At 46.8% G+C, this 63,124-nt stretch overlaps 1 protein-coding gene across 1 annotated transcript; it reads left to right on the forward strand.

The window, feature by feature from the left end:
* Positions 1 to 21,182: 21,182 nt before the first annotated feature.
* LOC149466241 (pulmonary surfactant-associated protein A-like) lies at positions 21,183 to 51,237 on the forward strand. Its single transcript, XM_089672688.1, has 7 exons — positions 21,183 to 21,244; positions 25,831 to 26,032; positions 28,215 to 28,313; positions 32,372 to 32,443; positions 35,481 to 35,525; positions 48,970 to 49,053; positions 50,817 to 51,237. Exons 2-7 carry the CDS (start codon positions 25,849 to 25,851, stop codon positions 51,194 to 51,196), a joined length of 864 nt encoding a protein of 287 aa, XP_089528814.1. The 5' UTR covers positions 21,183 to 21,244; positions 25,831 to 25,848; the 3' UTR covers positions 51,197 to 51,237.
* The last annotated feature ends 11,887 nt before the right edge of the window (positions 51,238 to 63,124 follow it).

Below are 63,124 nucleotides of genomic sequence, written 5' to 3' on the forward strand. Positions count from 1 at the left end.
CAAACAAAATTAGGTGCATATTTCTTGCTACTACCATAACTTACCACCAAAGAACAACCCAAAATAAATTCTCCTGCTCATGATGATTGCAGTGATACCACACATGTGTATGTTACTTGTTGTATGTACTCATAGTACACCCCAGGAAACAATAGTGTGTATTTTGCTTCTTTTTGATATCCTACCTAAAACACACAAGTTTTAAAAAAAAAATGTTTTTAAATCCTGCCCAAAATATGCTGATCGTGACCTTTGGCCATTACTTGACCAAAAAGCTAATCCTGACACTGACCTAGATCAAACCTTGATCTAGGTTTTTTTTTTCCATTATTTTTTTTTTTTTTTTTTACACTAAGTTATGGGTTTTTTCTCTCTGCAAGGAGAGAGAGAGATACAATGTATCTCTCGCCTCCATTCAGAGAGAAAACACAGTGGCAGGCTTCACATTGACTGATCACTGTGATAGCCAATCGAAGGCAATCACAGCGATCAGGTGACACGGACATCGTTAGTAGGGGACCTGAGGCTCCTGGTGAGACCCCAGTTTCTGTGCTGGGAGCACGCCATCCCAGATACGCATATATGCGGCCCCACGGACAAAAAAACCCAGTCCAGCATATATGCACACTGTCAGCAGGAAGGGGTTAAAATAGTCACAATAATAAAACTTATGACATATAAAACAAAACAAAGTTCATTCCCTACATGCAAATTATCACTGTCACGGAGCTGGCCCTTCCTCCCCCATCCTCTAGGCTTGCTGCCTGCCACCCTTCACCCCTCACTCTTCTGTCCCGTCCATGCTGGGACTTCTAATCCTCCATGTCCCTGACACAGGCAGCCCTCAGCAGACCCTCACCTCCATGGCTTGCAGTCTGGCCTCCAGCTGAAGGAATCCACAAACAGGCCCCCTCCTCCCTTCCCCCTCATGCACAAATTCCTGGGCTCCCTGGGCAGGTCTGGAGACCTGGGAGACAGGGCCCGTTGCATGTGTGAGAGAAGGCTGCGCTGAGTGCCAGCTTCTCTCATCCGACCATTCCCCGTCCTCCTCCCCATCTCCCTCACTGACCAGACTGTTCATGCTGCTGGATCCTCTCTGGTGTGGGGTGAACTCTCTGCTGCCTGGAACCCATTCCCTGCCTGGACTTACCTCTTGTTCCCTGTGAGCCTGCGGGCTGGATATTTTCCCTATCTGGATTTAACTCTTTGTTGCCCGTTAGCTGAACGGACTTAACCCTTCCCTGCCTGGAGCTGCCTATGTGGACTGTAACCGTCTGTGTCTGGCTCCCCACATCCAGTAAGTGGTGCTGCCCAAAAGACTGAACCCTGTGAATTACCATACCCCTGTGGTTCCATATTTCCTTACAAAGAACTTTACTGTGTTGCTGTGTCTGGTGTGGATCTGTGGACTAAAGAAACTGATGTCTGTGCCCCAAAAACCTCCCCAATAAACGCCACACGTTGGGTTCCATGCAAACTGTCTCTGTGTGCTCTCTGGCTCTCTTGACAACTGGTTGGCAGTGGCGGGACAAGAGCACTCGAGATGGCAGATGATGGACCAAAGCTTCAAAGCACAAGTGGAAAGAGCCCTTGGGTCATCTGGTATGAGGAAGAAATGGCCATTCTGGGGAAGGATGCCACCATAGAAAGAAAGATGGTGGCCATTGAAAAGGCTCAAAAGAGACAAAAAGAGTGGGAAGCTGCAAAGAATCAAGCAGCTACTCCTGTGGCTGTCCCTGTGGCACGGGAGGCCCAGAGAATATCCAGGAAGGACTTTAAGCCCTACCAAGAGCACACCGGAGATGTGGATGGGTTCTTCCAGGACTTTGAATATCAGTGCTACTGGAGATCCCACCCACAGACTGGACTCGCCATGTGGTAGGACTGCTTGTTGGAGGGGCTGCTGAAGCCTACCGAATGATGGACCCCCTCAAGAGATGTAACTATGAGGAGATAAAAAGGGCTGGACTACTACGTGGTCTCATCGGAGACATATCGGGCCCAGTTCCGGACTACACCCCGCCTCCCAGAGACCTGCTTCAAAATGTTTGCACACAAGTTGTCGGTAGCCTGCCGCCGGTGGCTGGAAGGAGAGAAGGCAACCTCCCCTGAGCAGATCATCCAGGCCATCCTGAAGGAACAATTCCTTTTCAAGTGCCCCCCCGAGCTCCGACAGTGGGTGCGTGAGCGGAAACCTGCCATCCTGGATGAAGCTGCAGCCTTAGCGGATGAGGCTCTCCTCATTAACCCACAATAGAAGAAGCCTGCTGCTGATGCACCCCAAGCGGCCAGCATGCCAAATCCTACGCCGGTGCCCTACACGCCTACCCATCGCCGGGTGGCCCCACAACCAGTGCCAGTGCTACTGCTGCTACTCCCACCCCGCAACAGGGCCCCAGACCAGCCTTAGTTAGGCAGTGTTTTGGCTGTGGACAGATTGGTCACTACCAGGCCAGCTGCCTCACCAAGAAACAGACTCTTGGGCCAAGCTTTCCCCGACCAGTAAATTTCGTGGATCTGTACCAGGCTCCCGAGGACTTGCCACCACGCCCTTCACACTGGGATCTCACTCCCGCAGACAAGGGCACCCCCCAGGAGTCTTTGGCCTACAGCCGGTGGGGGCCCCTACCCAGCACCTCCAAGGAAAACACTTGCAAGAGGTCACTGTGGATGGACAAAAGGCGGTGGGCTTCTGAGACTCAGGGGCCTTCCTCACGATTGTGGACCCCTGATGCTGTGCAGCCGGGCCCTGGGATAGTGATTCAACTAGCAGGGGGCACCAAACGCTTCATCCCTCTTGTTACTGTCAATCTGGACTATGGCTTGGGGCCTAAACGCTGCAACGTGGGTGTAATGGGAGGATTGCCTGCAGATGTGCTACTTGGGAATGATCTTCAATGCCACTTTGTGGGAGCCGTCACACGAAGTCAGGCCTGCCGGGAAACCGCTGAGAGGAAGGAGGCACCCCAGCATGTGGACGAACCTCCGCTGCCCGCGGTGAGTGACTCAACTTCCACTGCTGACAATACTGGGGTGACATGGGACCGGGACAAGTTTCAAGGGGATTTAGCCACCGACCCCACTCTGACAAGCTTCTGGGCCCGGGTAGGGCTGCCTGGTCCGGGAACCAGTGAAAGAATAGTGCAGGAAAATGGGTGGCTGTACCGAGTGGTGGAGACTGACACCGAAGGGGGGGCTCAGACTGTGGCTAAACAGCTGATAGTTCCCCAACAATTCCAGACCCAACTGCTACACCTTGCTCATGATATTATTATTATTATTATTATTACATCGCGTTTATATAGCGCCAAAGGGTTTGCTCAGCGCTGTACAATAGGGGGACAATACATGGCACAGTACAACAAAAACAGACAGCGTACGAGGGGTAAGAGGGCCCTACTCTTTCAAGCTTGGAATCTAGGAGGGAGGGGGTAGTGGAACAATAGGAAGTGGCTGAGGGGAATGAAGTGGCTGAGGGGAATGAAGTGGTGGGAGGAATGAGGGAGAATGGCCGTTAGGTGAGGGTGGGGTAGGCTTCCCTGAAGAGATGGGTTTTGAGGGAGCGCCTGAATGTGGGGAGGGAAGGCGACAGTCGGATGGATTGGGGCAGTGAGTTCCAGAGGATAGGGGAGGACCTGGAGAAGTCCTGCAGTCTTGCATGGGAGGAGGAGACCAGGGAGCAGAATAGAAGGAGGTCCTGTGAGGAGCGAAGGGTACGGGTAGGGAGGTACTTAGGGATCAGGTTGGTGAGGTAGTCAGGGGCAGTGTTATGAACGGCTTTGTAGGTCAGGATTAGAAGTTTAAATTTGATGCGTTGGGCAATCGGGAGCCAGTGGAGGGAGAGGCAGAGGGGGAAGACAGAGGTGGAGCGGGTGGTGAGGTGGATGAGTCTGGCCGCTGAGTTCAGGATGGTTTGGAGCGGGGAGAGCCTGCACTTGGGTAGGCCAGTGAGAAGAGAGTTGCAATAGTCAAGGCGTGAGATGATGAGGGAGTGTACAAGAAGTTTGGTGGTGTCTGGGGTGAGGAAGGCACGTATCTTGGCAATATTGCGGAGATGGAGCCTGCAGGTGTTTGTAAGTGATTTGACATGAGGCAGGAAGGATGATATTCCCATGGCTGGGCATCAGGGAAAGCTACAGACCGAAAAGAGGTTGGCCCAGGCCTTCAATTGGCCTGGGATGTCCCAATCGGTAGCTCGCTACTGCCATACCTGCGATACCTGTCAGCGACATGGAAGAGCGGGTGGCCTGCGGGCCTCTCTACAGCCCCTACCCATCATTGAGGAGCCGTTCCAACGAGTAGCTATTGACATTCTGGGCCCCTTAGCTCGCCCCAGCAAATCCAGAAAGCGGTACATCCTGACCATCGTGGACTATGCTACTCGTTATCCCGAAGCAGTCACCCTGTCCAGCATCACAGCTCCCAAAGTTGCAGAAGCCATGGTTACCGTCTTCACCCGAGTGGGCTTACCTGCTGAAATCCTGTCAAATTAGGGGACTCAGTTCATGTCAGGCCTTGTTCAGTCCCTCTGGCAGACCTGTGGAGTGCGGGCCATCAGGACAACCCCCTATCACCCTCAGACCAATGGACTGTGTGAATGCTTCAACGGGACCCTGAAGGCCATGCTACGGGCCTTTGTAGACCTAGAGCCAGACTGGGAAAGATACCTGCCCCACCTCCTCTTTTGCCTACTGGAAGGTGCCCCAGGAATCTACCGGATTTTCTCCCTTTGAACTGCTGTATGGGCGGAAAATCCGCGGCCCCCTGACCCTACTGAAGGAATACTGGGAGGGTCAACTACCAGATACCGGGGTCCTTGTGGTGCCCTATGTCTTGGAACTGTGTGAAAAGATGGGACAACTAGCCGGCCTAGCAGCTGGCCATCTCCAAGCAGCCCAGGTCTGGCAAAAGACATGGTATGACCGCAAGGCATGCACCCAGGAGTTTACTGAAAACCAACAGGTCCTCATGATTATCCAAAATTCCCAGGACAAATTGCAAACCACATGGGAGGGACCCTTCCGTGTAATTAGGAAAGTGAATGACACTAACTATATTCTTGGACTAGATGATCGGGGGAGACGACAGAAAACGGTACATGTCAATATGATCAAGGAGTACCATGACCGAAACCCCCTTGTTATGGCTGTCTGTCCAATACCCTCTGAGGAGGAGGAAGAGGCCATACCGGACCTCCTGGAAGCAGCACGCCATCCAACTGATGTGCACCAGGTGCCCCTGAGTCTGCTGCTGCACCCGGGGCAACAGAGAGCCATGAATGCTGTCCTGGGTCAGCGCAGTTCTGCTTTTTCAGCACGGCCTGGAAAAACCACTATCACCACTCACCATGTGGAGACCCTGGGAACCCGGCCCCTCCAACAAGCCCCATAACGTGTCCCCGAAGCCGTTAAGAACACTATGAGACAGAAACTGAACGAAATGCTGGATCTGGGAATTATTCAGCCCTCCCAGAGCCCCTGGGCCTCTTTTGTTGTTCTTGTCCCCAAGAATGATGGTAGCATCCGCTTTTGTGTTGACTACCAACGCCTCAATGACCACACAGTTAGTGATGCCTACCCGATGCCCCGTATCGATGACCTGCTGGACAGCTGGCTGGAGCCCGCTATGTCACTACTCTGGACTTGAGCAAGGGCTACTGGCAAATCCGCTTATCTGCAGAGGGTCGAGAGCGTTCTGCCTTCATCACCCCCTTTGGCCTGTTCGAGTTTCTCAATATGCCTTTTGGCAAGAAGAATGCTCCTGCCACCTTTCAGAGAACAGTGGACCAGCTGCTGCGGGGCTGTCATGACTTTGCCTGCGCCTACCTGGATGACATCGCCATCTTTAGTGAAACATGGGAAGACCACCTCCAGCATGTGGGCTTTGTCCTGGACCGAATTGCAGGGGCCAACCTTACCATTCGACCAGACAAGTGCCAGATGGGGATGGCGGAGGTGCAATATTTAGGACACCGGGTGGGAGGGGGTAAACTGCTCCCAGAACCAGCTAAAATAGAAGCCATTAGGGAATGGCCCACCCCCCAGACCAAGAAACAGGTTATGGCATTTCTGGACACTGCTAACTATTACCGCAAATTTGTTCCTCATTTCAGCACGATTGCGAAGCCCCTCACAGATCTCACCAAGAAGACCATGCCCCAGATGGTAACCTGGACCCCGGCCTGCCAGACCGCATTTGATCGGCTTAAGGAGGCCCATTCCCATGACCCCGTCCTAGCAGCGCCCAACTACCAGCGAAAGCTCCTTTAACAGACGGACGCCTCCACTTATGGGCTGGGGGACGTCCTCAGCCAGGTAAATGAGGAGGGGGAGGAGCACCCTGAGGCCTTCCTTAGCAGGAAACTATTAGACCGGGAGGTTGCCTATGCCACCATAGACAAGGAGTGCCTGGCCATAGTGTGGGCGTTGAAGAAACTTCAACCCTATTTGTATGGCCGGGAGTTCACCATCCTCACAGACCATAACCCCCTCACCTGGCTGAATCAAGTCTCTGGGGATAATGGCCGCCTCTTACAATGGAGCCTGGCCTTACAACCCTACAATTTCACCATCCAATACTGACGGGGAAGCCAGCACCACAATGCAGATGGGCTGTCCCGTCAGCAAGACCAACAGTAAATGCAGTCCACAAGTGCCTCTATGGGAATTTGTTGAGGTTCCCCTAACGGCACTTGTAGAATGGAGGGGGGAGGGGTTGTCACAGAGCTGGTCCTTCCTCCCCCATCCTCTAGGCTTGCTGCCTGACACCCCCACCCCTCACTCTTCTGTCCCGTCCATGCTGGGACTTCTAATTCTCCGTATCCCTGACACAGGCAGCCCTCAGCAGCCCCTCACCTCCATGGCTTGCAGTCTGGCCTCCTGCTAAAGGAATCCACAAACAGGCCCCCTCCTCCCTTCCCCCTCATGCACAAATTGCTGGGCTCCCTGGGCAGGTCTGGAGACCTGGGAGACAGGGCCCATTGCCATGGTAACCCGACAGGAAGTTTCCAGTTACCAGCTCTATACTTAAGGGTGAGACAAACAATAGAACAATGGGATGCAGCCCCACAACACCAAACAATCCACAACCCCCACCCCACCTATACATGTCTACACAATATTAGGACAGATCACCCTGCACCCCTAACAGGCACAGGATCTTACACATAGGAGGGATATGGGGAGCTGGGAGAGGGGTCTCCCCACCTCTCCAAAGTGAGCTTGGTTCCATTGGCCCCCCACCCAAAGTGACTCCGGTCACATATCTCCCCTTTCGGAAGAGAATAACACAGGAGGAGACCCCAGACGGGTGGAATCCGAAGTTAGTCTGTACATCCAGTCCCCCAATGCCAGCACCCACACAGTTCCCCAAACAAATTGTTCCAAACATAGCATTAATTACCCAGCAAACCTCTGCCTCTCTCATAGAACATACCCGCCGCTGGGGAGAAGTACGGACTGGTCCTTCTTCCTGAAGTCCTCTAAGCCACTGGAGAGAAGACAGGGTGGCTGGGCCGAATCCATCATGCTGTTGGGGATCTGGGCTGACTGCCCAGCATCCCTGGGGTATCCAGGTGGTGACTGTAGTCTCGTCCACTTTGACTTGATGGATATCCCCCAGTGTTTGCAAAGTGAGGCTGACATCCTCCTGTCCCAATGCCAGACTTTTTTCTGGGGTTGTGTCAGTGGAGAACGAAGTCCCATCCACGGACATCAGCTCAAGCTGCAGTTGTGAGGTGCCGATTGCATCCTCTTCCTGTAGCTCCTGCGGTGCTGATTGTTGTGGGCAGAGGTCAACAACGCCATGCCCTGATTCCAGCTCTTCTGCTGGAGGCTCACCGGCTGGTTCCTCCTCAGCAGAAAATTTAATCAAATCCCCAGTCTCTGGAACTGGTGTCTGGGGATAGGGGTTCATCATCTCCTGTCCGTGGAACCCAGAAGATGTTACCAGTGCTGGGCAGAGTTCAGCAATGTTTGGCCCTGTTGCCAGCTCTTTTGGTGGAGACTCACTAGGTTGTTTTTCCTCAGCAGAGAAGTCTATCAAATCCCCAGTCTCTGGAACTGGTGTCTGGGGATAGGGGTTCACCATCTCCCGTCCGTGGAACCCAGAAGATGTTATCAGTGCTGGGCAGAGGCTAGCAGAGCTCTGCCCTTTTGTCAGCACTTCAGGTTTGGGGACAGCAATCTCTGGAATATCCACCTCCGATTCTTGGGCATGCTGCTGAACATGTTTTAGCAGTTACCTGTATGCCCTTTCCAGATTCTGTTCTTTTATCAGCAGGTATTCCAGATCTGGTTCAAGCTCTGAGACCCATGTGAGACCAAACATAGCCTCTCTGTTTTCTCGCAGGTCCTCAAGGGTAGGTTCTCCTTCATCGCCAAACACAAAATGATCTGTAAGGCTCTCGCACCGCAATCCAGGGCCACCAAAATCATATCCCTCCGGAGAGCATTTTCTTGGAACCCTTAATATTTCTGCTCTGCGTACCATATCAGTTGTCCAGCTCTATCTCCTGCTGGACCAGCCTGTCCAACTCAGTCACCCATTGCTCCTGGGGTCGCTCTCACAGGAATGGCATCTGTAACTTCCGATGGTCCCTGGCCCGTTCCCCTGGGTTTGGATAGCACTTGCCCTTGTACATACCAGCAACCTGGAGGGCTCCAGGTTCTGGAAGATCTGGCATTTCTGCCAGTACTCTGCATAGCAACAGAAGGACACATCAGCCTCAGTCTGGTGCCAGACGGCCTTTATAAGGAGGCTCATCACTTACTCAAGTTGCTGGATGATCTCTAGCTCGCCGTGCCCTGTTCCTGTTTCCTGTTTCCTGTGACTTTGACCCGTGATTTCCTGTTACTGACTCGACTTGCTCCTGGACCTGTCTACTCTGCCTTACCCCTGATCTGACCTCGGCCGGGCTTACGGATATTCTCTCTCTCTCGCTCCTCTGTGTATGACCTCGGCTATCCCATCTGACTAAGTCTGCTCTGATTCCCACCTGGTACCTGACCTTGGCTTGAACCGACTACCCAGTAAACATCTAAACCCCAGAAGGGCTTGCATACCACGCACAGGCGCCTCCTGTCTGCAGACCTATCTCCATGCACCAGCTGTGCTTCTGAGTGGACCACCAACCAGCACTCTTATAGGCGACCTGTGCAACTTTGGGCCTGACTCCCGCTGTCCCACTCTCAGGGGAGTCGGAACTTAGCCGCAAGGGAATCCCTCTCTCCATTGGCCTCCATCACCAGGTACGTGATACAGGCAGAGTCCTGGTATGTTGCAAGAACAATCCGCAGCAGCCCCGGGAACTCTGATGCCAGGTCCATATCTCCACTGGGATGACCGACGTCTACTTTCCTGATCTTGAATCCCAGTGGTGGTTTGGATGTGTTCATACCCAGGAAGCACAATCCCACCACTTGCCAAAAATTTAACGGACCCTAGCCACCTACAACTGGGTATCTCTGTCAAGAAGCTGCTTCTCTGGCTCTGGAACACGAGACCAGTGAATCTGGCTATTGTTACCCCCAAGATCCAGACAACACCAGATTTGAAGTAAACCAGGAGGTAGGCTACTTTATTTGAACACAGATACAAGATATATACACTCAGGGGACAATCCCCCTCCCTGCATAATGACACAGGGCGGGGCAATCTACATTGTAACAAGAGACACACATATATTCAAACTTTACACCAGCAGGCAGTTCCATCAGGAGGGAGGGTTGCTGGAGACACCCCCCCCCCCCCACTAAGCTAATACACATAAACTCATACATCCCATAATAGTTTGCTCCCAAGCAAGACACACATTAGAACAATGGGATGCAGCCCCACAACACCAAACAATCCACAACCCCCACCCCACCTATACATGTCTACACAATATTAGGACAGATCACTCTGTACCCCTAACAGGCACAGGGTGACTTACACATAAGAGGGATATTGGGAGCTGAGACAGGGGTCTCCACACCTCTCCAAAATGAGCTGGGTTCCTTAGGCCCCCCACCCAAAGTGACTCCCGTCACAGCACACTAATGACAAAATGCATGGGGCAGGACTTCCGGTAACTTCTGAAAGACATAAAACAGTTTTATGCTTTAGGAGGTGTCTCCTTTTCCTTTGAACATTGCTGCCATGAGTGTCCAGTGGCTCTAAGACACATGGGACCAGTTGGAGCAATGAAAAATAAAATTTCTGGGAAACCTTTTCCGGTTGTACAGTGTTTCTGGCTTTCTTCCATCTTGGACTCAGTGATGGCTTCATCGACAAGTGCATTTTGACTTTCTTGTTCATATAATGTAGGGTTTCTCAACCAGGATTCCGTGGAACTCTAGGGTTTCTCCAGAGGTTGCCAGGGGTTCCTTGAGAAATGAGCAATTTCTGCCTCTCGGGTAAGTTCCCTCTGACACCATTGATCTTTTTAGCAATCTGTAAGGGGGTCATTCTTCCCAATGACCACCAATGCAAGGAGCATTCTTACTTCTGACCATCACACTAATGTATCATAAATTGTAGATAAAGCCATTTTTAGCAGGGGTTCCCTGAGACCAGAAAGTTATGTCAAGGGTTCCTCTGAGTTGAAAAGGTTGAGAAAGACTGATATAAGGGGTTACATTGGTCCGGTGAGTGTTCAGTGTTTGGTTTTGGTCACGATGGAATGGTGCACACATTTATATATCGATCTTTAAGAAACACATGGACAGTACATAAGATTTATCAGGACTTTTTTTATTGGACATTATTATTATTATATTTTATTTACATATTGTTTTTTTTAATATGGGCAAGTGCTGTTTTGATGTCATTATTTATTCATTTTGACACTACTGGTGTTGAGCACAGCAGCTGTACACTTTCACTTTATTGATTTTGGGTTTACAGAGGTACCGATGGTCTAATTTTTCTAAACAAAATTTTACATTTTATTTTATTTTTTTTATATTATTATTTTTTTTTATTTTTTAAAACATACTGTCACCCTAGCAGTACAGTGTCACCATAGTGACACTATACTACTTGTGGGGGTGATGAAGATTTTTATTTTTTATTTTTACACTAATTGCTTTTACACCCATAAAGGCTGTAAAAGCAATAATTTCTCCTTCTCTATGGCTGCATTCTTGCAGCCATTGAGAAATACTGTGAGAGCTGTAATTGATCACAGCTTGTCACATGGTACAAGGCTGTTGTGAATAGCCTTGTACCATGTGACCTCTGTGATCATTCACAGATTTCATAAGTAGTAAGCAATGATGTCAGGAAGTGACATCTTGCTTACTACTATTGATGTGATCACTGATTGACCAATCAGTGATCACATGATCGGGACCCCACATAGAGGTCCCGTACAGTGATCCCATGGAGCGCGCACAGGCAGTGAATGCGGAGGCCATTTATAAATGGCCACCCGCTCCTGCACTGCTCCCTTCATTTATCTACATGGGCCGAACGGGAAGTGGTTAAAGAGCGTTGATTGACCACTCTTAGTAAGGGGTCACAATCCTTCCGGTAAGCCTTGCATGCGAGTGGATGGTGTCACACGGGTTATATGAAGTTCTCTGGTTTCATTACAGCACGTGGGACTGATTCAATCTGACTCTATCAAAGACTTTACACTGTATTAATATTATTATTATTATTTATCATATAAACTTCTTAAGATCAAGGTTTATGATTTATTCACTAGCTGAGCGCTAGTTGGAGGCTTATTAGAAGCCTGGGTGTGAGGCAGTGAGTTTACTTAAGTCAGGCTGGAGGGATCTACAGGATCAAGGCCTCTGGTACCTCCCCCTGGTTCTGGAAGATTGGAGACGTTTCTAGAAGCTAGTGTGTGGAAACTAGAAGGTGCTGATCGGCATATGTATGATAATCTGGCCAATCCCCAGGCATGATGCCTGGCAAGGTGGCCTAATCAGCCCATAAATATGAGAAAGCCTGGCCAACGGGGGATCATCACTCACAGACGTACACCATCTTTGAAACGTATACACCATTTAAATGTCTTACTGCTGCTGAGCGTCTCATCACCGTACTGTGCTTCAAGTCTTCTGTAGATATCGGCAGGTTTTATGCCTTCCTTCCCAAGAAACTTCATCACCACACGCTGCTCCATGCACGCACTAACACTGTTGTCTGCCATCTTGATCAACGGTCTCTGGACTGGCCCGCGACATGTGCACCACCTATCAGTAATAGGACACACTTGCCACTTACTACTGTGTGTAGTACCGCCACACTAGCATTCCTTTTTATACCTGGAAAATTAAAAGTCCCGGTTTGACTTGAACGCCCCTCGTAGATCCTTACTCCTATTGGGAAATTTTTCTTTTGAATCCTTTAACGACTCTGTTTCCTTTTCTTCGTCTTCCCCAATCTCCGTCCATTTCTTCTCTGTTGTACCCCTCTTCCCTCCTTCCTCCAGGTGGTCTGCGTCTCTCTAAAAAGCAGAGTGTTGGGGGGGCCTGTATATTTATTTATTTCAGGTACTTATATAGCACCATCAATTTATGCAATGCTTTACACATATATATATTGTACATTCACATCAGTCCCTAACAGTCAAGGGGTGTACAATCTTAGGTCCCTAACTTACATTCATACATACACATATTAGGGCCAATTTAGACAGGATCCAATTAACCTACCAGCATGTCTTTGGAGTGTGGGAGGAAACCGGAGTACCCAAAGGAAACCCACGCAGGCACAGGGAGAATATGCAAACTCCAGGCAGGTGGTGCCGTGGCTGGGATTCGAACCAACGACCCTAGTACTGCCAGGCGGAAGTGCTAACCATTTAGCCACTGTGCTGCCTGTATGATCTTTGATACTCCCCCTCATCCCTCAATGGGGCATATCTATTATATACTAAGGTGGGAAACCCTTTTATTCTTCCAAAATCTTCCAGCCATAATGACCCTTTCTTCCATATTCATCATGCTCTTTTCTTTGGCCACCTCCTCTCCTCTCATTCCCCCATAGGTTCCATATCCCAGGGTTTGCGGTACATTACTTCTCCATTTATCTTAATATTGTGGGGAATATGTTCTCGGTCTTCCGCTATAATGGTCTTCATAATGTCGGGAATGGGATTTTGGTGATCCCCTATGTTGATCATAATTGTAGCATGACTCCTTTCTCCCCTTTACCTCCTCTGTCCTCTCTATTTTTTATTCTTATCCTCCTGCCAAGGAGGTCTTCTCTCCTCCTCCTTTACCCTCTCTATAGTGGAATTCTGACTCTGCCACATTAAAAACTAAATTTTTTTATATAATCACCTGAGATTCTCAGGTATTTTTTTCTTGTTTATGTTTTACCTCTATATCCTCCTTTTCCATAAATTAATTAAATGCTGTGGTCAGTATTAAAAACTCAGTCTGTTTTTTGTAGGGATCTATTATGTCCTTTAACTCTTTAAAACTTCTGTTTCTATTGTCCTTAATTTTCTGTTTTCTTCTCATTAAAAACTGTAGAATCTCACATCCCTTCTGATTAGAAAAATTAAAACATTCCTCTAAGGCAGTCATCACTAAATGTAAGACCGCAGTCCGGACCTTGACCCATTGACAGTCCTGTCTGGACTTCCATGGCTGCACCATTTAGCTGCTTGAGTGTCCTTTGTTCTTCCTAAAGCTGCCGCTGCTGTCAACTTCACAGCATGGCAGAGAGCAGAAGGTACGATCGATCTGTAGGATAGCGGGACCTGCTCCACTTTTCACATGAACAAGCGGCCAGTTGGTTGCTATGACATGGGGTGGGCCTAGCAAAAAATTATCTACCTGGTAACAGGAGAAGTTGGGAAGCTCCCACCACCCATCCAGACTGATAACACCTCCCGATTTCTGCTAAGAATGGTGGGACAGGAAGGGGAGGAGGAGTAACAAGCATACAGGTTTACAGGAAGGGAACCTGTGCTGTTTAGGCGGTTAATTATGAAAACAGTGGACCTCTATGTAGAGTGGGGCATTGAGATATAACAGGGGTGTTGTGATGTACAGTGGGAGACTGTGATGCAATGGGGTGGAACTGTGATATAAAGATGGGAGACTGTGCTGTAATGATGGGGGACTATGATGCAAAGGGGGAGGGACTGCAATGTAAAAATGGAGGACTGTGATGTAAAAGGGGGTACTGCGATGCAATGGGGTGGAACTGTGATATAAAGATGGGGACTTGATGCAAAACATCGTTCATTCTGTAATCCGATGGTGCCACCAATGATTTTGAAAATCGGTTGTTTTTCATGAATATTCCAGCATGTCAGATAAACAAAATGGGGAGAAACCACGAAAATCGGCCAGTGCCATTGCCCCACTAACAGAGCGAAAATCGGCCTATTATTCTTAGGTCCAATTTTTCTAATGAAAAATTGTTTGAAAATCAACCCATGTTTGGCCAGCCTAAGGAATTTTTATCATTTCAACCATCACTGGGGGGCATCTCAGTCTCCTTGGGACCATGCTTTCTGCAATATATTGTTCAATTGTTACCAAATCCCATCACAGGTGGATCTTTATCTCCATGGCTGTCTTAAGTTTCCTTGAACTTTCTTTTTAGATGATATATTGCCGACATGCTGTCTTTATTGTATTTATCCAGCTCCGGTGCTGATATAAGAGCCGTTATAAATTATTGTTTACTTGATGTTGTGGCAACCAACTATAGGCAGAATCCATGTCCATGCTGGGACCACCAGTGAGGGAGAGCGTCAGAATATCTATATGTTGTTTTAGTGATAGAAAATAAGGACTCCTCCTATCTCTGAGGAAATCCAATTGGGATGCAATGCAACAGATGGGAAAAAGACAACCTGGAAAGATTGAAAAGTTAAGAGAGCACATGACCCTGAACATATCAAGAGGGGAATCAAGAAACTGAAGGAAAGGAAAGATGTGGTGGTAAGACCTGCCAACAAAGGAGGGGGATTGAAGTCCATAATAAAGAGTCATAAAAAAACATTTGCCCCCTTCCTGATTTTTTTCTTTTATTGGATATTTATCACATCTAGATGATTCAGATCATCAAATACGCATTAATATTACACAAAGACAACCCAAGTAAGTACAAAATGCAGTTTCTAAAAGATGATTTCATTTATTAAGGGAAACAAAACTGTCCAGGTACTTATATAGCGCTGTCAATTTACAAAATACTGTACATATATATTGTCCATTCACATCAGTCCTTAACCCTCAAGGAGTGCACAATCTAAGGTCCCTAACTCACATTAATACTAGGGTCAATTAACCAACCAGAATGTCTTTTGAGTGTAGGAGGAAACCCACGCAGGCACAGGGAGAAGATGCAAACTCCAGGCAGGTGGTGCTGTGGTTGGGATTTGAACCAACGACCCTAGTGCTGCTAGGAAGAAGTGCTAACCACTTAGCCACTGTGCTGCCTACTCTCTTGGAGGGTGCTACATGGGGATTGCCATGGCCTCTCAGTGTGGCAAATATTTTCATGTCAAAATGGGAGTCTGATTATGTAATTAAAGATCGAAAACCACAATTAAGTTATTAAAGGAGGTCAGTTACATATTTACATAGTTAGTCTGGCTGAAAAAAGACAAAAGTCCATCCAGTTCAACCATAAACTTTTTTTAAAAAGTTATACTCCTACACCCACAGTTGATCCAGAGGAAGGCAAAAAAAACCCAGCGAAGCGTGATCCAATTTGCTCCTGCAGGGGAAAAAATTCCTTCCTGATCCCCCGAGAGGCAATCAGATATTCCCTGGATCAACTTTACCTATAAATGTTCATTGATGATATTCTGTTGATATGGAAAAGACACAGGGGAAGCTTAGAAGACTTTTTTTTAACTCAAAGATGTTTTATTGAAAAAAGAAAACAATACAATGCAGACTCATAGGTTACAGAGCCCAGATAACCCTTCATGCTCAGAGATAAATTTCAACAGTGTTCAAATCCATAGCCCTACACAATTTAGCCATAGCCTGTTCTCAAGGTAATGACCACAAGTGATATATAAACAACTTGATATACCAAGGAGAGAAAAGAATAAGTGTATTTCACAGTAGTCTGTCCAATATTAGGGGACAACCCAGGCGTATCAAGCCACATGTAGTGTTGAATTTACCAGGACACCCTCTGTGTTGATAGATATATTTTTCCAAACGCATTGTATCCCCCATTTGAGTGATCCATTCTTTCAAGGTAGGAGGATCCACTGACTTCCAGTGTCTAAGAATTAATTTCCGTGCTTGAAAAGGGGCTCTAGTAGTTGCCTGTTTATGAGGGTCTTCCACCTGTAGATCAGGCATTGGAGGACTTTAAAAGGAAAATCGACACTAATTACAAGAATATAAAACTCTCCTGGAAACAACATATGGACAGTATTGAATTTCTAGATTTGGTAATAAAAAATTAATAGAATTGTTAATCTACAAAGCACGTATTTCAATAGTCTACAGCATGGGTCAGTAAAGCACACTGGGGTATGAATACAGTAAAGTAGTTACCAAGGGTAATGGTGGTTTAAAAAGATGCCCTCTCATGCAGCATGTGCCTGTGATAGGTGGGAGAGCCTCTTGCGGTACAGTAAACAGTTGGAGTGGGCATAGGCTTGGCATGTCCCTCCTAAATGCAACAGTCTACAGTGAAGGTGTACATTGACACAGGGATGAGAGGGTTAACCGGAGGACAATTTATTGTTCAAGTGTACACCGTGTACAGTCATCTCTAAAGTTGGAGATCCGCCTTAAGGTTGAGTTATCCCTGAAAGCTACCTTTGCTTTGTCCTAGGGCATTGATGGATAAGGTAAAAGTAAAGGTACCACATGTGCAAGGGAGGTGAGCCCAGATTAGGTGCCTAGCATAGCCCAGAAGAACCCGACAAGGAACAGATCTCTTGGCGTCAGCTCAAATCATGGCACCTGGCTACATCATATGGAGAGGCCATATTCCCTGCCTTTGTACACATGTGGAAAGTGTTACGCATGCAAGGAGGTCAGGCGCAGTAATTTAAGGAGAAGAAAAGAGTTTAGCTACAGGAAAACACTAAGACTTGAAGAATTTTACATCATGTTCGACAGAAGCCGTGGTTTATATGTTAAAATGTCCATGTGGACTACAATATGTGGGCTGCACTTCTTGACAGTTATCTGTGAGAATGAGGGAACATATTTACAATATTAGGAATGGTTTAATGAAGCATAGTGTTTCCAAACCTGGGGATTTCCTGATACCACCAACAAAACCCCAGTTGATAATTATCGCACCTTTATTTGGTTCAGTTTTTGTTTATGAATGAACCTTTACAGAATATCTCAAGGCTTCTTGCGATATTTAACGTCAATTTAAAAAAATGACAAAGAACCGGAAACACTTAAATGCTCCTGCACTTGGAGAGTAGGTCCAAAAAAAGAGTAAATGAACTGCAGTCAAATCCTGGCCCTCACGGGATGCACACGCCTTGCTGCCCTCACAAGACTGGGGAAGTCTACAGACACTGCAATAATAAACAAACAGAGGGTGCACTGGCCTAGTGCATTATCCTTTAAAAATTAACTTTAATGTATAAAATGGTAAGTATTATACTCACAAGTGGATAAAAGTATATGTTCATCCCATGAAAGCAACACAAAGCAATCCACAAATCATAAGGATGTAACAGAACGATGGAAACTCAACAGGCTGACGCGTTTCGAAGACTTATCCTCTTCCTCAGAGCCCACAAGATTGCTGGCTGCTTCCAGACTGATATAAGGCGCATGATGTTAGACACACCAATCAGTCTGGGGGTGTTTCCAGACCACCCATGGGTGGGGATTAACCCTGTGTATCCCATAACATAAAATAAAATAAAATGAAATGACATGACGGTTCCTATGGGTATTTCTCTCGCAGACTGTGAGGAGCAAGCATAGCCCCAAAACTCAGTCACTCTCAGATTGGATGGTGGTATTATTGTTTTGGGGGGTGGTCTGGGTTCCCCTAGGGTCCCATAAGCAAGGGACCCAGTTTGCTCTGGACTAACATCATGAGTTGTCATGGTGTGGGCAGGCTAGCCTCCAGCATCATAGCAACCAATGATTCTCTAGGCCCAGGATGCCTGTCATCATTGATGGCTATGTAGATGGTGACTGCCTTACCCTCAACAATGCAAAGCATGACTCTGAGCCAGGAAGGGAGGCATGCATGGCCACCCCCTCATTCAGGACAAGAAGGAATTTCACCTCCTCCAGACCTGCTTCACCTTCTGCCCTCTGCTGCTCAGCTGAAGCCAAAACGGTAGGGCCCTAATGCGAAGAGGGGTTGGGGGCTCTGTGACTGCACTGTGTGATTGGGGTTCTGTGTAATTGGGAGCTGTGTAATGGGGGGCTCTATGGTGATCAGGGGACTCTTATGTGGTGGGGAGGCTCTGATGTGATGGGAACCCATGTATAGGGATTTTTGATGTGATGGGTGCTATGATATACTCTGCTGTGATGGGGAAACCTCTGAAGTGAAGGGAAGCTTCTGATGTAATTTCATCAAACAGTTATGTGCATTGTTCCATTGTTAATTTTTTTACATTTTATACTGATGTACTGCCCACTCCTTCCTCCTTCCTCCCTCCCACCTTTATGTGATCGCTGAATCAAATAAATGTCCTTTTTACTTACCTTAAGCCAGTCACATGATACCACAGCCCCAAGTTTTCTCTTCTGTTTACTGTTTTCTCTTCTGTTTACTTCCCGCTTTTGTGGCTTTAAACCATTTAGCTACCGAACTGAAAATGTATCTTCTATTGGTCATTTCACATATACAGTGGAGAAAATAATTATTTGATCCCCTTCAGATTTGTAAGTTTGCCCACTTACAAACAAATGAAGGGTCTATAATTTTTTTATCATAGGTGTATTTTAAATGATAGAGACAGAATATCAACCAAAAATCCAGAAAAAAGTCATGATACAAATGTCATAAATTGAGTTGCAGATCAGTGAGTAAAATAAGCATTTAATCCCCTTCCAACCAACAATAATTCTGGCTCCTATAGACTGGCTATGTGTTCATGTGGTACACAGATTAGTCTTCTCAATTTAAGAAGGCGCTCCTAACGACAACTCATTATATGTATAAAAGACACCTGTCCATATAATCTTTTTTTTTGGGCACCGCCATGCAAGACCAAAGAGCTTTCAAAGGACATCAGAGACAAGATTGTTGTCAGGAGCCGCCGCGATACACGGCTCGGCGCAGGCGCAGTGTGCCCGTTCACGCTGGTGTACGGGCAATAGTTCCCGGAGACGGAACCCCCGCATGTGCAGTCGGAGCCGCGGGTGCGCGCCTGGCACCAATGACAGCGCAGGGCGCGGTATTTAAATCCGCCCTGCGCTGACATGAATTGTCATTTGATCTCTCTGTGTTCCTGATCCTGCATACTCGTGATTCTTGATTATTGCTGACACGGATTGTCCCTGACTGTGCTGTACTCTCCTGCTCTGACCCCTGGCTTGCCTGACCTCCCTCCTGGATGCCCCCTATTGGATCTGATCTTCTGTTGCTGACCTGGTGTGTGACCCGACAATTCTCTGCCCGCTGCTTTGTACCACACTGCTCCCACGGCTACCGACTCGGCTTGTCTGACCACGCTCCTGCTCATCGATCCATCCATCCACCTTGCTCTGGCATATCCGCCTCTTTACATCAGGCTCTCACCCTGCAGATACCTCTGGCGGATCCCTCTACCACGGGTAGGTGTACTCAGAGGCTGCGACCTGGTCTCGCTTCGCTCCAAGTCCATCCCCACCATCAGGGGCCCTGGTGAACAAGCAGACCGGGACTTAGACTCCGCGCTCTGGGGAATCCTAACCAGTGGGTTGCTAGAGGTACCGCCAGGCGGTTCCTTACAATTGTAGACCTGTACAAGGCTGGAATGGGCTACAAGACCATCAGCAAGAAGCTTGGTGGGAAAGAGACAACTGTTGGAGCAATTATTTACAAATGGAAGAAATACACAAAATAACCAATCTCCCTCGGTCTGGGGCTCCATGCAAGATTTCACCTCATGGGGTAAGAATGATCATGAAAAAAGTGAGGGATCAGCCCAGAACTATACGGGAGAAGCTTGTGAATGATCTCAAGGCAGTTGGGATCACAGTCACCAAACAAACCATTGCTAACACAATACGCTGCCATGGATTGAAATCCTGCAGCGCCCGCGAGGTCCCCCTCCAGAAGAAGGCAAATGCACAGGCCTGTCTGAAGTTTGCCAATGAAAATCTAAATTATTCAGAGAAGGATTGCGAGAAAGTGCTGTGGTCAGATGGGACCAAAATTGAGCTTTTAGGCATTAACTAGACTCGCCGTGTTTGGAGGAAGAAAAATGCTGAGTATGACCACTGAGGATGGGTCTTTCAGTATGGCAATGACCCAAAACATACCGTTACGGCAACAAAGAAGTGGCTCAAGAAGAAGCACATTAAGGTCATGGAGTGGCCTAGCCAGTCTCCAGACCTTAATCCTATAGAAAATTTATGGAGGGAGCTGAAACTTTGAGTTGCCAGGCGACAGCCAAGAAACCTTAAGGATTTAGAGAAGATCAGTAAAGAAGAGTGGACCAAAATCCCTCCTGAGATGTGTGCAAACCTGGCAACCAACTCTAAGAAACGTCTTACCTCTGTGCCTTCTGACAAGGGTTTCTCTACCAAGTGCTAAGTCATGTTTTGCTTGGAGATCAAATACTTATTTTACTCACTGAATTGCAGCTCAATATACAACGTTTGTATCATGTGTTTTTTCTGTTTTTTTGGTTGATATTCTGTCTCTATCCTTTAAAATACACCTATGATACAAATTATAGACCCTTCATTTCTTTGTAAGTGGGCAAACTTACAAAATCTGCAGGGGATCAAATAATTATTTTCCCCACTGTAATGTATCCTGTGTGCACCCAGTTTGAGACGTGTATACTGTAGTTACCTGTGCTGATTACCTTGATTTATAATGCCATCCATTCCATGTAAGATGCAGAACAATCTTCACTTTCTTTGTTTTCACATATTTTTCAGGAAAATAGCGTGATCCTTATTACCCCTAGACACAGTAACTACAAAAATGTCATGCTCTGGGGAGCATTGGATATTCATACATATTGTGTGTTTGTTTTTTTTTTTACATATTTCTAGTCTTTTGTTTATTTAGATTATGCACGTAAACCATTATCTTATCAGTATATATAGAAGCATGTTGGCGCTATTGCACTATGCCTGATTCAGATTTCTAAGTGTGCAAGTCGGTGAGTAGAATTACACTTTCAGGTACTATTTGAATTATATTTATATGATTGCATTTCTACATAACCGCAACTCAGAAGAATTCCTGCAACCACTTGGTAGCCAGTTAAAAATGCACTAAACAGAGCATTTTCTCAGGATAGGTTTCAAGATGGTGATAAGTGCGGACCATGCATTGTTGGAAGCCAATGTGATGGGGTTACAATGCAGGAGCAAAGGGACTTAGCGTTGTCACCCTTAACAAAAAGTGATTAAGGAAGGGCCTTCATTGCAGGATTCTCAGGGGTTCTTTTACTGCTAATTGCTGATTTGAAAAGAGTGAAAATTACTTTTAAATATGACATTAACATGTTAAAATCTATTATGATATTTTAGTGATTGGGTTTACATCTACTGTAACTTTTTTTTTCAGTTTATTGATTTTTTTTTAGGTGGTTGAGTTAGTTTGAAATTGGCTTAATGTCAAAATGTGCTTTGCTTGGATCCAAGTTTATGTGTTTGAGTTTACGCAAGGACCAGGGCTTGTGGTGAGGCTCCATAGCCAAACCATTATAGTAGCCCCCAGTAATCTTCATCTGAAAGACTATTTCTCTAGTGATGCACCAAAAAGTTATCATAGCATTCGTATAGAGCAGAAATTCTCAGTCAGGGTTCCTCTAGAGGTTACTAGGGGCTCCTTGAGCTGGGGCTGATTGACCATCCATTTGATGGTGCCTGTATAGTTGCAGGTCCAATGCCATTTGGCAGAGTCAGTGGAATGATACCTATGATATTTTTAGCGGTTGGTAAGTGTGGTATTCTGACCACCAATATAAGGAGCTTTTTTCCCATTGACCACCAATGTCAGGGACATTCTTTTCAATGACTACCAATGTAAGAGGCATTCTTCCCAATGACCACCAATGTAAGGAGAATTCTTCCCAACGATCCTTAAAATAAGAGGCATTTTTTCCACTGATCCCCAGTGTAATGAGCATTGTTCCCAATGGCCATCATTGTAAGGAGCATTCTTCCCACTGACCATCAGTGTAAGGTGCATTCTTCCAATGATCACCAATGTAGGGGGCATTTTCCCACTGACAACCAATGTAAAGGGGTCATCCTCCCATTGACCATCAATGTAGGGAACATTCTTCTCACCGATCACCAATGTAAGGAGCATTCTTCCCAATAATCACCAACATAAGGAGCATTCATCCTATTGACCACCAATGTAAGGGGCATTCTTCCTACAGACCACCAATGTAAGGAGCATTCTTCCCACTGACCACCAATGTAAGGAGCATTCTTCCTACTGACCACCAATGTAAGGGGCATTTTTCCCACTAACTCCCAATGTCAGCAGCATTCTTCCCACTGATCATCAATGTAAGGAGTATTCTTCCCCAATGTAGGGGGCATTTTCCCCACTGACAACCAATGTAAAGGGGTCATCCTCCCGTTGACCATAAATGTAGGGAACATTCTTCTCACTGATCACCAATGTAAGGAACATTTTTCCCTATGATCACCAATGTAAGAGGCAATCTTCCCACTGACCACCAATGTAAGGGACATTCTTCCCACTGACCACCATTTTAGGGGGCATTCTTCCCACTGATCACCAATGTAAGGGGCATTCTTTCCACTCCAGTAGATCATTTCACAAAATCAATAATCATGAAATAAAACAGTGTCTCTAGGGGTCTATAGAAAAAATGTTGCTGTGTGAATTTCTTGGGCTTCATATACTCATGAACTCACCTAGTTGTTAAAATCTCCTGGCAGCAGAAAAACACTTAACGCAGCAAAAACGCAAGTAAACACAGTACCGCGTTTAGCTGCGTTTAGTACTTGCATGTTTATGCATTTGACTGGCCAGAGTATTTTTCATTGACATGGATAAACGCTCAAGCGCTAAACTCGGTTAGAGTTTAGCCGTGTTTACACGTGTTTAGCGTTTTTTGGCCAAAATGTTCCTCTCCTGAACGTGATTATTTTACGTTCAGAAGAGGAACATTTAACTGGCCCTAAACTCTGCTGCTCCTAAACTCTGGTTAAAGCCTATGTGTACATGGACATATAGGCTTTTATTGAGTTGAGTTCAGGGGCTTTGGCAAAAAAAAGCCAAAAACTCCTAAACTCAAGTTTAGGAGCAGCAGTGTGCATGGCGCCTTAAGCATTAGGGCCCAACAAAGGAGAGCTGCATTGTTTGTAAAATAATTATCTCCTAAGCTCCATCTAGGCGCCATATTGTGTTTTTTTTTTAGGTATTTCAGGAAAATGCTGCATTATATCAACTAGATGGAGCTGACAGTCATAGGAGACAATGATATGCGGTGATCATTTGCTACACGTGTGTGAATGCCTAAGAAATCAACACGGTACATTTTTTTGTACATGGACCCCCATGTTTGAATTCAGCACAATCTCTCAATCATGTGTGATCTTAACTGCACTCTGCATACTTTGCCCCCCCACTTCTCCTTTATTCATGTTCTGGAAAGGCACTTTCTGATTATATTACCTTCCCACAACAAAAAGGTATTCAAGCCTAATGGACAACATGTATACATATGTAGCGCTACCCCCATAGGAGCTTCTGGTAGGATTAGGTACTCTGCTCATTTTCTGGCCCTAGCCGAAGCCTCACACTTACTGACACCACTAGAATAGCTTAGCTGGGAACACCCAGCAGTCACACAGGAATGGCACACACAGGTTGTTTTGAGGAAAACAGTCTGAACTGGCAAACCAAAGTAGAAAAGAAACACAGTAAATCAGTAATTCAGCAATAACACATAAGAAATCAGTGCAATAACTGATACAATGCAGTGACTCTGGTACCCCTAGGAGAAAATTTGGTATGTACTGCAGTAGCCCTCTGCTAAAGAGATTATGCCTCAAGTGAATGAGAATGATTAACAAAATATGAGATAGATTAGCTCATTTGAGGATTCTTGGACCAAAGCGACTAGGCTTAGGATTGACAGTTTAACACACTTCTCCCAACCCAATTCTGCCTCTAGATAGACCAAAAAATCTGGATAGTTGTGACTGTTAGCTTATGCTGGCTCAGTTGGGGCCCTTTAATGTTGGTGTGCATAAACTGTTGTGTTTTGTGGGACAAAAAGTTCAGGGACATATAGTTATCCTTAGCCAGAGGGTGTGCCCTTTTAAGAATGGCAGCATGATGTAGGTTCATGCATGAAATTGGGGATGTAGTGTGAACAGGGGATTAAGAGGAGTTAAGTTCAGGTTTCTGTTCAGCACTTGTAGTATGGAAAGTGGGCATAGACAAAGTCAGCAGTCTGGGAAGATAATAGTGACAATTGTCTTTGGCCTTAGGGTTTCCTGCTGCCAGTGTGAAAGGGCAGCAATACAGTACTTTGTTCCCTTTTAGAGAAACTGGACAAATGCAGGGAGAAGGTACCCCTGAATATGAGTAGCGGGCTGAACAGGTGCAGCTGGCAGTGGTTCTGGATAATGACCACACCACCTAGGGTAATCTAAGTGGCTCGGAATTTGGCTTAACTGTCCGTCCTTAAAGCTCCGGCTTGGCCCTGTTGGGTGCAGTCCAGCCCGAGCTGGTCAAATTCAGCACAGCATGGCACAGCTCTCCCATCCTTGTTTCCAGTTGACTTGTCTCTCTCCAACTGCCCTGGCTCCTTCCCAGGCTTTTTCCCCTTGGCTGTTGCTTGTCGGCCTTGTAGTAGTGACTTCAGCTTTATTGTATGTAAAGTCCTCCTTCAAGACTACATCTCCTAGAATGCTCTGAGTACTTGCATTAGGGCTATGGCAAGGCGAAGTTCTGAATGCTGCTATCTTGTGGGCAAATAAAGTTCTGTGCCATCAGTAACAATGCCCAGTGCTAAACATACATTGGTCCTAGCTGGGCAAAAGTACAGGGAAAATCTGCTATACCTAAACTTTAGTTTCAAGCTCTTGATATGGACTCTAACCTTAACATAATGTAATGGTATTCATGCCTAGTGATATTCAGGCACCTGGCATTGTGTCGTACCAGGTATTTCACCTTATGTAAGGTAGGCAAACAGTATGGCAGGGGAGCAAGATTGAATTTGAATGTAAGCATCAGGGAAGCTATTGCCTACCTTAGATGTCCTAGAGTAGTCTTAGCTGTCCTGGAGTGGCCCTAGATGTCATGGAGTGGTCCAAGATATCCTAGAGTAGCCCTAGATGTCTTGAAGTAGCTTTAGATGTCCTAGAGTAGCCCTGAATGTCAGGGAGTAGTTATAGATGTCCTGGAGAAGCCTTTGGTGTCCGGAAATGGCTGCAGATGTCCTAGAGAAGCCCTAGATGTCCCAGAGTAGCCCTAGATGTCCTAGAGTAGTTCTAGATGTCTAGAAGTAGCTTTAGATGTCCTAGAGTAGCCCTGAATGTCCAGGAGTGGTTCTAGATGTCCTGGAGTAGCATTTGATGTCATGGAATGGCTACAGATGTCCTAGAGAAGCCCTAGATGTCCCAGAGTAGTCCTAGATGTCCTAGAGTAGTCCTAGATGTCTTACAGTTGACCTAGATGTCCTAGAGTAGCACTTGAACTTATCTGCGATTACTAATACATTAAATGTTTCTTTCTCCCTCACAGACCAGCTGTATTTGGAATATGTCAATTGTGAAGGTTCTTCGTGTACTTTTGCTTCATGTGGCTTTAGTGACTGCAGAAGTACAGATAAATAAAGACCCCGATACGGGTGCCTATGCAATCATCACATGTGGAGCTCCTGGGAAGGATGGTCTACCAGGAAAGAATGGGACAAATGGAGCGAAGGGAGAAATCGGTGAGCCAGGTAAGAATAAACACAATTTACAAGTTGTAGCCCAATACTTCACCAGGTGGATTCTGGAGAGCTGGGAACTCCCTAGACTTTTTCTGAAAGTATTACACAAAGACATTATTTAGCAGGCTCACACTTAACAATAGCCATAGCAGCCCACATAGTTGCTTTGGGGCCTGAGGGTGGAAGTTTTAGAGAAATGTAAACATAGAAAATCTGTGTGTGCGTAGAGATAATTCAGATTTAGCACTGAAACTTTAAGGATTGCAGAAATTGCTGCTGACTGTGATGCTGGATCCCATGTGACATTTCCAATCAAGAAGAGCTGAAGTCAATAATACAGTAAGACGTAGGCAGAATTTGACTACCTCTCTTGTAGGCTTCTTGTCCTCAGAGCTTCTAGTCATCAAAGCCAGCACTGAAGTTAACCATGAATGACTAATATAGTCTTCTTCAGGCTGTAGAGTGTCTCCTCAGTTAAAAACTAACATGTCTTCAGACATGTCTAGTACATCCAATGTCTGAAGTGGCTAAACTGTTTCAGTAGGCTGTGGGCATTTGTGTAACTGATTCCCACCTGGCCGTCATTATACAATAGGACATTCTGTCATTCTTGGAGGATGTCCTATAAGGTCCTCCCATTCTTGCCGATCAGTGGAGAGCTGTGTCTCTCGAACACAGCCAGCGCACCATCAAACAGGTTAAAGAGCCAATGACGTTGGTTCTTTACCGTGTGATCAGCTGTGTCCATTCACAGCTTATCACATGTAAACAAATGCTGGTAATCAGCATTTCCTTTCCTCAGCGCTGTTACTGTCTGAGGAAAGGAAAACCAATAACCAGCTTTTCTGTGACAGAGGGCATTCACACTAATTTTCAGTGCAGCCCCATCAGTGCAGCATATCAGTTCCCATCAGTCCCCATCAGTGAAGCCCCATGAGTGCAGTCTATCAGTGCCCATCAGTGCAGCCCCACCAGTGCAGCATATCAGTGCCCATCAGTGCAGCATATCAGTGCCCATCAGTCCCCATCAGTGAAGCCCCATGAGTGCAGTCTATCAGTACGCATCAGTGCAGCCCCAACAGTGCAGCATATCAGTGCCCATCAGTGCAGCATATCAGTGCCCATCAGTCCCCATCAGTGAAGCCCCATGAGTGCAGCCTATCAGTGCCCAACAGTGCAGCCCCACCAGTGTAGCATATCAATGCCCATCCTTGCAGCATATTATTGCCCATCAGTACATCATATCAGTGCCAATCAGTCCCCATCAGTGAAGCCCCATCAGTGCAGCCTATCTGTTCCCATCAGGGCAGCCCCACCTGTGCAGCATATCAGTGGCCATCAGTGCAGCATATCAGTGAAAATCCTTGCAGCCTATTAGTGCCCATCAGTACAGCATATCAGTGCCACCTATCAGTGCCCATCAGTGCCGACTCATCAGTGGCCGTCAGTGCTGCCTCGTCAGTGCTCATCAGTGCAGCCTATCAGTGCCCATCCTTGCAGCCTATTAGTGCCCATCAGTGCAGCCTCATCAGCACACATCTGTGAAGAAGAAAAATTACTAATTTGCAAAATCTTATAACAGAAACGAAGAAAAAGGTTTTTTGTTTTCAAAATTTTCAGTCTTTTTTCGTTTGTATAGCAAAAAATAAAAAAAAACCCAGTGGTGATTAATTACCGCAAAAAGAAAGCTCTATCTGTGTCAAAAAAATTATAAAAATGTCATTGTCATTTAAAGTGCGACAGCACTGAAAGCTGAAAATTGGCCTGGGCAGGAAGAGGGTGCAAGTGGCTGGTATTGACGTGGTTAAAAGGGATTTGGGCAGTTGTAGGGTTGCCTTATCACTTTTATGTGCTTGTGGGACATAAAGTCAGCAAAGTGCTACCATTTTGGTAATAAACTGATGTGCTGTCAAGGTATTTTTGAGTACAGGAATCATGTACCATTTCGCAGGAACACGCTGTTTTTAGGCTTGACATGTTTGGTATCTATTTACTCGAGACAACCTCATTTTGTACCATAAAATGTGGATTAAATTGCATTTGTGTACACTGAAATTATTTTTGGTGTAGTAGATCGCATCAAAATGTTGTTATGGGGCCCCATGATCAGTATTTACTCCTCTGCTTTACTTGAAAAATTATATCTGATGAGAGGTCTGCTTTTAACTCATTAAATCCAATCCATAATTAGGTCTCCCTGGACCACCAGGGAAAACTGGACAAACTGGGCCAATAGGAGAGCGGGGGCCAGCAGGAACAAAAGGAGAAAGAGGAGACAGAGGAGAGTCGGGTAAGCTCTGAACTGCAGAAGTAGAAAGTAATACATTTCTCTTTCTTTGCTATTCTATTCCTTTATTTTCTATTCTATTCTGTTTTATTCTATTTTACTGTTTTAAAACATCCAATAAATTCGTCTTCATGGACAAAATTTCCATATATCAATACCATTGTAAGGAACAGCTTAGTGAAAACAAGACTGAATATTCATGCATGAAATAACAATGTGCAGTCCAGAGGAGGGTACCATGTAATGTTGTAATTTTGTAATTGGTTTGCTTTGGTAATACCCTCCTTCTTACACCAGAGTTATATTGAACTGAATGTCCCAACAGAATCTACATATTGAAGCTGTTCCAAAGATTTTTTCTTAGATACACAGAATTTAACTGGATATAACATTTATATGTAAAGTTGATCCAGGGAATATCCGATTGCCTCTCGGGGGATCAGGAAGGAATTTTTTTCCCAGCAGGAGCAAATTTGATCATGCTTTGCTGGGGGTTTTTTTTTGCCTTCCTCTGGATCAACTGTTGGTGTAGGATTATAACTTTTTTTTTTTTTAAATGGTTGAACTGGATGGACTTTGGCTTTTTTCAGCCAGACTAACTATGTAAATGTAACTATGTAAAGCAATTTTTATATACCGTATTTTCCGGCGTATAAGACGACTGGGCGTATAAGACGACCCCCTACTTTTCCTACTAAAATGTAGTGTTTGGACTATACTCGCCGTATAAGACTACCCCTCTAGCAATGCACACCAGTGGGAGAAATAGTGCCCCATCATTGGTGTCAGTGGGAGGAATAGTGTCCCATCATTGGTATTAGTGGGAGGAATAGTGCCTCATCATTGGTATTAGTGGAAGGAATAGTGCCCCATCATTGGTATTAGTGGGAGGAATAGTGCCCCATCATTGGTATTAGTGGGAGGAATAGTGCCCCATCATTGGTGTCAGTGGGAGGAAAAGCACCCCATCATTGGTGTCAGTGGGAGGAAAAGCACCCCATCATTGGTGTCAGTGGGAGGAATAGCACCCCATCATTGGTGTCAGTGAGAGGAATCGTGCCCCATCATTAGTATCAGTGGGAGGAATAGTGCCCCATCTTTGGTGTCAGTGGGGGGAATCGTGCCCCATCATTGGTATCAGTGGCAGGAATAGTGCCCCATCATTAGTATCAGTGGGGGGAATAGTACCCCATCATTGGTGTCAGTGGGAGGAATAGTGCCCCATCTTTGGTGTCAGTGGGGGGAATCGTGCCCCATCATTGGTATCAGTGGCAGGAATAGTGCCCCATCATTAGTATCAGTGGGGGGAATAGTACCCCATCATTGGTGTCAGTGGGAGGAATAGTGCCCCATCATTGGTGTCAGTGGGAGGAATAGTGTCCCAACATTGGTGTCAGTGGGAGGAATAGTGTCCCATCATTGGTGTCAGTGGGGGGTGGAATAGTGCCCCATCATTGGTGTCAGTGGGGGGGGGAATAGTGCCCCATCGTTGGTATCAGTGGGAGGAATAGTGCCCCATCGTTGTTGTCAGTGGGAGAAATAGTGCTCCATCATTGGTATCAGTGACACCAATGATGGGGCACTATTCCTCCCACTGACACCAATTACACTTGCTGACCTCTGTTCTAGTATGGTGCTGCTGCAGCCAGCATGTGTGGTTGCAGCAGCACCTCTACACGGCACACTTACCGGCCGCTCCTTCACTCGATTTTCGCAGGGCCGCTCGGCTTCACCCCCTCGTCGGTGATTGGCCGCCTGTGTGCCTTTCCTGAGCTACAGTTCTGGCGGCCAATCACCGGTGAGGAGGCGGAGCCGAACAGCCGCGCGAACATCCAGTGGCCGAACTGAAGGAGCAGCCGCGCTTCCTGGACCGGATCGTCGTGGGATCAGAGCCAGGTAAGAAACAGCAGCCCCTGCCCACCCCTGTACTTAGTGTCCCTTCCATTGGAAGGGGGGGGCGGCGGCGGCGGCACCGCGCCCCCCCCCTAAAAAGTCAGTATGCCATATACCGGCGTATAAGATGACCCCCGACTTTTGAAAAGATTTTCAAGGGGTAAAAAGTCATCTTATACGCAGGAAAATACGGTATATATATTCGGTGTGATCCAGAAGAAGAAGCCAAAAGGCTATAAGGATCCTTTATCTCCATCTAGTGCCTGATGGATAAAAGCACCATCCAGAGGAGGATTAACAGGGCAAATGTCCATAACCTCCCTCACACACCCATGCGTTGTTTGTCAAATGAACGATTAAATCCAAGCTGTAGGTTTCATAGGTAATAGGAGACCCATAAAGAAAAAGAAAGTCCATATGCATATAATACGTTCTTCAGAAGTGATGAAGGTTAAAGCAGTGAGGTAGTGCTGTATAAGAGTTAGTAAATATACTTATCGTATCATTGGCCTTAGAGTAGTTATCACCATTGGAGGTCATGGAGAAAAAAAAGCCATCCTGACTGGTTTTGCCGGGATACTCAGCTGCCCCAGAGGTGGGCTTGTGTTCCCTTGTGTTTGGAAGCCTTCCAGGCATTAGTTTAATGTTGGGATAAGTGTATAAATGTAGAAGGGGAATATGTTGAAAAATATTTGCAGTTTCCACTCCTTGAAATTTGTTTTCTTTATCATATAAACTGACAAGTCCAGTCCTGGTATTTTGGATTTTATTAGAGATGAACATATTCCCTCTAACCCTAACAAAATCAATGGTGGTTCACAGACAGTGTGAAGACCTCAGTCACCCCCATTTCCCACTGCTTTAGTATCTGGAGGGTAATTTTGAGGGTTTATGAGGTGATTCTGAGTTTATCTGCACCACAAGTCTACATGTCCTGTTAGAAACTACTTGGCAGCCAATGTTAATTCAGGTCAGCAGGCCTAAGCCAACTTTTTTTAAAAGCAGTAGTAAAAAAAAAATGTCCCCTGCGAAATAATAGCATAATGTGCTAGTAGGCATCGTATACTAGCACATTATGAAAGACTTCCCATAGACGGAAGCCCTCCAGCAGCGCGCTGTCACAATAGTTGTCATCCGATAGGAGTGCAGTTGTAAGGGACCACCCGGCGGTACCACTAGCACTCCACTAAATAGGCGTTTCCAGAGCACGGAGTCTAAGTCCCAGGGTGCTTGTTCACCAGGGCCCCTGATGGTGGGGATGGACTTGGAGCCCCCCGAGACCAGGTCGTGACTACTGGGCAAACCCGTTAGTGGTAGTGGTATTCGCCGAGGGCTCCTGCGGGGAAGAGCCTGATATGAGGAGGTCAGGAGACCCCACTGGGAGGGATGGACGGATGGATGGATGGATGGCTGAGCAGGTGCGGGGTCAGACAAGCCGGGTCGGTAACAGGGAGGGCGGTGCGGTACAAGGCAGTGGGCAGAGAATAGTCGGGTCACACGCCAGGTCAGCAACCGCAGGTCAGATCCAATAGGGGGCATTCAAGAGAGAGGTCAGGCGAAGCAAGGGTCAGGGCAGGAGAAATACAGCAAGGTCAAAGCACAATCCGGGTCAGCAACTTACAATTCACAGGTTCGCAGATACAGGATACAGGTAAGACCAGAAGGCACTGAATGACAGCTCAGGGCCATTTAAATATCCCGCCCTGCGCTGCCATTGGTGCCCAGCGGGCGGCCGCGGCTTCTACTGCGCATGCGCGAACTCGAACGCCGTGGCCGGCCCGGACCTAATGCTCGAGTCCCTGCACAGGGCGGCACACTGCGCCTGCGCCGGGACCATCGCGGCGGGGACCGAGGGGATCCCTGACAGCAGTGCACATGCTCTGGTGTCACCAACATGTTTAGGAGATATTTGATGTACTTACAGGTAAGTCTTATTTCAGGCTTAGGTACAAGTAAACAAGGTAGGCTTTACTACCAATTCAATACAATTTAATTGCAAAAATGTTTTTTCACTATTGACCACTAAATTAAGAAAATATTGTCTCCTTCTATATTTCATGTTACAGCTATATTTAAAAACTTAATGGGCACATTTTGAGGGGGTAAAGCAGGACCAGGTAGGCCAAAAGCTAAGCAGATTAAACTTCAACTCTTTCTTGACTGATTAGGTCCTCCTGGACCACAAGGAATTGCCGGACCACCTGGAGGAAAAGGAGAAAGAGGAGCCAACGGGGAGCCAGGTAACTGGGAACTTGTTCCTATAAAGTGAACCCCTCTCTGTAGCTGGCCAGCTAAGACCGGTCCTAGGTTGCTAATATGGTTCACATATATGTGTATACCAAACCTGCCAATAACCTCAGTACAGTGTATATGTGCATATGTTAAAGCCAAAAGCAGAATCATTGCTGTAATTTATGTCTTTGTTATATGACATTTATATATTCATTGTGCTAGCAGAAAAGGAAAATATGCATTTAAGAGTCAGTACAAGGTGAGCCAATCACAGCCATCCTCACACTGTACAGAGCCTTAACCAATCCTAGCCAGTTTCACATTTGTGCCTGTGTAAAACTCCCTGCTAGATTGTTCTAGAGTCACTTGCTCATCAGACAGAAGAGGAAACAGACAAAGTTCCAGTCAGAGAAGCTCTATGGAAGCAGAGAAGGCCAAATAGGTATTTAATGCACTTGTGTGTTCCTCTGTTTAACAGTGCAGGTAGATCTGTGTGTAAAATCTGTTGTATGTGTTTACTTATAGTTCCACCGATATAATCCACCGAATTAACCCATTGTAATATGAAACTAAATAAACCACTGTAATACGAAAGAAATAAGCCAGTATAGGATAAACGAAACAAGCCATTGTAAGCAGTGTTATATGAAGAAGATTGAAGTTATTAAAGAAGTTAACTAAAGTATTCGGTGTGCTCTTTAAACCTACTGCATCCATAGAGCGGCATTGGAGGAATTACAGAGTAAAGTCAGTTTAATCAAACAAAGAAACAGCAATGGCATAATTTTTCTAATGCCACAGCGCACAAGGCACTACATGGTGCTGCGCCTGCCACACTCTCTGCTTTCATGAAGGATTTGTATGACTTTAAATGAAAACAAATCTGAAAACATGGGTTAGTTCTCTCATTGATATTTTACTGATTTGTGTCAAAACTTTAGCTTCGTAAACTGTGTAGGCTGTGGGGTGGGGGAAGGTACAGGTGGTAGGCACAAAAAGGGAAGGCACATCACACACAGTGAATGAAAATGTGAAGTTACGAGGGGTCTTCAAAAATATTCCAATATTCAAGACGCCTGCCTTTACACATGCATGAACTTTAGTGGCATCCCAGTCTTAATCCACAGGGTTCAATATTGAGTTGGCCCAACCCTTTGCAGCTATAACAGCTTCAACTCTTCTGGGAAGGCCGTAAACAAGGTTTAGGAGGGTGTCTATGGGAGGATTTGACCATTCTTCCAGAAGAGCATTTGTGAGGTAAGGTACTGCTGTCAGACGAGAAGGTCTGGCTCGCAGTCTCCGCTCTAATTCATCCCCAAGGTGTTCTATGGGGTTGAGGTCAGGACTTTGTGCAGGCCAGTCAAGTTCCTCCACCCTAAACTTGCTCATCCATGTCTTTATGGACCTTGCTTTGTGCACTGGTGCGCAGTCATGTTGGAACAGGAATAGACCATCTCCAAACTGTTCCCACGAAGTTGGGAGCATGAAATTGTCCAAAATGTCTTGGTATGGTGATGCCTTAAGACGAGTTCCGTTCACTGGAACTAGGGGGTCAAACCCAACCCTTGAAAAACAACCCCACACCATAATCCCTCCTCCACCAAACTTTGGCACAATGCAGTCAGGCAAGTACCATTCTCCTGGTAACCGACAAACCCAGACACGTCCATCTGATTGCCAGACAGAGAAGCGTGATTGGTCACTCCAGAGAACACGTCTCCACTGCTCTAGAGTCCAGTGGCGGTGTGCTTTACGCCATGGCATCCGACGCTTTGCATTGCACTTGGTGATGTAAGGCTTGGATGCAGTTGCTCGGCCATGGAAACCCATTCCATGAAGATCTCTATGCACTGTTGTTGTGCTCATCTGAAGGCCACACCAAGTTTGGAGGTCTTTAGCTATTGACTTTGCAGACAGTTGGCGACTTCTGCGCACTGTGCACTTCAGCATGTGCTGACCCCGCTCTGTCATGTTACGTGGCCTACCACTTGGGGCTGAGTTGCTGCTGTTCCCAGTTGCTTCCACTTTGTTATAATCCCACTAACAGCTGAGTGTGGAATATTTAGTAGCCAGGAAATATCACGGATGGACTTATTGCACAGGTGGCCACCTATCACGGTACCACGCTTGAATTCACAGAGCGACCAATTCTTTCTCCAATGTTTGTAGAGTCTGCATGCCTAGGTGCTTGATTTTATACACCTGTGGCCATGGAGGGGATTTGGAACACCTGAATCACATGATTTGGAGGGAGGGCCCAATACTTTTGGCAATATAGTGTATAAATATTGGAGTTTACAAAAGTGTGGAAACTTTTTTGAAGAACCGTCATATATTGTCAAACCATTCCAGAAACAGTAAAAAGTCTATCCACCAGTATGAAACAAATGGCAACACTCACAGCAGTATACGGGGCTTGCAGATAGAGAGAGAGAGAGCAATGCACAGAGGCTTCTAGCGCCTGGTTCAGGACACAGCTGGAAGGCAGATACAGAAAGCACAAATAGCAGAGAGGTTCCCTCAGGAGCTCTGACAACAATCCCTATGCTATCCCTCCTCCTCTGGAACCTTTCCCTATACTAGGCACAGATTATGGATAGGAACCCCTGTCAAGTGGGTTCCTATCCATAATCTAACCACACGCAGAATGCACGCCAACTGCAGTTAGCCAGGGATTTTTGTATGCTCTGCCCTCACAAAATATGGCCGCAGAGGTCACCTGGGTGGCATCGTCCAATCGGACAGCATCCCACCTGATTACACATGCAGAGGTCTAAGAGGAATGAGGAATTCTCCCTGCATAGTGATGGTCAACATATACAGTTATTGGGCTGTAGGTACAGGAGTGCCTAGACACCCTCACACACCCATCAGTGGTAAATCAACAGACTGTCACTGCCTATGGTTAAAATAAAGATCTTCGACTAATAGATATTTGTAGGATACAATTTATTCTGACCTTTTTCTGTGCTCAGCATATAAAAATATAACTGTATCGGTTTTGTTTCACTAACGCTCTCATTAAATATGTTCGATAACTGACAGGACTACCAGGACCGAAAGGAGAAAAAGGAGACAGCATGGGTCAAGGTAACAATCCATTTTTCATGAAGGGAAAGTTTCTTGCTTACATAATTACATGTTACATTTGAAGCGTTACCCCCTTCGAGAGTCACTGGATTTGGGTCCCCCTATTTTCCTGCACGGACAGGCAACACGCATTTTCTAACTTCCATTTAGAGTCAGTAACCAGTTGGTGGACTTGTTTTTATTGTAAGATTTAGGGGTAAACAACTTGAGTAGGGTCTAAGAGTATACTGTATGGGAATCCCAACTCGACTTGAAACCTGAGGATAAATGTCCTGAATTCTGTCCAAAAATGTAGGATCCTGGACTTTTTGCCTCTGGAGTGGCATCAATCTCTTGATAGATCAGTAACACAGTCTCTGTAAGGAGCACTTGGTCCACTCTTTATATGAACCCAGCTATAAAATGCTCCTCCACCTAGCTGTCTTTGAAGAGTATCTGAGAGAAAGATTCTACAATAGACTTGTAGCACTGTCCCAGGGAGAACTGATTGGGTATGGCACCTAGCATTCCTTTCTCTTGTAGGCCCCGGGGGTGTAGAGGTAATCACACTGTCCTTATGTCCTGTAGCTTAGGAAAAACTGCTTTCAGGCTTTTCCCTGGGCTAGTTTCCTTCCAAGCTAGCAGGCTGGCCTTCCTCAGTGGACTTCAGGCAGTGGAGCTCCCTCTGTCAACTTCCTTCTCTCATTCTTCCAACCTCCAGCCTGGAGGCAGAACCCCCTTTCTCTGGGGTCCCATTCCAGGCTACATACTGTAACAGCAAATCTCAGCAGTCCATCTTCCACCCAACTCCCCTGCTGGCCAGGCTCTCTCATATTTATGGACTGATTAGGCCACCTTGCCAAGCCTCCTGCCTGGGGATTAGCCAGATTCCCGTAAATATGCAGATCAACACCTTCTGGCCTCCACCCACTAGCTTCTAGAAACTTCCCCAAGCTTCTCAAGCCAGGGGGAAGTACCAGAGGCCTGACCTGTAGAGCTCTCCAGCCTGACCTCACACTGATCCCACTGACGCACACCCAGGCTTCTAACAAGCCTCTAACTACACTACAAACTATGTACACAAGAGGGTGCTACATTTTGATTCAATATTCAAGTAAACTGTTAGACCAGGGTCACATCTATCTGGTCTGCGTTTTTTAATGCATGTGTTTTGTGTGTTGTAGCACATTTTCACATGTATAAGATGTGGCCCAAATGACATTGACCAGAGAAGTTAAGCCAATTCTCCAGTCCTTGAGATCTGTAGCTTTGCATGGACAAGATCCAGATGATTTGTCTCACCACCAGTTCTCCTTCTTTGATGTCTCTAAGTCTGGAAATGAGAAGACATATACCTTTCCAAGGCCTCAGTACACATGTGGTTCCAGGTGCAATGCAGCAGTTGATTGCATTCAAATGGAGGTCCATGACACAAGTTCTTAGGTTCAAAGCAGGTGCAACAAGGGAAGACTACTGTCCACCATCCCAGAACAATTGCTCCACCACTACACCACTCTCCTTTCCCAGGACTGCTTCCTTCTTTGTTCTGGTAATGGAGGTCTATAATTAGGTGGCTATCCCGATCCTGCCACAATTATACTGTCTTGCCTAAACAGGTACTCAAGTATGTCTACTTGATATACAGTACATAGGATGTAAGCCAAATCACATGGAAACAGGAATCCTTGCAGAATAACTTCCTTTACTGAAATGTAACACGACCACTCCAAACAGTTGCTATAATAGCGCAATTCCATTTACACAGTAATGGACAGATTACACTTATCCCTTGAGAGAAGCTAGTTTTGGGTCCCCCTTTATCTCCTGTACAGTTAGGAAACACATTTTCCAGACACAAGAAACAGTCCATGGGCTTGGTTTTTTATCATTCATTTTAGATTTCAACTTGGATAGGGTAAAAGGAGTATGGGATGCCCAACTTAATTGAAGAATAAAAAAATATGGACAAGTTCCTTCTCTAGAATACTGCAAAATGACAGACTACTGACTGCATTCCAGCCAGAACCACAACAGTTTTTTCAAATTGACAGCTTGTAGGAGCTCTGGGTCTCCTAATCGAACAAAATACCAGTCCACCTTGCTGCGGTATCTGATTCCAAGACAAGGGATTGGGTAAGCTATAAACAGTTCCCTGAAGACATGCCAAGAACTTGTATCCAGCAGACTTCCCCATTATAGGCCCTGGGAGTGTAGAGGTACTTACACTGTTCTTGCCCTGCAGCTGTGGATAGAACTGCTTTCAGGCCCTCTGCTGGACTGGTTATTTTCCAGGCTATGAAGGTTGTCCTATCCCAATGGACTGCAGGGCAGTGGAGCTCCCTCCTGCAGCTTTCCTCTTCCCTCCAACATCCAGCCTGGATGCAAAACCCCCCTTCTCCAGGGCCCCCTCCCAGGCTACACAGCAGCACTTCTCAGCACTCCATTCTCCCCTTGCTGGCCAGGCTCTGTCATATTTTTGGGCCAGTCCTCTATACTGCTAGGCCTCTTGCCTCCCATAAATTTGCAAATCAGACCCTCCTCACCTCCACCTTTTGACTTCTAGAATCTTCTCCAAGCTTCTAGAGCAGGGGGAGGTACCGGCAGATTGACCTGTAGAGCCCTCCAGCTTAACCTGAAGTAACTTCCTGCCTAAACGCAAGCTTCTAGCAAGTCTCTAACTATACTCAATAACCTATCTACACTAGAGGGCGATACACTCTGAACAGGTTCTTGGTCCATATTATTGGCAATAGGTTCTGTATAAGGGTTCAAGGAACACAACTGTACAGGGGAAGAGAGGTATTGTGGTACTAACACTTCAGTAGTAAGGTAACTGATGTAGGCTATACAGTATTATCCCATGATCAGGTCTGAGGCCTTCAACTCCAAGCTTAGTAGCCCAGAGGTTCAACTCACACTCTCCAGTTCATAGTTGGCAGCACAGTGGCTAAATGGTTAGAGTCGTCGGATACCAACCATGTTCAAATCCCAACCACAACACTACCTGCTTGAAGTTTGCATGTTCCCCCTGTGCCTGCTTAGGTCTCCTCTGTGTACTCTGATTTCCTCCCACACTCCAATGACATGCTGGTAGGTTAACTGGTTCCTATCTAAAATGTCCCTAATATGTGTGAATGTGAGTAAGGGACTTTAGGTTGTAAGCTCCTTGAGGGCAGGGACTGATGATAATGTACAATACACTGTACACTGTATGTAAAGCGCTGTGTAAGTACCTATAATAAATAAATACATATTCTTCCAGACTTCACTCTACCCTATAGCCCCATCTTTTGTAGCCATGGAGCAGTAGGAAGAAGTGGTTGCAGCCTGAAATTTCAGTCCCTTTGATCTGTAGATGAATATACAGAAAGATACAAAATGAAACAATGTTTCTTTTTATCTTTCTGTTTCTAGGTTGAGCAATGTTGCTAATAAACATTGTCAGGCTGCTTTTTTTTGACAATTGCAATTGCTTGTTCACACTTCAGCTGTCAGCAGGGGAACCCGGCTGACAGCTGAATTAGTTATCAGTTGTTAAGGAAGCGGCAGCCCGCTCCTTAACAACCTATAATTGCAGTCTTTTTTCTTTATTTACATTTTAGCTATCAGTTGGGTAATCCCACTGACAGCAAAAAGAACCAAGCCTGAAGGTATTGGTTTCAGGTATCGGAGCATTTGCACAACTACTGTATGCTCAGTGCACTTTGTCAGAGAAAAAAGCTCACCTTCCCATTAACTTTCCAGAGCTCAGAGTAATTTGGTTGTCTCCTTTATTGTGAGGACACCCCATGAGAATCAAGTCAGACAATACTATGCCCATGGGCTACATCAAGGAGGCACCAAAAGTCATGCAAAAGGACAAAGGTGTCTTGAGACCCAAGGGTGGGTCCTGCTTTCCACTTTAACCAGAACATTCTTCTCCTTTCCTGATGTCCTTCTTCAAAACAATCAAAGAGGTTCTCTCCACAAGTGCTAAATCCTGTGAAAGTTTATCCCTCAGCTATTGCCTCTTTGTGTTTCCTGAGGATTACCACAAGGTCTCCCTGCTTCTTGCTTCGCCATTGCTAGATGGATGAGACAGGTTATTTTTAAGGCCTATAGTCTGAACAGTGGAGTTCCTCTTGTAGTGCTTTCTACAGAAAGAGCCATTGATGTTTGGATTCCTTGGCTCCTGGTGATAATGACCCTTCCGGCAGTACTGAACACTCTGACACACCCAGGCTAAAAGAAAGGAAGTTTCTTTGGGCAGCATGCTCAACAGAGCAAATAACAGCAAAATAACAACAAACAGAGGCAAATAACAGTTGAACCAAAACACAGTTTGTTAAAAACAATTATCAAAACCACTTACCCAGGGTACCGAAAACTCGATTTGAAGGGGCAAAGTCTATACCTCCTAGGCCCTGAGTTATGGGGGTGCCCTAAATACAGGAGATCTAAACTCAAGGGCTATAAATCCGAGTTCCTCCTTCTCATCCCCCACTGGCCGGTGGTAAATGTCTGTTGGTGGCCGGTGTTGGGGTCCAAGGCTACGTTAGAATGCTCTAAACAGAAAATTGGAATTCCAACAGGAAATGGGGAGATATCCTCAGACTGAATCCCTGGAGTCTCAAAAAATGATAGGGCTGTCTCTTTAACCAGGAGTATAATAAACATGGTGGCCAAGGCCTTTCACCTCTCTGAGGTGTGTCATGCGATCTCTTACCTCTTGTAGGTATCTAAAACTCTGGATTAATGAGCAAGCCAGCTCTTGCGGTTCCTGGGGGTGACAGCAACAGCTCTGCACACTGTAGCAGTGACCCCAGGCAAAGCAGCAGATGTTCTGGGTTCAGAAGCTCTCTCCTGCAACTCATTGGGTATTGAGTCCTATAGTGACACATACCTGGACAATGCAACTTCAGTGAGGTCCCACCTGGGCAAGGATATGGGAAGCAGTCTCTCACCAATTGTGGTGTGCCACCATGGCCTTGTGGGTTCCTCCACTCTAGGGCATGGCCCTCTGTGGTCTTTGCAGCAGTGATGGTCTCTGGCTATCCAGTAACACAGTCACGCTGTCAGGAATGGATTCACCACATGTGGTGGGACTCACCTGCCATGTGGGCTGCAGTACCAGGGCTGGCCAGCGGGTGCTTTCAGCAGCCAGAAGCTCACTCCTGCAATCAAACCATCACCTGAGGCTGATTGCAGGAGGTGTATTTAAGGAATGGCCAGGCCTGCAGTCAGTGCCTTGGTGTTGTTTTCCATGAGCCCCTGTACCTGGTATCCTGTGTTCCTGTTCCTCTGCCTATCTTCTGTTGCTGACCTCTGCATTGTTGCTGACCATCTCCTGTTTAACCCCTGGCTTGCCTGACCATCCTTCTGCCTGACCCTCTGTACCATGCTGCCCATGAGTTACTGAACCCGGCTTGTGACCCTGACCATTCTCTGCCTGATCCTCTGTACCGCGCTGCCCGTGAGTTACTGAACCCGGCTTGTGACTCTGACCATTCTCTGCCTGCTCCTTCGGTACCTCGCTGCCCGCACGTTGCTGACCTGGCCTGCCTGACTACGCCTTATGCTACCCAGACGATCCATCCATCCATCTTGCACGGATCCAGCCATCCCTGCTCACACCTTCTGCCTCTAAACATCAGTATATACCTCTAGCGGATCCCTCTACCACGAGCAGGTGTACTCAGGGTCCGCGACCTGGTTCCTGTCTGCTCCAAGTCCATCCCCACCATCAGGGGCCATTGTGAATAAGCAGACTGGGACTTAGACTCCGCGCCCTGGGGAATCCTGTCCTGAGGACTGCTAGAGGTACCACCAGACGGTCGTTAACAGAACCATATGGCCGGCCTGACCATTCCACCTCTCCAGCCCTGACTATGCCTGTGTTCCTGCACATACTAAGATTAGTGGAAGGTTGGCTTGTTTACTGTGCGTTGTATATTTGGGTGGCTAATAATAAATTGTATTGTTATTATATCATTCCTGAAGCCTGTTACTTCCCTGTGTCAGTCCACACATTTCTGGTCATACCCGGATCCCTGACACACGCATTGGTACTCAGCAGGGTCACTAGCCTCAGCAGCCCAGCTCTCTCTCCTTGGTTCTCCATTTGAGACTTTCCTCAGCAGGTACTTTCTGGAATTTTTTTTCTCCTTCTCCAGCTCACCTGCCTCCTGGGACTTGTACTTCCATAGAGTTCTTCTACTAATCGGTCTACCCTTCTGGGGACTAAATCCTCTATTAATCTTTGAGCTACTCTCCCAGACTAAACTAGCAGGCTTTCCTCTTCCCAAGCTGTCCTGCAGCCAATCACAGTTTCCTATTGCTGTCCCGAGTGGTGGGTAGGGCTTTTTTTCCACCATGGCTGCAGACATGCAGTCTGGGAACAAAGCAGTCCAGCTGCCCCACAGACAGGCACCGCTGGCTGGGTACATTCTCTGTGCCTGTTAGCACTTCATGGGTTTTTTAGCATCAGTCATCTGCTTCTCAGATTTGCAAGGCTGCCACCTGGGCATCTGTTCACGTTTGTAAAAGTGATTGGGTATTTTTTTTTAAATAACAAAAAATGGTATACTTACCGTACCTGCTCTGTGCAATGATTTTGCACAGAGCAGCCCCAATCCTCCTCTTCTTAGGTCCCCCACTGGCGCTCTGACTACCCCCTCCTGCCGAGTGCCCCCATAGCAAGCTACAAGTTGCTCTCTGAGTCTGTCAAGCCATTCTTCTCCGTTTGTTATGTGGACCTTTTGGCATTGGTTGCCGTCTTGCTCACCCCTCAGTTGGACAGCTTTTGGACATCTGATTTGTAACAGTATTAGAATTTTTGACTTACCAGTAAAATTTGTTTCTTTGGAGAACAGTACAGGACACTGATCGCACCTCTTTGTTCTTATGATCTCTCTGTTATATAGGGAGGTTGTCCCTGTAAACTTATTTGTTTGTGTCTAATCTACTGAAGGTAGATGCATATAAAGCAGCCACCATGATTAAAGAGCCTGTGTCATGAAATGTACTCCAAGAAATTAATTTTACTGGTAATCAAAAATCATATTTTGAGTGTCTGGTAGATGCTAGAGCATTAAACCATGAATACTGTCTTCTATCTCTCAGGAACTCTGTTCGTGAGATCTCCGAGTTCCTGGGTCTGCACATCTGCTGTACCCATAATGAAGGGCTATGGGTGGGGCCACCTCATTCAGGTACGTGGGGGTGCCTTTTGCATGTGTGCATTCTTGGCAGAGCCCTGGACAAGCCTGGGCGGCGTTCATGTGACATCAACATTATGGCAGAACCTCGAATCAGATACTAGCCGTACACCATGTGCAGTAGTTAAATATACAGAGTCCCTCTGTGAAGCATGTTGTCCCGTATCACTACACACATTGACTGTGAGCTGTTGAATTTAGGTGGCTGAGCCTATGCCCTCTTTACCTGTCCAGCTATGTTCCGCTATGTGCTAAGTGCGGACCTCATGCATGCACTTAGTTACTTCTGCTGGTCTCTCTCAGACCATCCGGCCAGTCTGTGGGTCTCCATAATGCAGGTTCAGTCCCGAACCTCTAGGGAACCAACTGCTAGGGAGGGAGTCAGAGCACCAATCCCCTTGCTACCAGAGGACCCATCGCCATGCCAGGTAGCTTGCTTTAGGACAGGCTATTAAACACTTTACACCTGTCCTTGTTTACCCGTGGCAACTACTCTTCCATTCCTCCTGTCTCCTGCCAAGTGAACTTGTTTCAAAGCTCATATGTGCTTTACAGAACCTGTTCTTCCATACACCAGAAACCATCATGAACCCCTGTAGAGTAACTTCAGACCTGATTTTGAAACAGTTAAATTAAGTTTACTGTAGTTTCTTGTGACAGAATGATCAACAAGCATAACATAATCCAGGTCTAGACTAGATAAAGGAGATGGCTGCCCAGGCATACCTTTACGGCTGTAAGTCCATAACTGGCAATCTCCATTGTATTATAGAAAGTTGTACAATATTAGTCCCCAAGGTTCACCAAAAGAAATTAGAGAAGGTATTAACGAAAAAAGGATGATATATTTAAAAAATGCGGGATTACCAAAGCTCAGTGAAACACAATTGAACTCCTTGGACGCGGAAATCTCCCAGGAAGAAATAGAAGCAGCATTAAGAAGTACAGGGGGTGGGAAAAGCCCAGGCCCGGATGGTTATACAGTTAAGTACTACAAAAAATTTAGTGAATTACTGTTACCGAAGTTGAAGAAGTATATGAATGATTTGGGAGGTGGGATGGAGGGGAGGAGGGAATCCCTTCAGGCCCATGTTGTTCTCATTCATGAGGAGGGAAAAGATCCTTCTCAGTGCTCTAGCTACAGACCAATTTCATTATTGAACACTGATACCAAGTTGTACGCAAAGGTTTTAGCAAACAGGCTGAAAGATCTAATGCCTGAATGGATCCATGGAGATCAGGTGGGCTTTGTCCCAGGGAGAGAGGGTAGAGACAATGGGTTGAGAACTTTAATGCTTATTCAGAAAAGTAGAAAAGGAAAAGCCCTGGTGGTGCTCTTGTCAATTGATGCCGAAAAGGAATTTGATAAAGTGGACTGGGGCTTTATGATGGACAACTTGGAAGTGCTGGGGATTGGAGAGAGAATGAGTGAGTGGATAGGTAAATTATATAGGGAGCCCACCGCAATCGTCACGGTAAATGGGTAGAGGTCGGAATCCATTGGGATGTCCAATGGAACAAGACAGGGCTGCCCATTGTCCCCCTTGTTGTACGTTTTGACATTGGAACCCTTGTTGTCAATAATAAGGAATAGTGGAGCGGTAAAGGGAATCCAGATAGAAAATATAGAACATAAAGTAGCGGCCTTTGCGGACGACCTGTTGTTTTATGTAGGCAACCCCCGAATAACACTACCAAGTATAATGAAGACCCTGAAGGAATATGGTGAATTATCAAATCTAAAAATTAATCCAACAAAAATAGAGATTCTGAACATCAATATACCAAAGAGCGAAAAAGAAAAGCTACAAAAAGAATTCCCCTTTATATGGAGAGAAAAAGATATTAAATACCTAGGAATAAAACTAGCCACCTCATATAAACAACTGTATAGATTAAACTATATTTCTCTGATAAATGAGACTAAGGAAGAATTAAAAAGATTAGAAGGAGGAAACCCATCATGGATAGGACGTATAAACCTAGTTAAAATGGTAATTATACCTAAAATACTCTATAGATTTCAAATGGTCCCAATCAAACTCCCAGAGGCGTTTTTTAAGATAATGAGAAGAATGTTAACAAGATATATATGGAGGAATAAAAAACCAAGAATATCATACGAAACACTAAGTAGGACTAAAGAGAAAGGGGGAATGGGACTACCTGATGTCAAGAGATATTATAAAGCAGTAATTTTAGCAAGAATTTATGATTGGACATTTAACCATAAGGGAAAAAGTTGGGTAAAAATAGAAAACGAACTGAGTGGAATTAGTTTGAGTAAGATGATATGGGCCCCAGCACATTATAGAAGAATTAAAGAAAACACAAGCACTTACACTTTAAATGTTTTAAGGATATGGGATAATTTACATAAACACATGAAATGGGAATTTAACTCTATATTAATGCCTCTTGCAAACACAGAGTTTTTCCCTCCAGGAAAGGATGAGATATCAGGGAGATGGTTTAAAAAGGAAGATATCCAATTGAGAGACGTATTGGTAGAGGGAGAATTGAGAACATTTAAAGAATTAAAAGAGAGAGGGGGGAGATATGTTTACTAGAATAGATGAGTGGAAATATCGTCAATTGAAATGTTTCATTGGAAATCTCCCAAAACCCTTAAGATTAAAAAAGGAGTGGAATATGTTTGAAAGGCTATCAGAAACACGTAGAGATGGGAAACACGGTGTTACAAAAATTTATAGAATACTCACAGAATTAGACACAGACACAAAGTTAATTTTTATAACAAATTGGGAAAGAGATATGGAGGTAGTGATAGATGAGGATCAACAGAAGAAGATATTCAGACTGGTACATGAGAGTGTTAGTATGAGAGACGTTGAGATTAACTATAAATGTCTGACACGATGGCATATCACACTGAGCACTGAGCACAAGATGAGTGGGGAGAATTCAAAAATGTGTTGGAGAGGATGTGGGGAGGAGGGCACGGTGTTACACATATGGTGGCAATGTCCAAAAATTCAGGTTTTCTGGAAGACAATAGTTAAATTAATAGAAATAATAACTAGAAAGGACATAGGGTTAGACCCAACCATGTGTCTCCTACATAATGTTGAGACAACAGTAAATAAATATAAAGAATCAGGCGTATGGTACTACTTAAGTGCTGCAAAAGGGTTGATACCCAAGTTTTGGCGGAAGACAGAGGTGCCGATGGAGGAGGATTGGATCAATATGGTAATCCAGATTAGTAGAATGGAAAAATCTAACTATATGCAGGAAGATAGGTTGGAAATATACTATTCGCGATGGGAAAAATGGGAAAAATCAGGATTGAAAGAAAAATATAGAAAATTGTAAACTAGGATGTTATTTAAAGTTATTGGGTCTGGAGAGATTGGAGATCTTGCAGAGGGGAGGGAGGGGGAAGGGGGGTAGAAATGGGTAGGGATGGGATTGAAAGAAAAGAGGTAATTAGAAGGGGCAAAGAAGAAATGTATTGATTATGTATATGTATTGTGTCTCTTCTTATGGAATTTTTGTAATAATATGAAGAACTAATAAATATTTAAATTAAAAAAAAAAAAAAACTGGCAATCTCCATTGACTGGTAGTGTCCTACTGAACCCCAGTAATTTGTGGCTCTTGAACTTCTCAACTATCTCAACTCAGCTATCGATTCACTCTCTCCAATTTTTCCCAGGGAGACTCTCTCAAACCTATTTATGTATATCACAAGGTAAAAGACCAACCATAGAAAAAGCCCGGGAATTGAGGTTCCAGTAGTTAACCCCTTCCCCAGCCTGGATAGACCATCTAGCTAAACTATGTACACAACTCTCTGTAGCCACCTGCCTACAATGCCTCCCACCATCAATGCTGGATTTGTATTTAATTTGTATTATAGAGTGTCACGGACTGCCAGTGCCTCTCCCATCCCCCGCCATATCCCTCCACCCCTCCCTTCCCCCTGGCACATTCCGATGTCTGGGGAGCTTCCATGGACAATGCTGGGCCGGCCGTTGCCAAGGCAACCTAACCGCGTCCCACTTGGTTTTCAAATGTCTCGCACAGGAAGCAGCCCTTCTCTCTCTGTTCCTGTCCATGCTGCTGGAATCATCTTGCTCCCAGAAAGATGCTGGGAGGCTCGGGTGAGCGGGACCGAGCCTCCCCAGCCATCCCCCCTGCGCGCTCTGCAGACCCCCAAAAGGTCAGGACTGTAGCCCTCTGCCATACCCCAGGGTTGGGAGTCTCCACAGCTCTGCATGAGTCTTCTCCTCAAAGGTCAGACCCCCACAGCTCAGACCCTGCAAGTCTGTAAGCCTGTCTACTGAGCACCCTTGCACCCTGTCTGCTGCTGTGTGCCCTGGGATCTGCTGCTGAGGGACCCTGCTGGTCGTCCCTGTCTGGAGCCGCCTGCTGCTGAGGGTATGCAAGCTGTTTACCGTGAGTGTCCTGAACTTTCCCCGCTGTGTGCACCGACCACCTGTGTCCTGAACTGTCCCCACTGTGTGCACCGACCACCCGTGTTCTGAACTGTCCCCGCTGTGTGCACCGACCACCCGTGTCCTGAACTGTCCCTGTTGTGCGCACTGACAACCTGTGTCCTGAACTGTCCCTGTTGTGTGCACTGACCACCTGTGTCCTGAACTGTTCTTGTTGTGCGCACTGACCACCCGCGTCCTGAACTGTCCCCGCTGTGTGCACCGCCCACCCGTGTTCTGAACTGTCCCTGCTGTGTGCACCGCCCACCCGTGTTCTGAACTGTCCCCGCTGTGTGCACCGCCCACCCGTGTTCTGAACTGTCCCCGCTGTGTGCACCGCCCACCCGTGTTCTGAACTGTCCCTGCTGTGTGCACCGCCCACCCGTGTTTTGAACGGTCCCTGCTGTGTGCGCTAGCCACCCGTGTCCCGAGCTGTCCCTGCTGTGTGCGCTGGCCACCCGTGTCCCGGGCTGGCCTTGTTGTGCGTGCAGACCACCTCGGTTGTGCACTGCCCTGCTACACGCCTGGACTACCCTTGCTTGAACCGCCCCGTGGCGTGCCCGGAGTATACTACTTGTGGTGCCCCTGAGTGCTTGAGCCATCCCTACCCGTTGAGTCCCTGTGAACCCAATGTCCCTAGAAAGCTGGGTGGGAGCTGTGCTGAGGCCAGACTCCACAGCTAGAGTCCTATTGAGTCCCCAAGACCCCTGCCCAGGGGTAGGTTGCCCGAGACTCCAATCCGCTGTCCAGTCACGGAGGGAGTTCGGCTGAGTCCCCAAGCCTAGGGGGGAGATTGCCCACCTGTTGCCCGAGACTCCAATCCGCTGTCCAGTCACGGAGGGAGCTCGACTGAGGCCCTAAGCCTAGGGGGGATATTGCCTGCCTTTTGCCCGAGACCCCTGCCCAGGGGTAGGTTGCCCAAGACTCCAATCCGCTGTCCAGTCATGGAGGGAGCTCGGCTGAGTCCCCAAGCCTAGGGGGGAGATTGCCTGCCTGTTGCCCGGGACCCCTGCCCAGGGGTAGGTTGCCCGAGACTCCAATCCGCTGTCCAGTCACGGAGGGAGCTCGGCTGAGGCCCCAAGCCTAGGGGGGAGATTGCCTGCCTGTCGCCGAAGACCCCCTGTGCCTAAAATCGTCCCTGGTTTGCGCACACATCACCCTCCCTGCCATTTCCCCATTGAGTGTCTGTCATTTTGTTGCTTTAATAAAGTTTTGTGTGTTCCCCACCTGCTCTGTCCTGCCTACGCTTCCGTTACATAGAGAATGTAATTAGAGGAGTTGGAACACACTAAAAGGAATGGAAACACCCAGGGACAGGAGTAGAATTGGAAACTTTGGCAGGGAGATCTCACTGGCAGAACATCTGAGACATTGATTTTGGGTTTAAGGACCCTTCTTCTTATTTTGATTTTTGTATGCTTCCACTGTGGATGGAAAAAGCCTTAGGAGTCCATACATTAAAACCCAGATCTTGGGAACCACAAAAGTCAAATGAAAAAGTTTAATTTAGTAAAGAGTCAAATGGTTGGTAGTCTGAACCTGTCTATTGGGGGCTTCTGTTTTGGGTAATATGGTGGAAGTGCTCCTTTTGTTTTGACCATCAGCCAATGAGAGGCACATTATTTTTTTTTGGTGCCAGCTCCTAAGACTGGTAAACTATAATGAAAAGTTTCCTGCCAATTCTCGATGTTTCCTGCCAAAAAAGAAGTAGAAAAATATTTTAATGTTTAGTTCTGAACATATTAAAGAAAAAAGATAATAATTTATTGTGTGATACATTCACTTTAATAGTGTCAACTTTTTTCTTAGCAACCGAAACTCTTAGATTGCAAATTACTGCTTTGGATTCAAGGATGAGAGATCTGCTATCAAGAATTGAGAATCAGGGAAAAGGTTAGCTGGATGCATTATATGTGGGTGGCTTTCGCCTGGGTGATGTATATCTCATACAAATGTGTAGGTAAGCACAAGAAACAGCTAAAAGGATTGGAGGTCCAACCTATGTTGCCGAAGCAGTCCACAGCTCATAATCATAAGCAGTCTACTGACTGCTCCCCAGTACTCATACACAAGGGGGGGAAGGGGCCGGGATCAACATGGGGACAAGGTGCTTTGGGGGGGAGCTGCCCTACCCCAAAGCATCTCCCACCATGCTGAGGGCATATGGTCTGGTACGGTTCAGGAGGGGGGAGGCCCTCGTCCCCCCCCCTTTCCTAGCCTGCCTGTGCTCAGATCAAGGGTCTAGAAGGAATTTTAGGGGGGACCCCACACTTTTTTCGCCCACTGTTTTGGGAATGGGGTTCTCCTTAATAGTCCTACCATGCCTAAAGGTCCAGCTATGGCTTTTAGGTGGCAATCCACGCACTTTAAAAGAAAAAAAGAAATTTATTGTGGGGTCCCGCCTTCCTACCATAGAATCTGGTATGGATTGGGGGAACCCCACACTGTATTTTTTCTTTATAAAAATTTCTTTTTTTTTAATGTCAGTCCTACTGCAGCAGGCTCTATACATTGAGCAGATGTGCAACTTTGCAGGTAGTTTAAGGGGACCCCCCAGGCATGATATTTAAAGATTTTTTTCTTTTAAGCAATGAAAAATGACTTCCTCTTTAAAAACAGCACTTTTTGAAAAAAAAAAATGTTTTCACTGATTCATGTCCCTCAGGGCAGTACCCGAGTTTCCATACCCCTTATATGGCCATTAACTTCCATATAAACCTTCAAAATGGGGGACTTTTGAATTTACAAGTTCGAGTCCCATAGACTTGTGGCAAGTTCGAAGTTCTACTGCGAACCAAACGGGGGTGTTCGGCCCATCACTACCAGGCATTAGTTAAACACTGGGATAGGTGTATAACCATAGCAGGGGAGTAAGTCAAACAATAAATGCAGTTTTCACTCCTTGAAATTTGTTATTTTATTATATAAACTCAAAAGTCCTGGTTTGACTTGAAACCTCCTTGTACATTTACTATTTTTTGTTCCTGGAGCCTCTAAAGCACGGGTGTCAAACTGGCGGCCCTCCAGCTGTTGCCAAACTACAAGTCCCATGAGGCATTGCAAGACTGTCAGTTAGAAGCATGACTCCCAAAGGCAGAGGCATGATGGAGCTTGTAGTTTTGCAACAGCTGGAGGGCCACCAATTTGACACCCCTGGTCTAAAGCATTTCGCCAACGATCATCGGATCACTGGTGCCATGCAGGTCTCCTGCACACCTGTCAGTGTATCTGTGTGCCCGTACATCATACAAACAAGCAGATATACTGACAGGAAGACTCAATGAACTACCACAGTGCTCCATAGCGCTGTGGTTGTTTATTGAGAACTACAAGCCAACAGCCGCAAAGCCTGATGGGACTTGTAGTTCATTCATTCACAGAATGCTGTGAATAAGGGGTTCAGCTGCGCAGACGTGGCCACACATTTTTACATTTTGACTGCTAGCGGGGGGGAAGAAGATCCCCCGATAGCTGTCATATCAGGGGAGTGTGGGGCCGGTCCATTCAAAACATGTTACATTTTACATGGGTGAAATATTTAACAAGTTAAATTTATCCTTTAACCTAAATACAAAGTGGCAGATGTTACTTTCTACTATGTGGTCCATGAAGTCTCATGGCGAAAATATTTTCTCCTTTTCTTCCCACTGGTACAGCTCTTTCATTTGTAAAAGGAGTCGCTAGAAGTGGCAACAAAATCTATATTGTAAATGGAGTTCAAACTTCTTGGTCCGAGGCCAGAGCCATCTGTGCCAATGGTGGAGGTCAGTTGGCCGTACCCCGGACTTATGAAGAAAACCAAGCCATCTTCTTCCTCCGCAAGCAGGTCAATCAGCACACATTCATGGGTATAAACGACATACAGAAAGAGGGTGATTTTCGAGACCTGTCTGGAGAAGCCATCAAATACTTCAATTGGCTCCCCAGTGAACCCAACAATGTTGCTGGCAATGAGAATTGCGTGGAAATGTGGGAGGAAGGAAAGTGGAATGATGAGAATTGTGCACGAGCACGGCTTTTTGTTTGTGAGTTTTAAATCAGTGCAAATAAACTGATTCTTTGAATCCATGCACCTCATGTATTGTCCAAAGGCACCTTTTTTCACCTTCCAAAAACCAAACTTTTAGAGGCAACATTCTCTTTATTTTCTTGTGCGCCTACAATTACCAAGCATTAAAGTGGTTTTAAACCCTTATATATACCCAGTGAAGTGACAGGCCTCAGATGATACACAGGTGAAACAAATTCTCCTACTTAAGCTGTACCTGTACCTGTATCTGCAGCACTAGCAAAGACTGTATGTGAACACACTACAAAATATATTCCCATGGGCAACAAGTTTAAAAGGATAAAAATCAAACCTATGTGGCTTACGGCCAAAGTTAAAAAAGCTATAGGTAATAAAAAAAGAGCTTTTATTAAATATAAAAATGAAGGAACACTATCATCGTTTAAACATTACAAAGAATATAACAGAATATGCAAAAAGGAAATAAAGGCCGCAAAAACTGAAAAAGAAACGACAGATTGCAAAGGATAGCAGAACCAACCCCCAAAATTCTTCAAATATATTAATAGTAAAAAGGTTTGGTCCGAGCATGTAGGCCCTTTACAGAATCATCTAGAGGGGGTGACTGGGGACAAAGAGAAGGAAAATGTATTTAATACCTTCTTCAGCTCTGTATATACAAAGGAGCATGGGGGAGCTCTTGTCCATAATGGGCAAGGTATTGACAGCTCCAGATGATCCACATTGGCTCACAATTGATCCAAAAATATTTAAACAAAATAAACCTGGACCAGATGGCATACACCCGCGGGTCCTTAAAGAATTGAGCTCTGTCATTTCAAAGCCATTGTTTCTAATTGTTAGGGACTCTTTAATGACTGGCATAGTACCACTGGATTGGCGAAAGGCCAATGTTGTGCCAATATTTAAAAAGGGGTCAAAAACTTTACCAAGTAATTATAGACCTGTTAGTGTAACTTCTATAGTTGGGAAGATACTGGAGAGTTTAATAAAAGACCACATAGATGAGTTCTTACTGGAAAAATATGTTTTAAGCAACAGACAGCATGGATTCATGAAAGACAGAAGTTGTCAAACAAATCTGATTTAATTTTATGAGGAGGTGAGCAAAACCTTAGACAGAGGGGTGGATGTGAACATGATATACTTGGACAGAGGGGTGGATGTGGACATGATATACTTGGACAGAGGGGTGTATGTGGACATGATATACTTGGACAGAGGGGTGGATGTGGACATGATATACTTGGACAGAGGGGTGGCGGTGGAAGTGGTATACTTGGACAGAGGGGTGGCGGTGGACGTGGTATACTTGGACAGAGGGGTGGCAGTGGACGTGGTATACTTGGACAGAGGGGTGGCGGTGGACGTGGTATACTTGGACAGAGGGATGGAGGTGGAAGTTGTATACTTGGACAGAGGGGTGGCGGTGGACGTGGTATACTTAGACAGAGAGGTGGCGGTGGACGTGGTATACTTGGACAGAGGGGTGGCGGTGGACGTGGTATACTTGGACAGAGGGGTGGCGGTGGACGTGGTATACTTGGACAGAGGGGTGGCGGTGGACGTGGTATACTTGGACAGAGGGGTGGCGGTGGACGTGGTATACTTGGACAGAGGGGTGGCATTGGACGTGGTATACTTGGACAGAGGGATGGCGGTGGACGTGGTATACTTGGACAGAGGGATGGCGGTGGACGTGGTATACTTGGACAGAGGGGTGGCGGTGGACGTGGTATACTTGGATTTTGCAAAAGTTTGACACAGTTCCCCACACACGGCTAATGTGTAAGGTAAAGTCTACAGGCTTGGAAAAATCTGTATGGAAATGGAAAGAAAACTGCCTAAAAGATGGTATTCAGAGAGTAGTGGTTAATGATCCATACTCTGAATGGTCTAGGGGTGTCAGTGGTGTACCCCAAGGTTCAGTGTTATTAGTGGGGTACCCCAAGGTTCAGTGTTGGGACCCTTACTTTTTAATATATTTATAAACGATATAGAGTCTGGGATTATAAATCCCATTTCAGTCTTTGCAGATGACACCAAGCTGTGCAGTGGAATAATGTCCTTACAGGATGTCTCCAACTTACAAGCCGACCTCAATGCTCTGTGTAATTGGGCAACTATGGGGCCGATGAGGTTTAATGTTAATAAATGTAAGGTTCTGCACTTGGGGGCTAAGAATATGCATGCATCATACATACTAGGGGGGTACAACTGGGGGGGTCAATGGTGGAGAAGGATCTGGGAGTTCTGGTAGATCACAAGCTCAATAAAGGCATACAATGCCAAGCTGCGGTTTCTAAAGCGAGCAAAATCCTCTCTTGTATTAAAAGAGGTATAGACTCCAGAGAGAGAGATTTCATATCCCCCCCCCCCCCCCCATTGGCTCCCTTACATGTCAATCACTTGGTCCTATCCAGCAATTCATAACCAGGACCCTGCAATCGGCAGAACAGCTGGCCACGGCACCGCTCTCACATTGTCCATTGATGTCTGCACTTTAATTATGCCTTCTCTACTTTCACAGGTAACTGCATTTATCTGCTACCTCCACTCTTAACCAGACAAACGCATTGACTCCTGCTGTTCTTCTTTGGGTAACTGCATTTATCTGCTACCTCCACTCTTAACCAGACAAACGCATTGACTCCTGCTGTTCTTCTTTGGGTAACTGCATTTATCTGCTACCTCCACTCTTAACCAGACAAACGCATTGACTCCTGCTGTTCTTCTTTGGGTAACTGCATTTATCTGCTACCTCCACTCTTAACCAGACAAACGCATTGACTCCTGCTGTTCTTCTTTGGGTAACTGCATTTATCTGCTACCTCCACTCTTAACCAGACAAACGCATTGACTCCTGCTGTTCTTCTTTGGGTAACTGCATTTATCTGCTACCTCCACTCTTAACCAGACAAACGCATTGACTCCTGCTGTTCTTCTTTGGGTAACTGCATTTATCTGCTACCTCCACTCTTAACCAGACAAACGCATTGACTCCTGCTGTTCTTCTTTGGGTAACTGCATTTATCTGCTACCTCCACTCTTAACCAGACAAACGCATTGACTCCTGCTGTTCTTCTTTGGGTAACTGCATTTATCTGCTACCTCCACTCTTAACCAGACAAACGCATTGACTCCTGTTAAATTCTCACCAAATGTTGTAATTATATCTGTGTATCTGTTGACTTGTCCTCACCTCTAGGCGCACTCAGGTTTATGACTGTGGCCTGGTTCCTAAGAAACATCCCCCCCTATTCATGTGAGCCTTATCAGCTTCTAATTGGGGCGGAGTTGAATGCTCATTTGAGCATCTCCCTATAAATTTAGTTCAGCTCATGGGGGAGATCTCTGATGGGGGGCACAGTCTCTGATGGGGGTGCTGCTTATGATGGAGTGCGGCTTTGAATGAGTGCAGAGCAGTTAAACACAGCAGTTGAACTAAAGCAGCAGGAAGACACAACAACAGCAAGAAACTCTACTGCATGCTGGACAGACTGCAAGGAAACACCCTGGGAAACATCTCTTACACACCTGAGTCCCACTCCGTGTACCTTTATATAATACACCCCTCTTCTGCTCTTCATATTACTATCCTCTGTTCACAAATCTCATTTCTTTACCCCTCTGCTCCACCCCAAAACTTGTACATCTACCCCTCATTGCTATCATCTCCCTACTATTGCTTTCATCACCTCCCCAAAATGCCTCTTCCACTCCTCCTTCTCATTTTCCTCTCCTCTGTTCCCAAAATCCATTCACTATATCCCTCTGCTCCTCCCAAACATTTGTATATTGTGCCCTCACTGCTTCCCTCACCCATTTATGGCACCCATCACCTCCTCCTATTACTCCACTCTCCCACTGACCCCAACACCTCCACTAGTAGTTTCTCACGCTCCTGCACATCCCGCTCCCATGCCACCTTTCTCACCCTTCTCCTCCTCATAACCGCGGGGGACATCTCCCCGAATCCTGGCCCTCCACCACCTCCCTCACCCGCACAAAACCCTCCCGCCTCCACGTCCTGCCACAACCCCCGCAACTTAGTATCTGTCCCCCTGCTCCCTAAAATCTCCCCCCCGTTTTCATGTGCACTCCTGAACGCCCGATCGGTGTGCAACAAGCTTACCGCCATCCACGACCTCTTTGTTTCCCGCTCCCTCAACCTCCTGGCGATTACGGAAACCTGGATCCAGCCCACTGACTCTACCTCCCCTGCTGCACTCTCCTACGGCGGTCTCACCTGGACCCACTCACCCAGGCCCAACGGTCGTAAAGGTGGTGGGGTTGGCCTGCTCCTATCACCGCTGAGCACCTTCCGAGTCCTCCCAAACCCCCCCTCCCTATCCTTCTCCTCCTTCGAGGCCCACTGCGTCCGACTATTCTCCCCAACCCCCCTGAAGATTGCTGTGATATACCGGCCTCCTGGATCCATACCCCGCTTCCTGGAAGACTTCTCCTCCTGGCTACCCTTCTTCCTCTCCTCTGAGCTACCCACCATCATCCTTGGGGATTTCAACATCCCTGTCAACCTCGACAACCCGGACACAGCCCGTCTCCTCCACTTAACCTCCTCCTTTGCACTTGCACAGTGCATACAATCCACCACCCACTCCGACGGTAATATCCTTGATCTTGTCTTCTCCAACCGCTGCGCTCCCCACAACCTCACTAACACCCCCTTCCCTCTCTCTGACCACAACCTGATCACCTTCTCTATCTCCTCATCCTCCAACGCCTACCCCTCCAAATGTCACACTACTACCAGCCGTAACCTCCGCAACCTTAACCCTGCCTCCCTCCACTCCGCAGTTGATCAACTCCATGACAGCATCCTCCCCCTGTCCTGCCCCGACTTGGCTATGACCGCCTACAACAATGCGCTGTCAACAGCCCTTGACTCACTAGCGCCTTTAACCACACGCAACATCAGACCCCGACCGCTCCAGCCCTGGCAGACTGATCACACCAAAACCCTCAAACGACACAGTCGTGCCCTGGAGCGACTATGGCGCAAAACCAAATCCCAACAAGCCTTCACCCGATACAAATCTGCCTTCCACACCTACACCTCCTTCCTCCATACTGCCAAACAAGCCTACTTCCTGACCCTCATCAAGGCCCTCTCCTCCAATCCTCGCCGACTCTTCTCCACCTTCAACTCTCTACTCTCGCCACCCCCACCTCCACCCAGCACCTCACTCACTGCCCTTGAGATTGCCAATCACTTCAAAAACAAGATTGACACAATTCGCAAGGACATTGCCGCAACTCACACGCCTTCTCAACCCGTCCCCTCTCACACAGCTACCCCCTCATCCCCCCTCCCCCTCGACATAACCCACAGGGACTTCGTCGCTGCTCAAACTCCCTCCAACCCCCTTCCCCCTCACTCAGCTACCCCCTCTACACCCCTCTCCCACGGCCCCACCACTGCTCTGACCTCCTCTCCCACCCCACCCTACATTCCTCATACTGAAGCTCCCCCAACACTCCGCACCTTTGACCTTACTACCATCGAAGAAGTCTCCAAGATCCTCTCTGATGCCCGCCTCACCACCTGCCCCCTTGACCCTATCCCCACACAACTCCTACAACCTCCCTCCCCCTCCATCCTACGCTCCCTCACCCACATCTTCAATCTCTCCCTCTCCTCCGGCACTTTCCCTTCCCCTCTGAAACATGCACACATCACCCCCATACTTAAAAAGCCCTCCCTGGACCCCAATGACCCGAACAACCTCAGACCCATCTCCCTGCTCCCATTTACATCTAAACTCCTCGAGCGCCTAGTCTACGCCCGCCTATGCTCTCACCTCAACGACAACAACCTCCTCGATCCCCTACAGTCCGGCTTCCGTCCCCTACACTCCACCGAAACTGCCTTACTCAAACTCTCCAACGACCTGCTAACCGCCAAAGCTAATGGCCACTATTCAGTGCTCCTACTCCTTGACCTCTCTGCGGCCTTTGACACAGTCGACCACCCCCTCCTCCTCAAAAAACTACACTCCCTCGGCCTCAGAGATTCTGCTCTCTCCTGGCTCTCATCCTACCTGTCACAACGCTCTTTCAGCGTTACCTATAATGCCACCACCTCCCTCTCACTCCCCCTCTCTGTTGGGGTCCCCCAAGGCTCTGTCCTCGGGCCCCTTCTCTTCTCCATCTACACCTCCTCCCTTGGCCAACTCATACACTCTCACGGCTTCAACTACCACCTCTATGCCGACGACACACAAATCTATCTCTCAACCCCCCACCTCACCCCCTCGGTCTCCGCCCGAATCACACACCTGTTGAGCGACATATCAGACTGGATGTCGCTCCACTTCCTTAAACTGAACCTCTCCAAAACCGAGTTTCTTGTCTTCCCTCCAGCCCGGACACCACCCCCCATTGACTTCTCCATCATGTCCAACAACGCCACCATCAAACCCGCCCCGCAGGCCAGAGTACTTGGTGTCATTTTGGACTCCAACCTATCCTTCCAGCCCCAAGTCCACTCTTTAACAAACTCATGCAGACTCCACCTCCGCAACATCGCCAAAATCCGCACGTTCCTAACTCCAGAAACCACTAAACAGCTCATCCACTCCCTCATCATATCGCGACTCGACTACTGCAACTCCCTCCTCACTGGCCTGCCTCGCCGCTGGCTATCCCCGCTTCAGTCCATCCTGAATACGGCTGCCAGACTCATTCACCTTTCCAACCGCTCCGTTTCCGCCACCCCCCTCTGCCAATCCCTCCACTGGCTTCCGATTGCGCAACGGATCAAATTCAAAATCCTAACACTGACGTACAAAGCTGTCCACCATACTGCCCCGAACTACATCACTGACCTAATATCCAAGTACCGCCCAGCACGCACACTCCGCTCCTCACAAGACCTCCTTCTCTCTAGTTCCCTGGTCTCCTCCTCCCATGCCCGCCTCCAGGACTTCTCCAGGGTGTCACCCATCCTCTGGAACTCCCTGCCCCAACCCATCAGATTATCACCTACTCTCCTCTCCTTTAGGCGCACCCTGAAAACCCATCTCTTCAGGGAAGCCTACCCCGCCCCCTGCTAACTTGCCGACCTCCTCCACTCTTCCTACCACTCCATCCCCCACAGCTATCTCCTCCTGTGCCACCATCCCCTCCCTCCTAGATTGTAAGCTTGAAAGAGCAGGGCCCTCGATCCCCTCATGTTTTGCATTGTATTGGTATTGTTCTGTCACATGTTCTGTCCCCCTTTGTAATGTACAGCGCTGAGCGAACTATTGGCGCTTTATAAATACTGAATAATAATAATAATAATAATAATGTCACCGGCTGCTACAAAAGTAAATATCTCCTAAACAGTGCACATTTAAGAGGTATTTACTGTACCTACAGGTACAATACACATATCACAGTAGTAATGATCATCTGGTAAGACAAAAAGAGTCCATAGCCAAAGGAACTTGGCCCATACTTCTGCAGGTTCCCAGTCTCAGTTCCCAATGTGTCAAAGGTTCAGCCTTAGCAAGGTATATATGACACCATCCCAGTTACCGGATGCACAGGCTGCACCACTGGGTTTTTTTTTAAGGACATAGTGTCTGGCCTCAGTGTGCCTCCACACGCGGTGTTTGCTCTAGATTCCTGTACCCATTAACTTCAGGTACATGAACTTGTTGCCCACACCAGGGCTGGATCTAGCCTATATGATCTGGGGGTGCAGTAAAGAAAAGTCAGGGGGCACAATGACAACACTACCAAAATTAGTGTGTGCTGTAAATTGCCTCCAGCACCCCGTACACCCCACATATCCTGTACACCCCGTACACCCTGTACATCCCACATATCCCGTACATTCCACATATCCCGTACATCCTATACATACTGTACATCCCCATACATCCCACATACCCTGTACACCCTGTACATCCCACATATCCTGTACATCCTATACACCCTGTACATCCCCATACATCCCACATATCCCGTACATCCCACATATCCTGTACATCCTATACACCCTGTACATCCCCATACATCCCACATATCCTGTACATCCCACATATCTCGTACACCCCGTACATCCCACATATCCTGTACATCCTATACACCCTGTACATCCCTGTACATCCCACATATCCCGTACATCCTATACACCCCCGTACATCCCACATATCCCGTACATCCCCGTACACCCTGTAAAGCCCACATATCCTGTACGCACATCCCCGTACATTCCACATATCCTGTACATCCCTGTACAGCCCACATATCCTGTACATCCCACGTATCCTGTACATTCCGTACACCACGCACATCCCACATAACCCATACATCCCACATATCCCATACACCACATACATCCCATACATCCCACATATCCTGTACACCCCATACATCCCACATATTCCGTACATCCCCGTACACCCCACATATTCCGTACACCCCGTACATCCCACAAATCCCGTACATCCCCGTACACCCCACATATCCCGTACATCCTATACACCCCCGTACATCCCACATATCCCGTACACCCTGTAAAGCCCACAAATCCTGTACGCACATCCCCGTACATTCCACATATCCTGTACAGCCCACATATCCTGTACATCCCACGTATCCTGTACATTCCGTACACCACGCACATCCCACATAACCCGTACATCCCACATATCCCGTACACCACATACATCCCGTACATCCCACATATCCCGTACACCCCATACATCCCACATATTCCGCACACCCCACACATCCCACATATCCCGTACACCCCGTACATCCCACATATCCTGTACATCCTATACACCCTGTACAAACCCATACATCCCACATATCCTGTACATCCCACATATCTCGTACATCCCCATACACCCCACATATCCCGTACATCCTATACACCCTGCACATCCCCGTACATCCCACATATCCTGTACATCTCACATATCCCGTACATCCCCGTAAAGTCCACAAATCCTGTACGTACATCCCCGTACAGCCCACATATCCTGTACATTCCGTACACCATGCACATCCCACAAATCCCGTACATCCCACATATCCCGTACACCACGTACATCCCATACATCCCACATATCTCGTACACCCCATACATCCCACATATTCCGTACACCCCATACATCCTATATATCCCATACATCCTGTACATCCCACATATCCCGTACACCTGGTACATCCCGTACACCCCGTACATCCCACATATCCCGTATATCCCCGTACAGCCCACATATCCCGTACATCCTACATATCCCATACACCCAGTACATCCTACATATCCCATACACCTCTTACATCCCACATATCCCGTACATCCTGTACATCCCACATATCCCGTACATCCCACATATCCCATAAACCCCACATATCCCGTACACCCCATACACCCCTTACATCCCACATATTGACTACATCCCGCATATCCTGTACACCCCATACATCCCGCATAACCCATAATCCCGCATATCCTGTACACCCCATAAACCTTGCATATCCCATACATCCCGCATATCCCGCACAACCCATACAATCCTCATATCCCGTACACATCATACATCCCAGCCCGCACACCCCATATACCCCACATTTACTGTAAACCCTGTACATCCCATACATCTGTACATCCCGCATATCCTATACATCCCGCATATCCCGTACACCTCATACATCCCGCATATCCTGTACACCCTGCATATCCTGTACATCCCGTACACCCCATATATCCCGTACACCACATACATCCCGCATATCCCATACACCACATACATCCTGCATATCCTGTACATCCCGCATATCCCGTACACCACATACATCCCGCATATCCTGTACATCCCACATATCCCATACATCCCATACATCCCACATATCTCATACATCTCATACATCCTGTACATCCCACACACTCCATACATCCCGCATATCATGTACACCCCATACCTCCCTCATATCCCGTACATCCTGTACACCCCACATATCCTGTACACCCCGTACACCCTGTACACACCTTACAGCCCACATATCCCGTACATTCCACATATCTGGTACATATTATACACCCTATACATTGCACATATCCCGTACATCCCACATATCCTGTGCATCCTATACACCCTGTACATCCCCATACATCCCACACACCCTGTACACCCTGCATATCCTGTACATCCCATACACCCCATACATCCCGCATATCCCGTACACCACATACATCCCACATATCCCATACACCACATACATCCCGCATATCCTGTACATCCCACATATTCTGTACACCACATACATCCCGCATATCCCGTACATCCCGCATATCCCATACATCCTGTACACCCCATACATCCCACATATCTCATACATCCCACATATCCTGTACATCCCACACACTCCATACATCCCGCATATCACATACACCCTATACCTCCCGCATATCCCGTACATCCTGTACACCCCACATATCCTGTACACCCCGTACAGCCCACATATCCCGTACATTCCACATATCCGGTACATCCTATACACCCTATACATCCCACATATCCCGTACATCCCACATATCCTGTACATCCTATACACCCTGTACATCCCCGTACATCCCTCATATCCCGTACATTCCACATATCCCGTACATCCTATACACCCTGTACATCCCACATATCCCGTACACTCTGCATATCCTGTACATCCCGTACACCCCATATATCCCGCATATCCCGTACACCACATACATCCCACATATCCCGTACACCACATACATCCCGCATATCCTGTACATCCCACATATCCCGTACACCACATACATCCCGCATATCCTGTACATCCCGCATATCCCATACATCCCGTACACCCCATACATCCCACATACTCCATACATCTGGCATATCCCATATACCCCATACATCCCACATATCCCGTACACCCCATACATCCCGCATATGCCGTACATCCCATACACCCCACATATCCAATACACCCCATACATACCGCATATCCTGTACACCTCATACATCCCACATATCCCGTACGCCCCATACATCTCGCATATCCCGTACATAACATACACCCCGCATATCCAATACACCCCATACATACTGCATATCCTGTACACCCCATACATTCCACATATTCCGTACATTCTGCATATCCCGTACACCCCGCATATCCCATACACCCCATACATCCCACATATTCCATACATCCCGCAAATCCCATACATCCCCTATATCCCGTACACCCCACATATCCTGTACACCCCGCATATCCCGTACACCCCATACATCCCGCATATCCCGAATATGCCATACATCCCACATATCCCGTACACCCCATATATCCCCCATATCCCGTACACCCCATACGTCCTGTACATCTCATACGTCCCATACACCCCGCTTATCCAGTACACCCCGTACATCCCGCATATCCCGAATATGCCATACATCCCACATATCCCGTACACCCCATATATCCCCCATATCCCGTACACCCCATACGTCCTGTACATCTCATACGTCCCATACACCCCGCTTATCCAGTACACCCCGTACATCCGATACACCCCGCATATCCCGTACACCCCATACATCCTGTACACCCCATATACACTGTACATCCCATACACACCGTGCATTCTGTACACCCCATACACACCGTGCATTCTGTACAGCAAGCAGATGTTCTGATCTGTAGGAGACCTGCATGGCATCAGCCATCTTCTGATCTCTGATGCAATGCTGTCCAGGCTCCTTGGACAAAAATAATAACCACATATTTCACCTGCATTTATTATTTTTGTCCAAAAAGGTGAACCTATCATACTGGAAGCACTGTGACAACATAAAACATGGAAACATTTATGAACAAAAACCTGCACACATTCAGTTCTCTATAACACTATAGTAGGCAGTGAGAGGTTCTATCAATCCTGGGCTA

This window comes from Staurois parvus, unplaced genomic scaffold, assembly GCF_062004578.1.
Source record: "Staurois parvus isolate SC_StPar_1 unplaced genomic scaffold, SC_StPar_1.0 ptg000132l, whole genome shotgun sequence".
Taxonomy (NCBI): Eukaryota; Metazoa; Chordata; class Amphibia; order Anura; family Ranidae; genus Staurois; species Staurois parvus.

Coding starts and splice junctions, on each gene's coding strand:
- LOC149466241 (XM_089672688.1), top strand. CDS start 25,849: ATGTCAATTGTGAAGGTTCTTCGTGTACTTTTGCTTCATGTGGCTTTA. Junction 28,314..32,371: donor AGGAGACAGAGGAGAGTCGG/GTAAGCTCTGAA, acceptor TTGACTGATTAG/GTCCTCCTGGACCACAAGGA. Junction 35,526..48,969: donor AGGAGACAGCATGGGTCAAG/GTAACAATCCAT, acceptor CTTTTTTCTTAG/CAACCGAAACTCTTAGATTG.